A 72,089-nucleotide genomic window follows, 5' to 3' on the forward strand; every position below is an offset into this window, starting at 1 on the left:
TGTGTATGTCTGTCTGTCTATCTGTGTGTGTCCTTGCCCCATGATCAAGCTTTACAAAAAGCTTGTCGCTGTTTGACGGCAATACAGATTATACTTTTAATACAGTGTGCAGCACAATCTCCTTTTTCATACATAACCTTACCAAATCAACATACAAACACACCTTTATGCACTGTAAAGATCCCATAAATAGCCCCTCTCCTGGTGAGCAGTTGGCTTTCAGAGAGCTCTGGTGGTGTGGGACCTGGGCAACAGGGGCAGGTTGTCTCCTCTGGTTCAAGTTTTGTTGGTATCTCACAATCTTCTTTTGTGAGATTTTCGGAGAGTGTCTCTGGAATCCTCGTTCTCAAACAAGTATTCCATCATGCAAGCATTATCTTATGTGCCGATAATACACCTCTGCAAAAAGCTGAACGCATCAAGTATCTGGGAGTATGGCTTGACCCCGAACTCTCATTCAATTTCCATATTACCTCTACTGTTAATAAAATGAATCGTAGCATTGGAGCCGTTTATAGAGCTAGACATTGTTTTTCCTTCACTGTTAGAAAGAAACTTGCACAACAACTTTTTTTTGCCAATAATGGACTATGCTGATGTTGTCTATCAAGCTGCCTCCAAAACCCATTCATCACCTCTAAATGTGGCTTACAATAGACTATGCAGATTTGTTCTTGACTGTCCGTTCACAACCCACCATTGCACTATGTATCAAACCTTAGACTGGCCTTCTCCTACTTTAAGAAGACAGAGACATTGGCTGCAATTGATTTTCAAATGTATCCATTCTGACTATCCTGCTTATCTGAAACAGTTGATGGTCCCTTTTTCTTGCACTTATCGTCTAAGACACTCTGTACAGTATTTTTTCACAGTTTCTCCATTTTCAATAGCAATGGCCAAGAAATCTTTCATGTTCAAAGCCCCTTCAGACTGGAACAATCTTCCGGTGAACATTCGATCCATATCTTCATTTTATCTCTTTAAAAATGCTCTTTGTTCAAATTTTATGGTCAAGTGTACATGCTTCCTTGGTGGGGCTCCTGCGCTGGTGAGGGGACGTGGGGCACAGCCGTCCTTTACGCGGGTGTTACGGGTTAGCTAGTTGGCTCTACGCCTATGTTTAGGCAGGGGGGGGGCCGATTGGCTGATTTGGGGCGCTTGTTGGGCAGGTTGATTGCTCCTCTTCTCCTGCCAGTCCTGGAGCTCAATATCTATTACATCCTGTATTCTACTCACCCTTTGAATGTTTTGTTGGGCCTTTCTCGCGCCGGCTGCCTGGCGGTGTCATCGCGGGGTTAAGCATATTTGATTGGCCTGCGGTGGCACCGTCATGTGACTGCCGTGGAGTGGGCCTATCATGATGGAGATTGAGACATATCCTCTTATCTTCTTATAATGAGACATTCTCTTACAATGTGTACTTGTCTGTTGTGTTTTTATGTGTCCTTTATTTTTTATTTATTTTCTTTGTGTGCCATGTGTTCTGATTCTGAATTACATTGCACAAAATGTGGGACTCTCTCGAAAACGAGATACTGTATCTCAATGTGGTTATCGCAATAAAATAATTTCAATAATTACCTCTTGCTTTGAGTTGCCCTCCCTTTCCTTGGCTGAACATTCCTTTAACAAACTTATATGGGTCCCTATCAAATGTTGTCCTGACATGTTCCTTCTTCTTTCTCTTCCTCCTAAGTTGTTCTGCCCTCCTGATTTGATTCCCGAGTACTGCCAACCTATTTCTTAGCTCTTCCTGCAAAACATGAATTCCCTTTCGCATCTACTGAAGCCTCTCTCCACTGCTTTCTTATCCGTCTCCTCTTTCTCATCTACTGACGCCTTTCTCCACTGCTTTCTTAGCCGTCTCCTCTTTCTCATCTACTGAAGCCTCTCTCCACTGCTTTCTTAGCCGTCTCCTCTTTCTCATCTACTGAAGCCTCTCTCCACTGCTTTCTTAGCCGTCTCCTCTTTCTCATCTACTGAAGCCTCTCTCCACTGCTTTCTTAGCCGTCTCCTCTTTCTCATCTACTGACGCCTCTCTCCACTGCTTTCTTAGCCGTCTCCTCTTTCTCATCTACTGAAGCCTCTCTCCACTGCTTTCTTAGCCGTCTCCTCTTTCTCATCTACTGACGCCTTTCTCCACTGCTTTCTTAGCCGTCTCCTCTTTCTCATCTACTGAAGCCTCTCTCCACTGCGTTCTTAGCCGTCTCCTCTTTCTCATCTACTGAAGCCTCTCTCCACTGCGTTCTTAGCCGTCTCCTCTTTCTCATCTACTGACGCCTTTCTCCACTGCTTTCTTAGCCGTCTCCTCTTTCTCATCTACTGAAGCCTCTCTCCACTGCTTTCTTAGCCGTCTCCTCTTTCTCATCTACTGAAGCCTCTCTCCACTGCGTTCTTAGCCGTCTCCTCTTTCTCATCTACTGACGCCTCTCTCCACTGCTTTCTTAGCCGTCTCCTCTCTCATCTACTGAAGCCTCTCTCCACTGCTTTCTTAGCCGTCTCCTCTTTCTCATCTACTGACGCCTCTCTCCACTGCTTTCTTAGCCGTCTCCTCTCCTTCACCAATTTCTCCATTTCTTTCTGCCGTCTGGACCCAACTGACTGCCATCTCCCTCTTTCTCTCAATGATTCCAAATCTTTCAGCACCATAATCATAAATAATGTCTCCCATCTTCTCCACTGTTCCTTTAAGTCCATCTAACACCATTTTCAAATCCCTGTTAACCGTCTCCCATTTTTTCCTTTAATTTGCCCTAGATCAGTGGTTCTCAAACTACGGGTCGCAATCCAAATTGGGGTTGCGGGTAGGTGACAGTGGAGCAAGTAAAAAAAACAACAGCTCTTCTCTGACCAGCATGCTGGCCTCAGTACCATCTACATCTCCTCCTATAATGGGGTGTTAACGCATGCCAGCCCCCGATGGGGTCAATTCCCTCAGCCGTCTTTCCATGCAGTCACATGAAAAGTAAGTGTCAAGCCCTGTGATGTTCTCAAATCAATAAGTCATCGTGTTTAATAATCGTGATTTCAATATCAATAAGAATAATCGTTCTTATTGATATTGAAAAAAGATTTAATTGAAGGCTAGGGGGCGTGAGATGGGATAGTCGTGTTTAAGTGAGGCTCCACTAACTCCTACAAAAGTGTACAATTTAAGAATACAATTCACCGGTAGAAGTAAAAGGAAACTTGACAATATAAGTCGTAGATGCGCAACTGTGCTATGGGGAAACCGACTAAAGCCAAAGGTGCTGAAAAACAAGCTACAAGAGAGGACGCTAGCAGAGAGGCTAATGCTAACAGCAACCTGACGGAGCCGGACGGCGACCAAGCTACAGCGCCGAACGAAGTACCGACCACGACGGACATCGTGGCTGCTATTAATCGGCTGAATCAAAATGTCGACTCAAGGTTTGAAAAGCTGGATGCATCACTTGCTAGTTTGAAACAGACATTGGATAATATTGAGGAAAGGGTAGCCTCAAACGAGAATGGCCTGAATGATCATGAAAGCCGAATTAAGATTCTGGAAGACCAATGTGCCGTGTGGGGGGCGGAGGCCAGGGCGTTCGGCGATCTCGTCTCGCGCTGAAGACAACAAAACACTCGGATCATAGGTGTAAAAGAGGGCACGGAAAATGGCAACCCTACAGATTATTATAATTTATTTTTGTATTGTTATGTAGATTTTTATAGTTTGTACTACCGGGCAGTCCGGTAGAGAGAGAGAGAGGAAGAACGGGAGACAGAGCGGGGGGAAGACATTCGGCAAAGGACGCCGGGTCCGGGAATCGAACCCGGGTCGGCCGCTTCGCGACGCAGTGCGTTACATTGATCGCCACTTGGGCGCCCCAACCCTACAGATTTTTTTTTTCAAAACTTATAACAACATTGCTGGGAGATGAAAACTTCAACAACAAGCCTGTTAAAATCGACCGAGCACATAGGGTCAGTGTGAAGGCAGCAACAGATGGCGCTCCCCGCCAAATGATAGCACGGATCCATCATGATTCAGTGAAGGAGCGCATTCTGAGGCTTGCCACACAGAAGTTCCCCTTACAATACGAGGGCAGGCAGTGTTGAAGCTACGGAAGCGATTCGATAACATCAGGACCAGATGCAAGACTGCGGAGGTGAGATGCGGATTCCAACATCCAGCGACGTTCGTGGTATCGGTTGGCACAGACACGCGGACGTTCAACAACCCGAAGGACGCGGAGAAGTTCCTAGATGACAACAAAGTGCCGCGATAATCCAGTCCAACGGTACAGACAGCTTCAATAATGTGATCCTCTCAAATTGCAGCGGCTTATTGTGCCCACTCTACCTACTTCTAATAATTTTTTTGGACAGGTGGAGACTATTGCATACACAGACTACTAGCTCTTAAGGTTTTTGACTTGGAGGTGTTTGTTCTCAGAGGGGAGGGAGGGAGGCAGAGAGGGCCCCGGAGGACAGCGCAGTGTGTTTTTCATGTTAGTTTGCGGCAGTTCATATATATATATATATATATTTTTTTTTTATCTCGGAATGTATACATCACTTCGTGCGATTTTTTTGTTGTTACATGAATAATATTGATATATGGCGGCTGGGTGGCGCATCGGTCTAAGCGCTCGTCACCAACGCGTGAGACACCGGTATCGAATCCGGCTGTCAGCGTTGCCTCCGGCATGGTCCGGCCGTCATACTGACTCGATTGGCAGAGTCAGCGGGAGGGAAGTCGATGGGTGGTAATCTGGTCGTTGTAAACAGCGACTCCTACAGGTCGGTCAGGGCGCCTGCACAGCAAGGACAGGAGATGTCGAGGGTAGTGTGATTTGATTTGATTTAATTAGGGATCCCCATTAGCTGGTGCGATAGCAACCAGCTAGTCTTCCTGGGGTCCACACACAAAAAAAAACATACAAAAACTCTATTGCAAAAACAAAATTATTAAAAGTCAGTACACACAATGCATAATTAACCTACTGTAACAAATTAAGATAGCTAAAATTACATTAGTGTAAAACAAAAACTAAAAATTACTTTACAGTGTTAAAAACAATTTAAAAACTATTTAAGTGAATCTACTGTAAATGCAGCATAGGTTCCGAGGCAGGCCATTCCAAAGAGTTAATGCTCTAAAAATAAAAGATCTCCCCAAAGCGCTGGTTCTAGGACCTGGCAATTCAAGCTGCCCACTACTGGAACCTCTAGTGTAATGCTCGTGCACAGTATTACTAAAAACAATCTGATTATGTATAAAAACAGGTGTTTTACTGCTCATGACCAACTTGAACAGCACAAAAAAGACAATCTATTTTCAACGTTAAGCCAAGAGAGGCGGGCATGCATACGGCTCACATTAGACCTTAGTGAGCAGCCCAGTACCAACCGTGCGGCCCTGATCTGGACCACCTGGAGCTTCCTGAGGTCACCACTGGCAGCAGATGACCACATCGCAGAGCAATAGTCAAGATGACATAAAACTAAACTTTGCACTATCTGACATAAAAGGGGACGGGCAACAAAATAAGCACATTTCCTGGAAATACCAATAGCTCTTCCCATTATTTAAAACAATATAATTAATATGCTGAGACCAAGACAGAGTGCAATCCAGCATCACTCCAAGGAGTTTAGTACTTTCAACTTGTTGAACTGCTGAATTACACAAGTTTAAATGAAGCTTTGGATTTGTAGATATCTTAGAGATATTAAGGACAAGTCTATTACATACTACCCAGTCATGCACAACTTTAAGTTCTCTACTCAAAACTTCATTAAGTACATTGCATGATGGTGCAGCGTAATACAATGTTGAATCATCTGCATAAAGAACTGTTGTAGCACATTTGGTAGCCCAAGATAGGTCATTAGTAAATACAAAGAGCAGCAAAGGTCCTAGGCAACTTCCTTGCGGCACGCCACACTCTAGACCTCTGCTACTGGACAGGCTGCCATTTAGATGCACCTTCTGTGAGCCTCCCACACGTTACACCTCGCCAATGAGAGTCCGCGCTGGCAGGTGAAAAGAAGTGGCTGGCTGTCTCTGCATGTATCGGAGGGGACATGCGATAGATTCTTCAACCCTCCCTACGACCGACCAGTGGGGGGGCACATGCGAGCAACGATCAAGACAGGTGAGGGGGGAATTGGCACGACTAAATTGGGATGGGAGAAAAACAGAAAAAAGGAGAAAAAGTGGATACAAAAAAAATGAATATGGATATATGTCATGTCAGTAAATAATAATGGCGATAGTACAAGGATTGTAAACTGGAATGTAAGAGGTTTAATTTAACCACCCGGTTAAAAGAGGGAAGGTAATGGCTCATTTAAAAAGCCTGAAAGCTGATGTTATATATCTTCAAGAGACCCATATTAAGAATACAGCCAGGAACAAGTTACGCACGGGATGGGGATCACAAATATTCCAGTCAAGCTTCGATGCCAGGGCCAGAGGGGTCGCTATTATTATTAAGAGGGGTGTGTCGTTTGGTCATGTGTGCACAGTCGCGGATCAGAACGGTAGATTTGTTATTGTATCAGGGACAATGTGTTCCTGTAACATTGATAAACGTGTATGGTCCCAATTTTGATGATCCACATTTTTTTTTGACAGTTTTGAATAGAATTCCTGATGTTGGTAATGCAAATATCATAATGGGTGGCGACTTGAATTGTATAATTGACCCTTTATTGGATAAAAAATCATCAAAGGTATCAGTGAACAGCAAAGCCAGTGAGGTGTTAAAAAGTGCCATGCACGGGGGGGCAGGTGGCGTAGCGGAGATTACGTTCGTCACCAACACCGGGAGACACTAGGATTCGCCTGTTCGAATCCAGCTCCCGGCGTTGCTATCAGCTTGGCTGGCCTCTCACACTGATACAATTGGCTGTATCAGAGGGTGGGAAAGCTGAAGGGTGGGTCCTGGGCGTTGTGGACAGCGACCCCTACAGTTCGGTCGGGGCGCCTGCTCAGCAACGGTAGGAACTAAGGAGAGATAGTGTGGCCTCCCACACGCTACACTCTCCCCGGTGAGAACCTGCGCGGCCAGGTTGGCCTGCCGGCAGGCTGCACATGCGTCGGAGGAAAGCATGTGACAGTCTCCGGTCTCCCGGACCAACAGTAGGGGTAGGTACGCAACAACCAGGAAGGGTGGGATGGGAGAAAAATCGGGAAAAGGAGGGGAAGAAAGATAATAAAAAAAAAAAAAAGGGCCATGCACAATCTAAATCTAAATATGGAGGCTAGGGCTGAGCCCAAACGTTCGAACCTTGGTTTGTTACGTTGGCGTTCAAATTCTAAATCATTTTTATGTGTCTATTCATTCTGTTTAAACCAATGGGGTTTTTCTTCACAGTTGCAGATAAACATTAGGCTACACTAATATTATAGTATATGACTAATAAAACATTTATCATAAATGATGTAGCCTATCTGCATCCGCTTGGCACCCCATCAAGACATCACCATTGATTGATTGATTGAAAATTGTATTAACAGATTGCGGAATGGGTACAATACAGTACAGCTCAATACACACAATTGTTAAGGGGATGCAGACCAGAGAAAGACTTTCGTCTTGTTTACATCAGGGTCCTCCATTTTCAATTCATCATAACATATATGACATACATGACATACAGATAGACAGTACTGTTACATGTAGCCATTTATTACATACCAGATCTACAAATATACAGTACTGTTTATCAGTACAAAAGATTTCTAAAAAGAGTATATACATTTGAGGGGGAAGAAACTGTACATTGGAGGAGGTTGGGTAAGTGAGGGGGGGGGGGGGGAACTGTACCTTGGAGGGGGTTGGGTTTGGACATTTACAGGGGCCAGTTTTTGAAGGTGGGTAGTGATTCACATTCCTTTACAGCTTTGGGTAGGGCGTTCCACATTGATGTGGCATAATTGCGAAACGTGTTTAGTCCCTTGTTTGAGCCGAATCTGGGTTTAACATGATTTGTGGAGCTCCCTCTGGTGTTGTGGTTGTGGTATTCACTGACCTTTGGGAAGTATTTTGACATGTACATGGGTACCTAATGCCCCTTTTCCACTGCATAGTACCTACTCGACTCGACTCTGCCTTTTCGGTTTTCCATTGCCAAAGTTTGCGGATGGTACCTGGTACCGGGTACTTTTTTAGTACCTGCTTTGTCGAGGTTCCAAGCGGGTAGAAGTGATACCAAAAAAAGTGACGTGAAACAATGCAGACCACTGATTGGTCAGAAGAGAGAATCGTCACTACGTTATCATTGCGCTACATGGGAGACGTCCTGCACAAAACACTAAACCCGCCATCTTTAAATAGCCTCGCTTGAACATGAACATTAGCATTCCTTATTTGTTTGCAGCAAGAACAAAGTGTAATAAACAAAAAAGGATACATTCACTGTGTTCTGCCTCATTTGTTGATGAAACAAAACCAACATCAACACAATTGACCACCAAGAGCGGAGAGTTTAGGCTCACAAAAAGATAGCTGGTTTTAGCATTGCGGCTAGCGTACAAAGATCGCTGATTTAGTTGGCTTACGTGTGGTTAGCTGGTGAGGCGTTGGTATCGTGGAATGGAGTGGAAATACTTTAATCATCCCGAGGGAAATTTGACACTACAAATCGGGATGATTGAAGTGTTTCTGTTCTGTGATACCAGTGCCTTGTTGGCTAACTGTGAAGGCATATTCATAGCAATTGTGTTGCTGTTGGTTTTGTTTCATCAATAAATGACGCAGAATACACTGTGAAGGTATCTTCATAGCTTTAAAATGGCACAGCCTTACCCGCAATTCCAGAACATAGCATTAGCCGCTACATAATATCTTATAACGTCATTAATTAATAGACAATTGTCATTTCCAACATAGGTTAATGCTTAATAATGTTACACACGGGGAGACTAGCTTGCTGGACACAAACATTGTTGATATAGCAGTCTGATTAATGTTGTTATATCGCTCGTTATTGATTGTTTGTACTAGTAACGTTAACGCTAGTAGAATAGACACAACATGAGGTAATCATCATCCATTTTAAACAGGTTATTACCTAATGTTAACGTTAGTAGAATAGACACGAGAGGTAACGTTAACTCTAGTAGAATAGAAATGAGAGGTAATGTTAACGTTAGTAGAATAGACACGAGAGGTAACGTTAACGCTAGTAGAATAGACAGGAGAGGTAACGTTAGCGTTAGCAAAATAGACACGAGAGTCTGGTTAATGTTATATTGATTGATTGATTGAAAACTTTATTAACAGATTGCAGAATGGGTACAATACAGTACGGCTCAATACAAACAATTGTTAAGGGGATGCAGACCAGAAAAGGACTTTCATCTTGTTTATATCAGGGACCCCCGATATCACTCGCTATTGATTGTTTACTGGTGATGGTGGCCAGGTCTAATATCTGGACGATACGTTTCAAACTAAAGTTTGTTACAATCAAACGCTACTTAGCTACCGAACGTTACAAGTAGATGCTATTTGTAACAAACTGATTGTTCATGCGTTGCTGATTAAATATATGAGCTAGCTACCATATTTTAGTTTAACAGCTTAATGTTAGCAAAATCTTTGTGGACGTTTCATCAGGCACCTTTCATGTTATGTGCTCCGTTCCATTCCGACAGCAGCAAACCATTAATCTTTGTCAATAAAAGGAGTCCTTTTAAAAACAATTAAATTTTTTTAATTCCTCCAAATCTCCACTTGTGTTTACTCACGGACATAGCTATGCTCACGGAGCTCTCATGCTGTACGCCAGCGGCCCGCCTCCCCACACAGAGACAAACGGAGCACTACCTGCAGTGGAAAACGAACGAAGTACCAGGTACCTAAAGCGAGTCGAGTAGGTACCATGCAATGGAAAAGAGGCATTAGTCGTGTAGTGTATCTTGTAGACCAGGCCCATTGCAAGTTGCTGTACTCTGCCGTCTACTCTAAGCCATCCTAGGTTGTCAAAGTGGGCAGGGGTGAGGAGGGTTCTAGGAGTAAGGTCAAGTAGTAGTCTGACCAGTTTGTTTTGTGAGGTTTGTAATTTAGTTTTTAGCGCCTTTGAGGTGCGTTGGTACCATGAGGTGCAAGCATAGTCGTAGTACCCTTGAATGAGTGCTCCTGCCAGAGTCTTCAGGGTATTCTTGTTTACCAGAGAGGAGATCCGGTACAAGAAACGAGTTTGTTGGTTGAGTCGTGATTTTGTCTGCAAAATATTGAGATTTGGCTGAGGAGAGGGCGTCTTTGTATTGGAGGATATGGGTATGGTGCATCTGTTTGTGAATGGTGAGTCCTGTTTTTCTGAAAAGCCGCTCCAGCTGATGTCGTTTGGCTTTCAGCAGACGTAGGTGAGGGGAGAACCAGGGGGCAGAGTGGGGGAATGAGACAGTCCGGGTTTTGAGGGGGGCAAGTGAGTCCAGCAGAGTTTGGAGACCGTCGTGAGAGACGAGCTGATCCGGGGTGCATGGGGGGGTGATGGGGAAACTGTCAATGCCTGTTGTGAGATCGGCTAAATTCATGTTTTTGATGTTGTGGAAGGACATAATACGTGATTGTTTGGTTTGGGATAGTGTCAAACTTAAATTAAATTAAACAAGCATGTGGTCAGAGATGGGGAGATCGACAGCAGAACAGTTGAGAGGAGTGACACCTGAGCAACAGACCAAGTCCAAAATATGACCTTTAGAATGGGTAGGGAAATCAATGTATTGTTTGAGACCAAAACTGTCCAGGCAAGAGATGAAGTCCTTAGTGAGAGCATGATTCGTGTTGTCCATGTGAATATTTAAATCACCCAACATAATTATGTTGGATGAGAGTGAACAGATGTGGGTGAGAAATGTGTTGAATTCATCAATGAAATCCTTGTTTGGTTTGGGTGGGCGGTAGATATTTACTAAAATAGTTGGAGTAGGTCCATTTAACTGTAGAGCTACAGACTCAAATGAATGAGCCACTGTCTACGGCTTCTCTCCTGTATGAATGCGCTGGTGTTTCTTTAAGTGTCCAGAGGTTCTGAAGCTCCTCTCACACTGCTCACAGTGGTATGGCTTCTCATCTGTATGAATGCGCTGGTGTCTCTTTAATTCTGCAGCGGTAATGAAGCTCTTCTCACATTGGTCACAGTAGTATGGCGTCTCTCCTGTATGAATGCGGTGGTGTGTCTTTAAGTTTCCAGACATACTGAAGCTCTTCTCACACTGGTCACAGTGGTAAGGCTTCTCTGCTATTTGAATGCACTGGTGTGTGTTTAAACTCTCAATATGCCTGAAGCTCTTCTCACACTGGACACAGTCGTAAGGCTTCTCTCCTGTATGGATGCGCTGGTGTCTCTTTAAGCTTCCAGAGAAACTGAAGCGTGTTCCACACTTGTCACAGTTATAAGGCTTCTCTCCTGTATGAATACGCTGGTGTGACGTTAGGTTTCCAAAGGTACTGAAGCTCTTCTCACACTGGTCACAGTAGTAGGACTTCTCTCCTGTGTGCATGAGCTGGTGTCTCTTTAAGTTTCCAGAGTAACTGAAGCTCTTCTCACACTGGTCACAGTGGTAACGCTTGTCTCCTGTATGAATGCGCTGGTGTTTCTTTAATTCTGCAGCGGTCTTGAAGCTCTTCTCACACTGGTCACAGCAGTGAGGTCTTGACTCGTCCATATCTCCGCTTGTTGTTGGGGAGCAATGCAGCAATTGTACCTGGAGGAGAGAGAAGGACACCAATGAAGAGGTCAGATTTAGTGTGTTTTGCATTCGTTCAGTTTGTATTTCTCAAGTTCTCAATGTGTCATGCTCCAAGTTTAGTTGTTGATGTGATTATTATTTTGATCAAGGTTTTTTTTATTGCAAGTTTTCATGTTTACAGTTAGGTCCAAAAGGACCAACATCCCTCCCTCCTCAGCCTCCCCCCACCCCAATACCAGATATATAAACATTTTAAACATTTTAAATAGCCAGACATTAGGAGATGGACGGTACATATTGCAAATAAAACAACAATGAAGTGATAAAGAAAAGTTGGTTACAATGTCAAGCTGTTAGCTTCCATGTCTTCAAAAAAGGTGAAGAAAGGTTGCCAAATAGAATGGAATTTTTCCGTACATCCTCCGACAGCATACCTAAAATGTTCAGTTTAATATGATACATGACTTCCCTCATCCAGTGACTTGTGTGCAGGCGGATGTGGGTCCTTCCATTTAAACAATATCAGTCTCCTGGCCAAGAGTGAGCAGAAGGCCAACATTCTAGATTCCCACCATCTAAGAGGGGTGTCCACTGGGGCTGGAGATGGCTCCACTGCCTTTCCAAGTATCTTAGAGAAGGTCTCGAAGACAGTTTGCCAGAAGGTGTGTAGCTTTGGACACGTCCAGAACATGTGAAGCAGAGTGGCTGGAGCCTGTCTGCATCGATCACACGTAGGATCTATTTCGGCATATATTTTAGAGAGTCTGTCCTTAGACCAGTGCAGCCGGTGTACAACTTTAAACTGGATAAGCTGTAGGAATATTTCGCCTAAAGGTACATGCCCAAGTAAATGGAAGATTGCTCCACTTCTGCAAGGTCAATTAGCATGTTCTTGGTATCTAGGAACATCTGGGGACCTGGGGGTATGTATTTCCAGTGTCAGAAATATTGTGTCTGTTACTAGGCTGAGTAAATTGTAATGAAGAAAAGGAGAATATAAATTATGATTTATTTTTGCATCTTTGATGGTGAATAATACCATGTTAAATCTGCGGGGTACAAGAAAATGCTCACTGAGCTCATTCACCACCTTATTGAGATCATGTGTACAAAAAATCTAAGCAAATGAATAAAGGGAAGATGATTAAACAGAAGGATTTTTAGATACAGTAATTAATGATAATCGACTTTAATTATAAATTCATATTTGACCTTGAACTTGACCTTGACCTTATTATGGCCAAATCATACATCTATGGATAGGGAAAATGCTCCTCTTTCCAATGGCAGGGTTGAATCTGGATTTAGTCATTTCCTTGCGGTTTTTACGATAATTAGCATTTTTCGATAAATTCGTATTTCCGATAAATCGTATAGAACATCGGTAAAAATGAAAATATACACTTTGACTACTGTTTTTGATAGGGTTATGGTCTTTACTCTTGGCTACAAAAAAAATTAAAAACATTAACCTCTTAACATCCAAGGGCCCACATGTGGACGATTCTTTGCCGACCTCTAGTGGCTCGGGTGTGCATTTTTTGTAATACAATATATTGATAGAATTAAAGCCCTATTTGTTGCCTGTCGATTGCCCTTTCAGGTGACAGCGGTTCTCGAGTTACATGCCGATATGTGAGGCGTGCCCCAAAGTACGCAAAAGTACACATTACCACCCCCGACTCCCGGGGCTCTAGCTCCGTCAATCATTTGGCGATCTCAAAAATCTTTGCACAGGGTTGTAGCCAATGAGTGTGGCTTTCCAATGATACCCCATGATATGATAATTGGGGATCTAATACGGTCTCTATTGATCGATTTATGATAAAGAAAAGCAGGGGATCTAGAGGTGTCAGGTTGCTCCTGTTGAGTAGTTCGTAAATTCTGCTTATAGCTTGTTTCTGGACCGATTTACAGTTCAAGATTGAGTCTAATAAAGAGGTCGGAGGGCACAATGGGTAGCAATCCGAGTTTGACCTGGGAATTTTGTAGTTCTGTACCAACTGTTCAAAAGAGGCAAAATTGTTGTCGATATAGAGATCAGATATTGCAATCACTCCACTTCCAACCGAGCTATCAAAGGCCCTATCCATCATTGAGGGAGCAAAGCCTGCGATAGATCTTTACGGGAGAAGGATCTCCTAAATTGGTTCCACACTTTAATTGAGTGTATGACAACCGGGTTAGAAGTAAAGCTAGAGATAGGCTGTGTGAATGGAAGTTTAGCACACAATAAGGCTGCTAGGGAGGTGGATTCAACAGACGCCCCTTCCAGAATTGTCCACCAGGGGGCCGTAGCCTCACTCCTTACCCCATATAGTAATGACCTTATGTTTGCTGCCCAATAATAATACATAAAGTTGGGGAGCGCCATCCCTCCCATTGCACGAGGTCTCTGAAGTATACTTCTTTTTATCCGGGGTGGTTTTTTGTTCCAGATAAAAGATGATATCTGGTTGTTTAGCTTGGAAAATAATGTTTTAGTTAGGAAGACTGGGAGACTCTGGAATATATATTAAAATGTAGGCAGTACGTTCATCTTTATAGTATTAATTCTTCCACCCAGGGAGAGAGGCAGGGGGTCCCAACGCTCAATATCTTTAGTCAGATTAGATTATAAAGGCTGATAGTTAACTATATATAGGTATTTATGCTTATGTGTAATCCATATCCCGAGATACTTGAATTCTTTAGGGCTCATTTTAAAAAGGGAATGAGCTTAGAGGTATCCGACTAGCCTCAGTTCCAACAGGCATCAGTTTGCTTTTTTGAATGTTAATTTTGGAGCCAGATATTTTGCCGAAATCTGCAAGTAGGGTCATTAACTGAGGGAGACTCGTTTGGGGTTGTGATATATATAGTAGTAACATATCGTCCGCATAAAGCGAGACTTTATGCTCTGATCCTGCACGCATAATCCCCTTGATATCGGTGTTCTGCCTCAAAGCTAGTGCGAGTGGTTCCATTGCAATCGCAAATAGGAGTGGGGATCAGGGAGATCCCCTGTCTCGTGCCCCTATGAAGCTCAAAGTAAGTGGACAGATTGTTGTTGGTGCGTACGGCAGCCATCGGAGATGTATATAAAATTTTAATCCATGCTATGAGCCTAGGGCCAAATCCAAATCTCTCCAGCGCGTGAAAAAGATAGCCCCACTCCACCCGGTCGAATGCTTTTTCTGCATCGAGAGAAAGCACTGCCTCTGGTGTCCCGGGTGGGGAGGGGCTATAGAGGATATTTAAAAATCCACAGTCACTTCCTAGCCCATAGCCAACCAACCTAGATTTACCATGAAGGACTGGTTCTGCCCAAACCGTTCGTTATACAAGTATCACAGAGAAATGTCAAAGGTACTCACAGTTGCACGAGGGTTTCGGACAGAGATACGTGATGGTTTGAAAGCTCGCCGTTGCTAATAAACATTTTAAATAATTCTTATAAACGTGTAAACAACACAGAGGCAGCGTTCGCTTCTTCTCTTATTCTGGATTTGTGACATGCCTGGTGCGCCCAGCATGCACTGCTGACTCCGTGATGTTTACACGTTTATAAGAATTATTTAAAATGTTTATTAGCAACGGCGAGCTTTCAAACCATCACATATCTCTGTCCGCACATTTATGGATTGTGCCAAATCTTATATTTCAAATGCCCGAGTTCCATTTGGATTTAGTATCACCAGGCGTGCATAAGAACAGATAATGAAATCTACTGTATGTACAGTAGCTTTTTTATTTTTGCCAGGGTGCCACCATTTTGAAACTACCAATGAATGAATTACATATTATTATTACATATTAACCTATGTATTGTTTAGCCAAAGAGAAGCCTATTGATCATTAGTTTGTAATATGTTTATCAGATCAAGATCATGAATTAAGATTACATTTTGCCTGTTTCTTTCAACAGTCTTATAGTATCCAGCATATTGCCACCCTATAACCTTTCAGTCTGCCCAGCACCAAGACAACTGTTGGCATTGCAGCCTTGATTCTGCTTGTTAATCCTGTTGTGGCCTATGGCTGAAAGGCAAAGAAGGAAAGACTTGTTACCTGTTGATTTGTTCATATATGTCTGTCATAGTAGTTACCTCTGTGCCCATAGATGTAAATAAGCGTGTGAACTAGGGCTGGGCGATATGGCCTCTAAATTATATCGCAATATATTTTTTGGCTATATCACGATACACGATATATATATATCGCAATATTTTGACATTTCCTCTAAAGCACTTAAAAATGCTTGATTTAACCATTTGATGCATACAGTCACGCCAATGTGATGATTATAATAGTCATACATATGTTTGCATTAAACCATGAAGATGCTTTCAAAATAATTAAATGAAGTTTAAAAAAAATCTAAGAATTTACTAAGAGTAGTCTACTGACACTAATAAAAAAATAAAATAAAAAAAATCGAATGTAAGACAATTTATATAAAAACTCTTGGGTGCCTAAGACTTTTGCACAGTACTGTGTTTTCTATCCACTTTAGCCAAAAACACACACACTTTATACACACTACTGTGAGAAAATAATAATCACACACAAAGGGATAATGTGCCAATCAGCTGGCTCCACCTATCCCTGGCAGAGTCGTGGTCCCTGCCTGCTTCAAGATGTCCACTATAATCCCTGTACCAAAAAACTCCTCCCCACCAGGCCTAAATGACTACAGACTGGTGGCACTCACCTCTGTGGTCATGAAATGCTTTGAGAGGCTAGTCAAGGATTACATCTGTGCCTCCCTGCCCAGTAACATGGACCCACTGCAGTTTGCATACAGGACAAACAGGTCCACTGACGACACGGTCTCCCAGGTACTGCACAACACCCTTTCTCACCTTGACAGTCACAAGGGGGGATATGTGAGATTGCTGTTAATTGACTATAGTTCAGCTTTCAATACCATAGTCCCCACCAGACTGGTTGACAAGCTGATTGATCTGGGTCTGAACCCCGCCCTGAGCGCCTGGATCCTGGACTTTCTGAGTGACAGGCCCCAGGCGGTCAGGGTGCGGGGTCATACCTCCAGCAAAATCACCCTGAGTATCGGGTTCCCACAGGGCTGTGTTCTGAGCCCCCTGCTGTACTCACTGTACACACATGACTGTGGCCAGGTTCAGCTCCAACTCCATAGTGAAGTTTGCGGACGACACGTGGTGGTGGGGCTGATCTCTAACAATGACGAGAAGGCCTACCGGGAGGAGGTTGATGTACTGGCACAGCAGGGGACACACACGCCACTGTGGATAAATGGGGCTATCGTAGACAGGGTGAGCAGTTTTAAGTACCTGGGAGGACCTGACATGGTCAACTCACATAGACACTGTGGTAAAGAAGGCCAAACAGCGCCTCTACCACCTGAGACAATAAAGGAAGTTCAGAGTATCTGGGAAGATACTCCACTCCTTCTATTCCGGGGCTGTAGAGAGCATTGTGACTGGGAACATCACTGCCTGGTTTGGAAACAGCACGGCCCAGGATAAGCCCTACAAAGAGTGGTGCGCTCAGCAGAATGGACTACGGGTATTGCACTACCACCCCTGCAGGACTTATACAATAGGAGGTGCAAATCCAGAGCCTGTAGAATAATGAAGGACCCTCACCACCCCAACAATAGCTTCTGGTAACATCAGAACAAAAACAGCACCAAAATCTAATTTTCTTTCATATATAGGTCAATAGTACTCTGGAATGCTCTGCCGAAAAACATCTCATCCACAATACATAATAAAATTACTTAAAAAAAAATATATATATATATTAGGGCGGCTAAGTGGCGCAGAGGGCAAGGCGCTCGCCACTAACGCAGGAGATGCTGGGTTCGAGCCCAGCTCTCGGCGTTGCTTCCGGCTTGGCTGGTCGTTCATACTAATACAATTGGCAGTATTAGGGGGTGGGAAAGCCGGTGGGTGGGGATCGGACGTTGTGGACAGCGACTCCTACAGGTCGGTTGGTGCGCCTGTACAGCAGAATCAGGAAAGTATCGGGGGCAGCGTGAGCCTCCCACGCGTTACTCCTCGCCACTGAGAGATCGAGCTGCGCAGGTGAAAAGATGCGACGGCTGCCTCCTCGTGTACCGGAGGGGACGCGTCTATACTTTCCACAAGCGAGTTGTTCTTCCGCGTTGCTCTGATTGGCCACTGACCGCCCCTGCCTACGCTAGTTATGAGCGTAGCGTAACTAGAAATAATAATAATGCGAGAGCGAGCGGAGAGGGGGAGAGCGGAGAGCGAGCCTCGCACACATGCACTTTGAAATGGGTATCACAGTAGTACGCCCTACTGTAGAACATGACATATTAGCATGACATCCGATTTATTAATGCCAATACTAAAGATTCGGGACAAACGCAATTGGCACAAGTGTAAATCATGGATTAGTCACTCAGTTTTAACATCCGCCGACTTAGCTGACCTCGTTCGTCAGCTGGCTGTGGAGCCTAAGCCTAAGTTCAAATCACTCTTAGTTCAATTTTTTTTTTTTTAATACGTTTAATTAATTTATCCACTCTGGTTGGATGGTGTGTATGTATATGTATGTATTGTGCTGTATAATGACAATACATTTGAATCGAATCTCATTTTGAAATCGCTACCTGTTGAGTGGATCACCAAGGTGTCAATGCGCTCACCTCCGAAGCTGTCTGACGCGCCACTGTCGTGTCCATAGGCAGCGTAGCCATTTCAAAATGAGATTCGATTCAAATGTATTGTCATTATACAGCACAATATATACGAGTTGAACTAAGTCGGCGGATGTTAAAACTTGTTTAAAGGGAAAAGTCATATATGTTATGTTGTTATGTGACCGCAGGGCTCTACGCTCTACGCTGCGCGTCGGGCCTAACAATCACCCCTAGGCACGATCTAATTCCTATAACACACTCCTGTGCGTGATGTAATGCTTAACTATTTGAATCCTTCCCTTATTTGTGGAAAATCTATCAAATAAAAAGAAATTTTTTTGTTGTTCGCATATTTCTCACAACATATCAGGCATACAGTTAAGCCTGCATCGTTAGTGGTGAAAGCAAATTAATCTGTCCACGCTGAATTAAACCCTCTATTTTCCTCAGACTTTCCTATTTTTGGATTTATCAATGGTTAACTTACTGGAGGGTCAGAAACTGAAGATTAGCCACTTGCAGACGGCAGGGAGAGGTACTGTATATATTTTAGTTGATGAAATATTTTAGTTGATGAAAAAAAAATGTATTTCAGTGTCACAGTATGACATCGATCTCCAAAATAAGAGATACAAAAAAAAAGTTACATTTGAAGCCATCCGACTTCAAAAGCATATGACATCTTTAGTTCACCCTGATCAGACAGGCTTCATAAGAGGCCGCCTGATCACGGATAATATTAGACTAGGCCTGCCACGATAACACATTTTGCTGGGCGATTAATTGCCCCCGAAAATATCGCGATAAGCGATATTATTGCGACCGGTTAGAGAATTTTTTTTTTAGACATTTATTTCCCCAAACTTTTATTTTGAAGCCCACCGCTCCGTCTTTTCCGGTGTTTTAGACTTTTCCCCGGCGCTGCACCTGGACCCTAGTCAGCAGCCCTCACTCATGCGATGTAAACCAGGGACTCGAATACGCATGTTGTTGTTGTTGTTGTAGGATATTGATGCCAAGAGCTATCTGTAGCTACTGCTGGATGGCGTTGGGACAACGCCTCAGTGAACTATTTAGTTTACTGCGACATTTCGTAGTGACTAGTTACCTAGCCAACGGAGGTATTATGCACTGGACTATTGCTGGAGGATTTGTTGATGTCGGGAGCTATCCGTAGCTAGCCGGCTGGATAACGTTACACAATGCCTCGTGTATTAAACTAAGTGAATAGTTGACTGGGTCATTTTGTAACGGTAGCTAACGTTATCTCACGAAGGTCCCACACTGACTAGACTAACGTCACGGTGAGGCAATAGCCTCTGTTTACATGCAGGCATTAGCAGCAGCAGCAGTGCTAACTAACGTTACATAGTTACAGAAACAGAAACAGGTGGGGAGGGGGTAGCAGCAGCAGTGCGCGGTGCGCGCTGCATGTCTGTGCTGAGACAGCGAGTGAGAACTCCGCTAAAGAATTGGATCATGATTTTCGGTTTTCACATGACTATTTGATAGCCCGTCACACGGCGCTCAGACGTCTCAGTGGGAGGCGCCAAACGTAAAAACTGAGCAGGAGCAACACTATTGAGAAATGTAGTTAAGCTATGTGGCGTTGCCCCACGGAGCTCCTGTGCTACTGCTCTGTAGTAAAGCCAGCGGCCCGCCTCCCAACACGGACAGTGACTGACAAGGGGCACTGGTTCCGCCTCATTAAAACAAACGCGCAAATAGCAATTAATCGCGCCCGTCAAAATCATTGCATTAATTTTAATTATCGCGGCAATTAATCGATTTATTGCTTATCGCGGCAGGCCTATATTAGACGGTTACTGCATGTGATAGATTCCAGCAAGGATGCCGCGCCTCCTACAGCTGTATTATCCTTAGATGCGATGAAGGCCTTTGACAGGTTGGAATGGTCTTATTTATGGACAGTACTTGGAAGGATGGGGTTAGGAGATGGATTCATTAATAACCCTCCCCAACATGTCCAAATGATTACAGACCGGTGGCACTCACCTCTGTGGTCATGAAATGTTTCGAGAGGCTGGTCAAGGACCACATTTGTGCCTCTCTCCCCAGTGATATGGACCCTATGCAATTTGCATACAGGACAAACAGGTCCACTGATGACGCGGTCTCCCAGGTACTGCACAGCACTCTCTCCCACCTTGACCATCAGAAGGGGGGCTATGTGAGACTGTTGTTCATTGACTACAGCTCAGCGTTCAACACCATAGTCCCCACCAGACTGGTGGACAAGCTGATCGAGCTAGGCCTGAGCTCCGCCCTGAGCGCCTGGGTACTGGACTTTCTGAGTGAAAGACCCCAGGCGGTCAGGGTGGGGGGTCAGACCTCCAACACCATCACCCTGAGCATCGGGTCCCCCCAGGGCTGTGTTCTAAGCCCCCTGCTGTACTCACTCTACACACACGACTGTGTGGCCAAGTTCAGCTCCAACTCCATTGTGAAGTTCGCCGACGACACGGTGGTGGTGGGGCTGATCTCGGACAACGACGAGAAGGCCTACCGGGAGGAGGTTGAGGTACTGGAACGTTGGTGCCAGGACAACAGCCTGCTCCTGAACATTGGTAAAACCAAGGAGCTGATCGTGGATTATAGGAGAGGACAGCGGGAGACACACACACCACTGAGGATTAACGGGGCTACCGTGGACAGGGTGAGCAGCTTCAAGTACCTGGGGGTCCACATCTCAGAGGACCTGACATGGTCAACACACATAGGCACAGTAGTAAAGAAAGCGAAGCAGCGCCTCTACCACCTGAGACAGTTAAGGAAGTTCAGAGTATCGGGGAAGATACTCCAGTCCTTCTACTCAGGAGCTGTAGAGAGCATCTTGACCGGAAACATCACTGCCTGGTATGGGAACAGCACGGCACAGGACAAGAAGGCCCTACAGAGTGTGGTGCGCTCAGCCGAGCGTACTACGGGTATTGCGCTACCTCCCCTGCAGGCTCTATACAACAAGAGGTGCAAATCCAGAGCCGGCAGGATAATGAAAGACCCCCACCACCCCAATAACAGCCTGTTCCAGCTGCTGAGGTCAGGCAGACGCCTGCGAATTCTAGAGACTAAGACGGAGAGGCTTAGGCTAAGCTTCTTCCCCCAGGCCATCAGAGCCTTGAACAATGAACATTGAGAGACACAGAAACTGAACTATCCACACACAAGTACATACACGACACGCACGCTGAGCACGCTCACACACTAGCAGCCACTTTAACACTCATGCCGCACACACGCACACTTATGGCCAGAGGAAAGGCCACTTAAAGTAGTATAACATCAGGAACAGTGTATTGCACTACTAAAGCTAACTAGCATGTCCTATATGCTCTGTAAATACTAATGTACAGATACCGAGATGGCACACCATGTACCTGTTATTGCACTGTTTATTGGATTCTATTAATATGTTGTACCACTGTATTTTATTGGATTCTATTATATGTTGTACCACTGTATTGCACATCGTCGCGGGCAAGACCAGCCGCATTTCATTGTATACCTGTATGCCGTGACAATTAAAACTCTTGAATCTTGAATCTTGAATCTTGAATATGATCAAAGTACTATACACAGATCCATCTGCCATGATTTTAACAGGTAAATTCATCTCCCCACACTTCCCCGTGTCGCGCTCGTCCAGACAGGGTTGTCCTCTTAGTCCAGGACTATTTGCTCTATCCCTAGAGCCTTTGGCACAGTACATAAGACAATCCCAGTCCATAGAGCCGATCTCAATTAGGGGCACACAGCATCATATTAGCTTATATGCGGACGATGTAATATTGTTCATGCAAAACCCTACCACCTCCCTACCTCATCTTCTCAAAGTAATAGAGGAGTTTGGCAATCTATCGGGATTTAAGATAAACTGGCCAAAATCGGCCTTCCTTCCACTCAATGTGACTGCGAAGGCTACCTCCCTCCCAGAAAATATACCAATGGTAGAACACTTTAGATGTCTTGGAGTTGAAATATTCCCTACTATATGCCAAACGGTGAAGTATAATTATTCCGGATTCCTAGATAGGATCACAAATGACTTCGTTAGGTGGTCAAAACTAAAAAAAACTCAGTACAGGCCCGAGCATCAATAGTTAAGATGGATGTTTTACCCAGAATTAACTTCTTCAGCTCGATGTTGCCGAAGTAGATTTTGATTGGGATGAAGTCTGGGCAAACATTCGGCTGTCGTCACGCAACCCGGATCATCAACAGATTAATCTTAATTTTATTCATAGGACTTACCTGACTCCTAGACGTTTGCACCTAATGGGGCTCAGACAAGACCCTCGATGCTCCTTGTGTTTAAACGGTGATATTGGTACATTTATGCATATGTATTGGGAATGCCCAACTGTTAAGATATTCTGGGAAGAAGTAACCACTCAATTATCAGAATTTTTATCTCTGACCATACCTGTACTGCCTTCTGTATTGTTGTTGAATGATGTTTCTCAGTTATCAACCTCTGTACATGTAAAGAGACTAATTTTGTCCGGTCTTACGGCTGCCAAAAAGTTGATAGCATCACGCTGGATTCAACCGGATAAAATGTGCCAGATGGTATGGGTTCTTACCTATCTCAATGTGATTTATTTAGAGATATCTACCGCACGAATTTTAGGTGTTAATGAAGCCAGCATAGCAATCTGGTTAGATGTGGTGGAGAAGATAAAGGGAAGCATATGAACTTGTAATCCCTGATGTTAATCGGAATAGTGGATGTATAGTCCAAAAGGGGGTCCTGAGGGGGGGGGGGGAGGGAAGGGGAAGGAAAGTGATGAAGAGCGAGCAAGAGCACATGTATTGTATTGTATTTATAATTTTTATGTCTTTCAATCTACATTTATTTTGATTTAATTACTGGACTGTCATTATTGTTATTATTATGTCGGTCATTGTCCTGTGATTTATCATAGATTTCTACTATTAATGTATTGTTTGTCTAGTAAAAAAGGGAAAATAAAAAACATGTGTTCAAAAAAGAAAAGAAAAAGAAATAATAAAATTTTACTTATTTTTTTCCAGGGAGCCGCATCCGATTGTCTAAAGAGCCGCATGCTGCTCCAGAGCCGCAGGTTGCCAACCCCTGGCCTAAGTGATTGTAGCTACGGCTGTGGGGGTGCTGGAGACATGATCCTGAACACAGAGAGACCAATCCCAAATCGATCGGAATATTCTCGGCCGAGCTATAGTCACTTTTTCAGCACCTACTGCCCATGAGCATGCGCAGATTGCCCACGGAGATTTAGGTTTATCAATCTGCGCATTCATGTTTGGAGAGTATGTGCGAAAAAGTTACTATAGCTCGGCCGAGAAAGTGCCGGTCGACTTGGGATTGGTCTCTCCGTGTTCAGGAGACTATTATAAAAGTATATTGGATCATGTCTCCAGCACCCCCATAGCATACAACCACTTACGCCAAGGCTCTCACTCATTCATTTTCTCTCTCCCGTGAGCTCAATGTAACGCGGAAATGCAGTGGTCTATGCTCGCTAGCTAACATTGACCGGCTGTTGATATGCTATCCAACCAGGCAACTCGCTTTTACATTGAAATTAGCATGTCATTGGCATTTTCACAAAAACAGCAACATGTACAAAGCAATAACAAAAACCAAATGAAAACCCAATCGTCCACATTCTTACCTGCGTAGGGGGAAGTGCAGAATCACTCAAACTGGACACGTTGCTGCTCTCGTTCACGTCTGTAATGAATGAGTCAAGTCAAGTCAAGAGTTTTATTTGTCACGGCATACAAGTATACAGTGAAATGCGGGGGGTCTTGCCCGCAACGATTGTGCATAGTACAATAATACAATAATAAGAATCCAAGGGATGAGAATGCGACATTTGTGCAATAATACAAGTCATAAGAGTAAAGACATAGGTATATGTACATGAGTTTTTCAAAAGCATGGTAAGACATGCTAGGTCCTGTGATAGTGCAATACACTGTTAGCTACGGATGAGGCACTGGGTCTTATGAACACTACTATACAATCTACAGTTATATTATGTGTCCTTATGCTAGCTTGCTATCCATCTATTTACTATACAAGAACCACTCCCGTTCTTGGTTTTTTTTTTTTAAGTGACCTTTCATTGTGTGAGAAGCAGGCAGTAGTGATGGCTGTGTGAAAGCAGCACCCCCAGCCGTAGCTACAACCACTACGTTTCCCCCAAACCCTGCTTTGATACGGCAGAAGTCACGTGACCTATGACGTCCAAAACAGTGAGTGTATCGTTCTCTCTGCGAATCATGTGGCTGGTTTCGACATGACGACAATAGCATCAACTGTTTCGTAACGCAAGACTTTGTTTGCTCGGCATTCTACTCTACATAAACGCCAAAACATGTCACTCTGTGTGGGGTTTTGTAGTAGGAGTGTGTGTAACAAGTGTCAAATGAACATTGTTTTATTATTATTATGAAGGATTGAAATGTCACCAAATCCTATGTTTACAAATGTTTAATGTTTACAGATGTTTATTATTTCCTTACACCAAAGACACTTTTATTTGAACGTCACTTTGAGAAAGTTCACGTTCAAGAGCTTTGCCTTCCGCTTCAATTATTAGCGCAGTGTTAGAGGTAGCCTTTTCCGGTTTGGGGTTCAGTTTGCAACAACCATCCAACGTGGGAGGTACGTTTAACTATTGTAGCGCGCAGCACTTTATGTATTACTATGTTGTATATATATTCTGAATAAGAATTGAATGTTAACAAATGATAATGTTAACTCGATAGTGTTGTGATGCAGGGCTGTACGTTAACTTTTTTTGCACATAGCACTGGTGCTACAGAGGTTGATAGTTTTGTAGCACAGGCCAAAATCTTGTAGCACAAGTATAAAACGTGTTATATTTGTAACAGTCACAAATGTGCCTATTGTATTTGTGTTATTTAGTTGCAGTGCCATGTTTGGCTGTCATTTAGTATATCGCCATGTGTTATTATTACTATGATACTCTCATATGCTATTTTCAATTAATATCATAAACAACATAAGGAATATTAGCATAATTTTGAGTGGACTGAAGGAATGAGTCAGCGTTAATAGTTTTAAATGCAAATAATTTATTGAAACATAGAAGTGGGGTCGGTTGGGACACACACACACACACACACAATGGGGGACCCTGATGTAAACAAGACAAACGTCTTTCTCTGGTCTGCATCCCCTTAACAATTGTGTGTATTGAGCCGTACTGTACCCATTCTGCAATCTGTTAAATAAAGTTTTCATTCATTCATTCACACACACTGTTTCAACTCACCACCCCCGCATCATATTGTAGTCTAGTCTGTCTTCAAACTTCCACTCCTCTCGAAACTTGTTTATATTTGAATATCATCATTATCTGTCCATCCTCAGTTTACTATAATATACTCCTGTCCTGAGTCCTGACTAGTGACTTCATCGTCTTTCCAAACGCACGCACACACACAGGGAAGGGGAGAGAGTGCCCCCCCATTTCCCTTTCCACACTGTGTCTGCTGGCTCTGCGCCTCTGATCAGGATTAGCTTGTTAGCTTGCTAACGTTGTAGTGATTGTAATGGTACATAAACGTTAATTTCGGGCGATGTGCGCATAAAGGAATGGCGACGGTGCAAAGCATGTAGATGCATTTGACCCGTTGCGAGAAAGAAAAAACACCACAGACTTATTTCGGGACGTGTAGGCGCACTGCTGTGTTAACGCAGCAGTGCGCACCAACCGACCAACGCGCTGCTCCTTGCAGAAGCACGGATAGGGCGGATACGACTCGTCGAGTTGTCACAAGAGTTTTTTCAAAATAAGAGTATCATATGCACCTGAACGTTGCTAGCTTTCGGAGCCTAGCTGGAGCTGCGCGTGGGCAGAAATGAGACCCGCTACAGGATTTTCAAAATAAGAGTATCTATATGAACCGAATCCCTATCGCACCAGTGCTACTGAAGTAAATCCATCCATCGCACAGACAGCTGTTGCTGTAGCACGTGCGATATATATGTCGCACTGTACACCCCTGTTGTGATGAATGGTGTGGTTAGTTTAGATGCACAATTGGATGTTTTAGCCGGTGTATTTCGCCGTGGTCACATAGTCAATTCATTGTTCTCTGTCAACAGACTTGACTTGGAAATGTAAATGTGACACTGTTCCCTTGTGGTATTTCAACCACCATTTTGATACAGGTATGTGTGCTTTAAGATGTCGATCTATTGTGTAATTTGTCATTCACGTTTCATGCATTGCTAATAAGATTAGTATGTTAAATTACTATGTGAGATGTGGTTAAGCCATGTGGTACATGTAATGGTTTTGATACAGTTTGCAACAACCATCCAACGTGGGAGACTTGACTTGGAAATGTAAATGTGATGCTGTTCCCTTGTGGTATTTCAACCACCATTTTGATACAGGTGGCTCTCCATTGAAGAGCACCCGAAATAAATGACTGAACTGTTGTCCATTGGTTGCTGATTCTTCACTTCACGTCACGCCAGAACACAACGCAGGGAACACGTGTTAGCCAGAACTACACACAGAACATCCGTTACATGTGCGTAGTTGTTATTGAGAGTTGTTTTGATCACTATGGAGCCAGCTAAGAAGAGAAGCCGTTCTCAAATGTGGGACCACTTTGATCTGATCAGTCCTAATAAGGTATGTGCATTGTACTCCTTAATAATGTGTAATTCTGAGAGTGTACAAATGAGAGTAGCATTCGTTTTCTATATGATTAGACATGTGTTGTGTAGCCTATTTATTATGCTTTGTAGAGACCAGTTTGGATGCAATTAGATTGTTTTACAGGTCATGTACTTGCTGTGTCATCAGCAATGGGCCTATAATAACAATACGTCCTCAATGCTGAGGCACTTCAGGATAGTGGGGCGTAGAGATAAAAAGTTAATAAAAAAAAAGAAAAAAAAAGAAAAAAAAATCTGGTAGGGGACTCCACTTACTACAGCTTGCCCTCCCTTTGATTGATTGATTGAAAACGTTATTAACTAGGGATGTCCGATATCATCGGCCTACCGATATTATCGGCCGATATCGGCATAAAAATGTGATATCGGAAAATATCGGTATCGGTTTAAAATATATATATATATATTTTTTTACATTTCTATAACCTTTATTTACCCAGGCAAGCAAGTAAGAACAAATTCAGATTTTATTTATTGTCAAAAGTATGCATAATGTTGTGTTAATTCCACAACAAGAGATATGTAATGTTAATTACCTGAAATTATAAAAAAGAATTGGGGGGGGGGGGACCCTGCATATATTGATATCGGTTGATATCGGTATCGGAAATTAAGAGTTGGACAATATCGGTGTATCGGTTAAAAAAAACAATATCGAGCATCCCTATTATTAACAGATTGCAGAATGGGTACAATACAGCAGGGGTTCCCAAACATTTCAGGCCGCGACCCCCAAATAACGGTGTCAGAGAGCCGCGACCCCCACTATTATAGGAGGTACAAAAGAAAAAATATATATATATATATAATTTTTTTTCTTTTTTTATATAAATGGAAATTTATGGTTGAAACATGCAAACGTTCAAACGCACACACACAAACGTTCAAACGCACACACACTAATAAGCATTGGAGGCTTTTAACCAGGGCCGGACTGGGGAAATCATTCAGGCCAGGAAATATAGTGCAAAATATAGCCCCAGTCAGGCCACTTTTTAACCAGGACATTTTTTGTTACAAAGACTTCATTTCCTGCATTCTGGTCAGAGCATGTGAGCGGAGCGGAGCGCTCGAGAAATCCTCTCTTCGCTCTAGACGTCTGGTTCCGCTCTCATTCGCTCATGTTGGCCCCCCCCCCCCCCAAGTCGCTCACCGCTCGCTCACCTTCATTTACGAATCAAGCGCTCCCCGCTCCACAGCTCGCTCAGCAGAATATTTTTTTGGAGCATGATGTAAATTAGCTTGATTTGACCAAACTACAACAGTTTGGACCCCCTGGGCCCCTTAACAATTGTTTGTATTGAGCCGTATTGTACCCATTCTGCAATCTGTTAAATAACGTTTATCCATTCAACTAAGATATGGTAACTAGCCTAGCCGCAATGCTATGGTCGATCCCATTAACGTTAGCATGTAAGCTAACAACAGCGGTAGCTTTAGTCTCTCGCTTTTTGTGAGACTAAACTCCGCTCTTGGTGGTACATTGTGTTGATGACTCTGCACCCCCCCCCTTAACAACTGTTTGTATTGAGCCGTATTGTATTGTACCCATTCTGCAATGTTAAATAAGGTTTATCCATTCAACTAGCTGTACAGTACTAAGCTATGGGCTAGCCTAGCCGCAATGCTATGGCAGATCCCATTCACGTTAGCATGTAAGCTAACAACAACAACAGTCTCTCGCTTTTTGAGACATAAACTCTCCGCTCTTGGTGGTACATTGTGTTGATGTTGGTTTCGTTTCATCAATAAATGAGGCAGAACACAGTGAATGTATCCTTTTTTTTTTTTTTTTTGACTTTGTTTCTCACTGAAAATAAATGTTGCGTTCGCCCGAGGTGATTTAAAGATGGCGGATTATACTTTGTACTTAGCAGGATGTGAGTGACTGTTCACCCTTCTCATTGGTTGAAAATGGCCTCCATGTTTGTACATCGCCACCTGTTGCTTTGGCATTGTACTACATGTATATTACATCAGTTTCTGTGTGAGCGGCCCGGAGCGGCTTGGAGCGGAGGAGAGCCCTCGCTCCGGATGTTGCGCCGACCCATTTTAAAACCCACTCCTTCGCTCACTTCAAAACCACTCGCTCCACTCCCCGCTCCGCGCCGCTCACATGCTCTGATTCTGGTGCAGGAATTTTTTTATTTGTACCCTTTAAATGCCAGTGTTTGTGATGGCATCACAAATTATTGTTAAAAAAACAGGCTAGCATATGTATGATTAGCAACAACACTGATTTTGATGGATTTTCTTGTTTTTTTTGTAATGTCAGATTGAAAAAAATACAATATTTTATTCAACTTCAGCCCTGATCATAACACCACATATTAATTTTATAATTCTAACCCTTTAAATGCCAGTGTGTGTGATGGCATATATTTGCAATATATCAAATGCAAAGTAGATTTTTCTGGGGGGGATTATTACAGGCTAGCATGTGTCAATGATTAGCAACAACCGTTTTTTGTAAGGGTCCCGCCTCCACCAATCACATGCGGCTCCCTTTGTGTGTGTGTGAGAGCAAGAGAGAGAGAGAGAGAGAGAGAGAGAGAGAGAGAGAGATAGTTCTCCAACTTGTGTGAGTTGCAGTGATCTCCTGGTTGTTCCCCATCTAGGTTATTTAACTATTGTGCTGCTGCAACTAGAAACACTGGCCTGGCCTGCTTCTAAGTTCAGTGGCCTGACTGCATAATTTTTTTTTATAATTTTTTTATTCCTTTATTTTTTTTTATCATCTGGCGACCCCCCCCCCCCCCCGCGGCGGCTCGCGACCCCCACTTTGGGAACCCCTACAAAACAACTGCTAAGAGGATGCAGACCACATCAGAGTCCCCCATTTTAAATTCATCGTGACATTTATGACATACAAGACAAACAGATATACAGAACTGTGTAGTAAAAAGAGATCATAAAAAATATATACATCCGAAGGGGAATAAACTGTACATTGGTGGGGGGGAGGTATTGGACATTTACAGGGGCCGGTTTCTAATTGCAAGCACCCGTAGGTGCTCTTTGAGAGCGGTTTTGAAGAAGGGTAGGGATTCACATTCCTTCATGGCTTTGGGTAGGGCGTTCCAATTATTGTGGCATAATTGAGAAACGTGTTTAGTCCCATGTTTGAGCCGAATCTGGGTTGAACATGATTTGTGGAACTCCCTCTGGTGTTGTGGTCGTGGAATTCACTGACCTTTGAGAAGTATTTCGACATGTACATGGGTACCTTAGTGGTAGGGCTGCACGATTAATCGATTTTTAATCAAAATCGCGATTTGGAATGATGCAATTATCAAATCGCAAAACAAACAAAATCGCAATTTTTTTTTTTTAACTTTTTTATTATTATTTTTTAACCAGGAAGTCCCATTGAGATACAAGATCGGTTTGGGAGAGGGAGGTAAGGGGTTTTAGATTGTGTGTTGTGAAGTTTAGACTTCAGAGAGGGAGAGTAAAGTACAGAAAAAAAGGTACCATTGGGTACCGGTATCGATTCCCCGGTAAAAATAAACATTTTCAGGCTCGGTGTCCCGAAAAGACCCACCGCGTAGGCCAGATTCTTTTTCTTTTCTTTTTTATTAACTTTTTATCTCTACGCCTCACTATCCGCTGGGTGCATACTCTGACCTTTATCCTGTTTTGTAACAGATTACAGAAGCCTATTGGAACGTGAGGTTCTGATATGATTTGATTAATATATCTGCATTATTTCATCACACTTTATGCTTTGCTCTTGCTGCTTGTTTTACACAGATTTTATGTCTTATTTCTTACTGATGTAAAGCACTTTGAACTGCAACCCCCTGTATGAAAGGTGCTGTACAAATAAAGTTGTTATTATTATTATTAAACCTACCTTGATGTGAGTCCTGCTGGTTCTCCTTCTCATGCTGGGCTCTGAAGTGCCTCAGCATTGAGGACGTATTGTTATTATAGGCCCATTGCTGATGACACAGCAAGTACTTGACCTGTAAGAAAATCTAATTGCATCCAAACTGGTCTCTACAAAGCATAATAAATAGGCTACACAACACATGTCTAATCATAGAGAAAACTAATGCTAGTCTCATTTGTACACTCTCAGAATTACACATTATTAAGGAGTACAATGCACATACCTTATTAGGACTGATCAGATCAAAGTGTTCCCACATTTGAGAACAGCTTCTCTTCTTAGCTGGCTCCATAGTGATCAAAACAACTCTCAATAACAACTACGCACATTCCTACTACAAAACCCCGCACAGAGTGAAATGTGTTGGCGTTTATGTAGAGTAGAATGCCGAGCAAACAAAGTCTTGTGTTACGAAACAGTCGATGCTATTGTCGTCATGTCGAAACCAGCCACATGATTCACAGAGAGAACGATACACTTACTGCTTCGGACGTCATAGGTCATGTGACCTTTTCCTTGGCTGAACATTCCTTTAACCCTTTCACTACCACACTACCAAATGGTTAACCCTTTCACTACCACACGACAGAAGGTTAACCTTTCACTACCACACTACAGACCGCCTGTAGTGGGGGTCCGTGTAACGATGCGACCTCACAACGATTAATTTCGATTACGATTATTCAGGCAACGATTCAATGCATCATGAAATCTCTTCATTTGACCACGATTTGATTATTCATTTTCGATAGATTTTCTATCAGTTAATTCCCCCAAAAAAATGTAATACATAAATGTGGCTGGGGGAACTGATTCACTCAACATGAATGGACTATAGGTCAATAAAAACAATACACACACAACAACAACAAAAATGTTTCCCAGATTATAATCAATTCTAACATATTCAAATCGATGCAGTTGAATCGTCACATTAGAATCGATGCATTTAGATTAATCGATGCATCGTTACACCCCTAGTCTGTAGTGTGGTAGTGAAAGGTTAACCTTCTGTTGTGTGGTTGTGAAAGGGTTAAAAGGAACACACCAACATTTTGGGAAATTATCTTATCGTCTTCTCCAGAGAGACAAGTACTCTTAACCGATTTCTTAGCTCTTCCTGCGAAACATGAATTCCCTCTTTCTCATCTACTGACGCCTTTCTCCACTGCTTTCTTAGCTGTCTCCTCTTTCTCATCTACTGAAGCCTCTCTCCACTGCTTTCTTAGCCGTCTCCTCTTTCTCATCTACTGAAGCCTCTCTCCACTGCTTTCTTATCCGTCTCCTCTTTCTCATCTACTGACGCCTTTCTCCACTGCTTTCTTAGCCGTCTCCTCTTTCTCATCTACTGAAGCCTCTCTCCACTGCTTTCTTAGCCGTCTCCTCTTTCTCATCTACTGACGCCTCTCTCCACTGCTTTCTTAGCCGTCTCCTCTTTCTCATCTACTGAAGCCTCTCTCCACTGTTTTCTTAGCCGTCTCCTCTTTCTCATCTACTGACGCCTCTCTCCACTGCGTTCTTAGCCGTCTCCTCTTTCTCATCTACTGAAGCTTCTCTCCACTGCGTTCTTAGCCGTCTCCTCTTTCTCATCTACTGACGCCTCTCTCCACTGCTTTCTTAGCCGTCTCCTCTTTCTCATCTACTGACGCCTCTCTCCACTGCTTTCTTAACACATTGGGCGCCAAAAAATGCTTTCCAGCATTATTGCCCTCCATGCGTTGACTGCCAACATCGCTGTAAATCGTTTTTTTATGTCAATATTTCATTTTTTCACCATGGCATTCATAATTCATCCACCCAACCCCCGATGCCCTAGCGCAGGGGTCGGCAACCTGCGGCCTCGAGGCCGCATGCGGCTCTTTAGCCAATCAGCTGCGGCTCCCTGGCAAAAAAAATAATTACTTTTTTTTTTTTTTTTTAGATCGATGTCATACTGTGACACTGAAATGAAAAAATACTTCATCAACTAAGATATTTAGTCAACAAAAGGCTTACCTGTATGCCTGTTATGTGGTGCGAAATTTGCGAACAATGAAAAATTTACTTTTTATTTTATAGATTTTCCACAAGTAAGGGAAGGACTCTAATAGAGCTGCATAGTTCAGGGTTTTATTTCAAAGTAGGTCTACAGATGCCAGTGTTTTTTCTCCTTTTCTGTGTTTTATTTCAAAGTAGGTCTACACATGGTATTCTTTTTTCAAAGTGGACTACTTTCTATTTTATAAATGTTCCACAAATAAGGGAAGGACTCAAATATACCTGAATAGTTCAGGGTTTTATTTCAAAGTCGGTCTACAGACACCAGTGTTTTGTCTCCTCTTCTGTGTTTTATTAAAAAATAGGTCTACACAGCCAGTATTCTTTTCTCCTCTTCATAAGAGTTTGAGGTTTTCCTTTGGTAAAAACAGGTAAAAACAGCAATTAAAAAGTAAACATTTTTCTTTTTGTTGCTTTATAATTCCATTAATGCAACAAACTGTGTGCTATAAGTATAAAGTATAATAAATCTCAAATTACTTTGGGTATGCAATTGTCAGGCGTTTTATGCTAAATGTGGGGTATGCTTGGGGATATATAAAACGTTATACACTGTGTTATCTTCATTTTAAGGGTAAATAGGTTGTGCGGCTCCCTGAGCATTTTATTTTGTGGGACGGGGGAAAAGTGGCTCTTTTGATAGTAAAGGTTGCTGACCCCTGCCCTAGCGGGACCCTAGATGGGACTGCAACGGCTCAATACCGCCGCCTGGTGGATGGTCGGGCGAGTTACACTCTCGGCAAAACCGGATGTTGTCATCGGTGCGTCGAGGAAATTCCTCCGGCAGTCACATCTCGCTACGGGACTCCTGACAGACACTATAGTACATATGGATCGCTGCCATAACGCAACAATCGATATGATTTCTGCGTTTATTGCGCCATACAAACCGGAAATGGATCTAGGTGATCGGCGTCGAATAATTGGGATCCTTCTCCTCCAGTATCATTGGCGCACGGTAAGAGAACAGTAACGTTATTTTCAACCCGATTGTGCATTTCCTTGTTTGCAAACAGTCTGATCAATATATCCACCAATACTACATAAAGTCGTTACTGATGATCAAGGAATTATAAACAACCCCCCCCCCCTTTCCTCCACGCATGATGAAGCATAATGTATACCGATCATATGCATTTGAATTTTTTAATATAGCGTGTATGGGAAAGAAACGCCAATCGATAATCTATCATATGCGTTTGGGCCTATAACTAGCGTTTTTGGAATTACAGCAGAAAGGATTAAAAACATACTTATATTCTCGAAGGTATTAACACAACAATGTATGAATGAAAAAGTTAACGTTCCCACATCCTGAACGATAGATAATCGATGTTGAATGGGCCATAGTAATGTCAATATAGCAATATAATTTAAAAAGTTATAGCCCTGCAAAGAAGGGAAACATCTCCATAGGCTTACAGTGCTGGCAGAGAGTGGTATAAGATGGGCACAACCCCGCGGTCAATGTGTTAAGGTGCTCCCATGGTCGAGCGGACAGTACGCAGATTTTCCCCACGCTGTTCAACTTCTGTCATGTCGTCGTCATCCGATGTCAAAATAAAGAGTATGTTATCTCCGTTTCCAATATTTCAATATTAAAACTGGCAGTTTTACACACTTCCTTTAGAAAAGCCACTCTCTTTTGCGAGTGAAAAAGCGAGTGGTCAGAGTAAAATGCAGATCGGCGTCACATTAAATGCAGGTCGATGTCAACCAAAAACGCCGAGCAGCGTTTTGTGTGATACCAAGTTAGCGGCGCACTTGGAGTCCACTTTCAGTCCGCTTTGAGTCTGCGCGGACCTCTCTCCACTGCTTTCTTAGCCGTCTCCTCTCTCATCTACTGACGCCTCTCTCCACTGCGTTCTTAGCCGTCTCCTCTCCTTCACCAATTTCTCCATTTCTTTCTGCCGTCTGGACCCAACTGACTGCCATCTCCCTCTTTCTCTCAATGATTCCAAATCTTTCAGCACCATATTCATAAATAATGTCTCCCATCTTCTCCAATTTATTTACCAGTGCTCATTTAAATCCATCTAACAGCATTTTCAAACCCCTGTTAATTGCCTCCCATTCTTTCCTTTAATTTTCATACCGCGACCCCATTTTATTTAGAATATTTTTTGGGGACCCCACACTTAATGTATCATGTAATTTCAACATGGAATTAAGGATCAAAATATAAGCGCACGTTGTTGAACTTGATCATGCATATTTATTAGACATTTTTATTACAGCACTATGTTATCAATACACATTTATAAAACGAGGCATATTTAGCCAAAATATGTTGCCAGAAGATAATAAAAAAATATATATATACTTTTTTTTTTTACTTGCCAATGTGCCACTGTCACCACCCACGACCCGTAGTTTGAGAACCCCTGCCCTAGATCATTTAACTCTAGCCTCTTGTCCACAGCTCTTCTCTCTGACCAGCATGCTGGCCTCAGTACCATCTACATCCCCTCCTATAATGGTGTTAACCCAGGCCAGCCCCTGGTGGGGTCCATTCCCTCAGCTGTCTTTCCAAGCAGTCACATGAAAAGTAAGCATCAAGCCTGTGATGTTCTCAAATCAATAAGTACTATCAGACCAGTACTATAAAAATAATCAACATACCTGTGTTGTATAGACAAAGACCCTACAGCCTTCAATAGGTGACAGAATAAAAATTCTCAAATAAATTTTCAAGAATGCACATACTGTAGGTAAATTCTTAACCTCACATCTAGAAACTTAAAAAGGTTGTATCTACGTTGCACAGAGTCTTCAATCTCTGGACCTAAAGATGTCCCTATGGATTTATTCCCAACTGTATTTGACCAGGGACCAGCCATATACATGAGGGTCTACCAGCTAGTGCAAGCCAGTCAAAGCTATTCTCTTAGAGAGTAATGAAACACATGGACATTTAGCTTATTTTCCATCCATCAGACTCTTGAAAAATGTATGTGAAAATACCACACTTTTTTATGGTTAAATAAATGTATTGAGGCTTCATGGAAAGAAAGAGGAGGGGAAGCTGTGGACACAGAGACATACAACTATGCTGCAACAGAGGAAGGACAACAAGAGAAAACAAAGACAAGAGAAAGAAAGGTAACATACTGGTCTCCTGATGGTCTGTGGGCTCCTCCTTCAGCCCAGTGGACAGATCCGTGGGTGGGTCTAGTGTGTCCTGAACCTCCTCTATTTTAATCATCAGTAGGTCACTGGGTGAATCTGGAGCAGAGGGAGACAGAAACTAAGTATTTACAGTGGCATGAAAAAGTATCTGCCCACTTTCTGATTTCCTATGTAATTTTACATATTTGTCTAAATATGTGACCTATCACAAAGTTGTGTCTGCTGCTCGAGGCTCCTACATAGAACACACACACACACACACACCCCCCGTTCACTAATACACTCTTACTGATAACTTGGAAGATGGAAGATTTTTTTGCTTGGATTTAGATTTTTGAATAGACTATACATTTTGGCTCCTTTTTTATATTTTGAAAGTTGTAATTGTTTCGTTTGTCTACAAGAACAATTAGAGGCCGGTGTGTAGGAGCCAAATCCTATGATGATAAATTGTAACTTTATTGCCCCCTTAGAAATGTGGTTTATTATGGTATTCGTGTTTTTATTTGTTTATTAATATTTGTCAATGAATTCCAAGATGGAGACTTACCTGGTCAACTCCCCTTTTTTCCCACGCTCCCCCTAACCACTCCTATAACATGGCAGGTCATTTAGAGTTCACGCAGGCCCAGGTGGAGCGGTACCATATAGTTTTTGACCGCACTCAATTCGCATTTGATTTGATTGACAGTTTAAGTTCATGTACATAACCCTTTTTGTTTGTTTTATAGTGGTAGGCAGCTATTGGGGCTGTTGTGACTCGCTTCCCAATAAATCCCGTTTGTTTTGAAAGTACATTGGACCAGCGTCATCTTTTCTTTTTGGATTGCAATTCGGAGCGTGTCGGACTAACAACGCATTACCTGGAGCCTCAAGGCAACTGCGGTTCGTATGATTGCCTTTATATTGTAAAAAACTACCGCTGACAAAGCCGACGGACAACTTCTAAGCGCAACAAGGAAGGAGGTAAAGTAAAAAGTGGATGTTCGTTGTGGATCAAAGACGTTGCGTCTGAGTGGAGTGGATGTGATGAACATAAACGGCGCGGCCGTCTTTATTGTTTGAAGGTGTCTTGTGCTGGTGAAGAGGAAAATATAATACGGACTCTGTCTCTGTGGTTGACAGCGATACGGACTCTGTCTCTGTGTGGCTGACAGCGGGTCGGTGTGTGTGCGTTTGAGAGTGGATGACGTCACGCGCAGCATTTGCCAAGTGCGCTGTTTCCCACGCCCTAGCTGCTTCATTCATAAAACACTGTTCTGTTTTAAATGCATACAACGCCGCTGCTCATCTGAATTAGGAGGTTTTCGTTAGCTGCCCACATTATGGAGGAAATGGAGAGTGGTATTTTTGAGGATCCTTTACAAAAATTTAAAGGATCAAGAAGTGCAAAACTGGGTGCACTTACTAAAAAAAGGAATGAAATCACTGAACTTATGGGAAATCATGGAAATGTGGAATTGGTTCACACAAAAATGACAGATTTCTCCAAGTTGTGTGGCGAGTTACATGAACTCAATACAGCTGTAAAGGGTTTGCTAACCAAAATATCCATAGAGGAAACAGAAGAGGACCAAGCAGAATGGTACAAGCCTAAAGCAGCATCACTGCATGCATTTGCTGCCCATGTTCAAACGTGGACTGAAGCGGCACAACCGCATATTGAATATGACAAAGGTGAAGAAGAGATCCACCCAAAGGACAGCGTTTCAAACACCTCTTCAAGGCGTTCAAGGAGGTCATCAAAAGGTAGTAGGCATTCTAATTACTCCTCTACATCCTCAATCCGACTCAAACTACAAGCTGAGAAGGCAGCTTTATTGATCAAAGCAGAAGCATTAATAAAGAAACAAGCACTGGACAAGGAGGAGGCTGTACTAAAGGAGAGGAGCGACAAGGAGGAGGCTGAACTAAAGGCCAAAAGGGAGCAGCTGGAACTGCAAACTGAAATACAAACCACCAGTGCTAAACTGAATGTTTTTACAGAATATGAGAACATTCATGAGATGGACAATAGACCAGGCGATGGAATGAATGAATATTTCGATGAAAGGGAAAGGTCTAAGGAAGCCTCAAAAAAGGTTATTCGAGAGGCAATGACGCCCACCTCCACTGATGTCATCACAACATTACCCATCACAAATTCAGATGTGTATGATGTGGAATTCCAGCCTCTTACTCCATCTGCTCAGCTTGCACAGTTGAACAGACACAGCAGCCTGTTACCAGAAAGTGTTCAAACTGTATATCACCCTGTTTACCCAAGACCAAGCAACATAGGAGGGGAGCCTGTTGTAAGACGAAAGGAAACGTCACAACAGCCCCAAATTGGAATGTCTGCTTTAAGGGTCAGCCATGGAGGATCTGCGAAACAGCATGAAAATGGAGCCGTCAGACACGATGGTGCTGTCACTCTAGAAGGATACAGGGAAACACCCGACATGGGCAGGATCGTCGACGTCATGCAACATCAGAATAGTATAACTGAAGTACTGGTGAAACAGCAAAGACTATCATCCTTACCACCTCTCAGCGTACCCACGTTTAAAGGGGATCCATTAGAATACAGGTTCTTTATACGCGCATTCGAGCATGGTATTGAGGATAGAACTGAAAACTGCAAGGACAGACTGTATTTCCTGGAGCAGTTTACCATGGGGCAACCCCGAGAAGTGGTACGGAGCTGCCAACATATGGACGCCTCAATAGGATACACGGAGGCCAAAAGGCTCCTAAAGAAGTATTATGGCAACGAGTACCAGATTGCAACAGCTCACATTGATAAAGCCCTGAACTGGCCAGCAGTCAAAGCTGAAGATGCTGAAGCCCTACAAGCATATTCAGTCTTTCTAACTGGATGCTGTAAAACGATGGACAGCATTGAGTACATGGAGGAGATGGATAATCCAACCACAATGAGAGCCATTCTCTCTAAATTGCCATACAAAATTAAAGAGAGGTGGAGAGGCTTGGCATGTGACCTACAAGAGAAAAGTGGACGGAGAGCTAGATTTAATGATCTAGTTAATTTCATTGATCACCAAGCTAGAATCATGTCACATCCTTTGTTTGGGAACCTAAAGGAAACACCCACCTCTTCAGGAAGAACATCAGGACCACTTCCATATCGACCAAGTACACCAAGGGAGAGGAAGAGTGGTTTTACTACCAGCGTCTCACCCGTTAAGAGAGTTACTGGAAGGCCCTCACCAGCCGCCCTCAAGCCATGTTTGTTCTGTCAGGGAGAGCACAGTTTGGACCTTTGCAGAGAACTGGACAAGAAGCCACAAAAGGAAAAGTTGGATTTCTTGAAAAGCAAAGGAGTGTGCTTTGGCTGTCTGTCATATGGACACATGAGCAAGGGATGCACACAGAAAGTGACTTGTCGAGTGTGTTCACTGAGGCACCCTACCATACTCCACATACATAAACAGGTCGACGGTGGTAAAGAAAATAAAAATAGGGAACAGACTGTTACCAGTGCATTTATAACTGGAGACGGCGAGACCCACACAGGGGCCGGGGAGCCTGACTGCATGTTATCCATAGTGCCAGTGAGGGTGAAAATGAAGAAGGGTAATCGCATGATACAAACTTATGCCTTTCTGGACTCAGGAAGCACCGGCACCTTCTGTACAGAAGCTCTTCTCCGAGACCTCAAGGTTTCAGGAAGAAGTACAGACATCCTTCTCAAAACCATGAATAAAGAGGAAGTCGTTAGTACCTCCGTGGTATGTGGAATGGAGGTATGTGGCATGGACGACAACACACTAGTGGAACTCCCCCCTGTCTACACGCAGAAGAAAATACCTGTGACCAAAGACCATATTCCCACTCAGGAATACGTGGATCAGTGGCCATATTTGCAGCAGGTACGTCTCCGTCACATTGATGCTGACATTGGCCTGTTAATCGGAACCAATGTACCAAAGGCCATGGAACCATGGATGGTTATCAACAGCCAGAGAGATGGTCCATACGCCGTTAAAACAATGTTGGGTTGGACCGTCAATGGACCCCTAAAAAAAGGTTCTGTCTCCCCCTGTGGACAGTCGACTGTAATGGCACACAGAATTTCGGTTGTACAGCTAGATGAGATTCTGCAGCAACAAATCAAGTATAATTTCCCCGAGCGACAGAGGGAGGAGCAGCTTGAAATGTCTAGAGAGGACCACGTCTTCATAGAGCGTGTCTCCCAGTCAGCCAAACTGGTGGATGGCCACTACAACATAGGCCTACCACTTAGGAAGGAGGATGCTGAATTTCCCAATAATCGCTGTGTGGCACAACAGCGGGCCCTCGGCCTGAAAAGGAAACTTAGCAAGTCCCCTCAGTTACATAGGGACTACGTCAAGTTCATGGCCGACATCCTGGATAAAGGCTATGCCATAAAAGTGGAAAAAGGCTCACAGGACAGCAGCAAAAGGACTTGGTATATCCCGCACCATGGAGTTTACCACCCCAAGAAAAAGAAGCTAAGGGTGGTATTTGACTGTGGTGCTTCTTACCAAGGAACCTCACTGAATGACCAGCTTTTACAAGGCCCAGACTTGACAAACAGTCTCATTGGCGTTTTATCCAGATTCCGGCAGGAACCCGTAGCCTTTATAGCAGACATTGAAGCCATGTTCTACCAGGTTAAAGTCCCAGACAAGGATTCAGACCTGATGAGGTTTCTTTGGTGGCCAAACGGAGATCTGGATGGAGAGCTTGAAGAGTACAGGATGGTAGTGCACATCTTTGGAGCTACATCCTCCCCAAGCTGTGCCAGTTACGCTCTGAAGCAGTGTGCAAAGGACCATAGAGAAGACTTCACACCAGAAGTCATACACACAGTGCTGAGGAATTTTTACGTAGACGACTGTCTAAAGTCAGTGGCAACCGAGGATCAAGCTCTGACGCTTGCTCAAGACCTCACAGCCTTGTGTGCAAAAGGAGGCTTCAAACTAAACAAGTGGGTCAGCAACAGTCGCGTTGTTATATCCTCAATTCCTGAAGAGGAGAGAGCTAAGGAAATAAAAGACCTTGATTTGGATCAGGACGTGTTGCCAGTCGAAAGGGCACTCGGTATCCAGTGGTGCATTGAATCAGACTCACTGCAGTTCAAGATAGCCATCCAAGACAGACCACTTACTAGAAGGGGTATCCTTTCTATGGTTAGTTCCGTCTACGACCCCCTGGGAGTTCTGGCACCCGTCATTCTTCCGGCAAAGCAGTTACTGCAAGAGCTAAGCAGGATGAAGCTTGGGTGGGACGAAAGCATTCCAGTGGTCCTTGCCCAGAAATGGCACCACTGGTTAATGGATCTACACCATCTATCAGACTACAAGGTCAAGAGATGCATCAAACCCCAGGGTTTTGGAAACGTGGTTTCAGCTCAGCTCCATCACTTTTCCGATGCATGTGAGACTGGTTATGGCACTGTTATCTACCTGTTGTTGGAAAACATTGAACATCAAATCCACTGTTCCTTCATCATGGGTAAGGCCCGGGTCGCACCACTGAAGTCAGTCACCATACCACGAATGGAACTAACGGCAGCTACAGTAGCCGCTCGTATGGACAAGATGATGCAAGCTGAACTGGAAGTCCCACTTGGGAGCTCCGTATTCTGGACAGATAGCACAGCAGTGTTGAAATACATTAAGAATGAAACTACCAGATTTCACACTTTCGTTGCGAATAGAGTCACAGCCATTCGAGCAGCTTCTGAGGTTTCCCAATGGAGACATATAAGTACTGCACTGAATCCTGCCGATTGTGCATCAAGAGGCATCTCAACAAGCATGTTCCTAAAAAATAGAACATGGATCTCAGGGCCAGGCTTCTTAATGCAGCCAGAGATTAACTGGCCAGACATGCCAGATCAAGCCCTTGCTGCAGATGATCCAGAGGTCAAGAGAGCTGCAGTTGTGAATACTACATCTGTAAAGCAGGACCTGGAAACTGTTAGCAGGCTCATCTCTCACTACTCCGAGTGGCACAGACTCAAAAAAGCGATTGCCTGGATGCTCAAGATCAAAGATGCACTAAAACAAAAGTGTGAGAAAAGAGCAATGGAAAAAACAGCCAAAGTGGATGAGAAAAATGAGAAAATAAGGAAAGATTAACTGAAAAATCAGAAGGGAAAATCGAACCAAGGATCACTCTCTGTAAAGGAACTCCAGCAATCAGAAGTGGAAATCATAAAGTTTTGCCAGCAAAGAGCCTTTCCAGAAGAGATTATGGCACTGAGAAAGGGTTCCACTGTGAAAAGTAGCAGCCATCTTCATAAACTGTGTCCAGTTCTTCAGGACGACGTGTTGAGAGTAGGGGGAATATTAAGCAGGTCAGCCATGCCAGCACAAGCTAAACACCCTGCTATTCTGCCTAAGGACCATCACGTTACCCAACTCATCATCAGGCAGATACATGAGGATACTGGACACGTGGAAGGAATTATCTTCTTTCTCGTCTCAGGCAACAGTACTGGGTCCCATGTGCTAATGCAGCCATACGGAAGTTAATAGCTAAGTGTGTCACCTGCAGAAGATTGAGTGGAAGTAAAGGTGAGCAGCACATGGCAGATCTGCCTACGGAGAGAGTCACCCCAGATGAACCACCCTTCACCAATGTTGGTGTCGATTACTTTGGACCGTTTGTGACCAAGTGTGGTAGAAAAACCGTTAAACGCTATGGAGTCATCTTTACATGTCTAAACATACGAGCGGTGCATCTGGAAGTGGCACATTCATTGGACACACACTCTTGTATAAATGCCATCCGAAGGTTCACTGCTAGGAGAGGTCAAGTCAAGTTCATGCGCTCCGATAATGGAACCAACCTAGTTAGAGCAGAGCGGGAACTTAGAGAGGCCATACAGGGCCTTGACGAGGTCCACATTAAAGACACTCTGCTTAAAAAGGGCATCACATGGGTTTTTAACCCCCCTTCCGGTTCCCACCATGGTGGTGTTTGGGAGAGACAAATCCGGACAGTCAGAAGGGTCCTCGGCGCTATTCTACAGCAACAGACACTTGACGAAGAGAGTCTGCAGACCTTGTTATGTGAGGTAGAATCAATCATCAACGACAGGCCCATCACCACAGCCTCTAATGACCCTAACGACCTAGAACCTCTCACACCCAACCACCTACTTCTGATGAACACCAAACCTTCTATACCACCTGGAGTGTTCACACCAGAGGACTGCTACCCTAGACGCAGATGGCGGCAGGTACAATATATGGCCGACCTTTTTTGGAAGAGATGGACAAAGGAGTACCTGCCCGAGTTACAGGAACGCCAAAAATGGATACGGAAAAGAAGGAACTTTGATACCGGAGATATTGTTCTCATCATTGATGATACTGCCCCCCGCAACTCCTGGATCCTGGGGCGGGTCATACAGACCATGCCCGACTCCAGAGGACTGGTTAGACAGGTTCAAGTGAGAACCCAGACTACCACTCTTCGCAGACCTATCACAAAGTTGTGTCTGCTGCTCGAGGCTCCTACATAGAACACACACACACACACACACCCCCCGTTCACTAATACACTCTTACTGATAACTTGGAAGATGGAAGATTTTTTTGCTTGGATTTTGATTTTTGAATAGACTATACATTTTGGCTCCTTTTTTATATTTTGAAAGTTGTAATTGTTTCGTTTGTCTACAAGAACAATTAGAGGCCGGTGTGTAGGAGCCAAATCCTATGATGATAAATTGTAACTTTATTGCCCCCTTAGAAATGTGGTTTATTATGGTATTCGTGTTTTTATTTGTTTATTAATATTTGTCAATGAATTCCAAGATGGAGACTTACCTGGTCAACTCCCCTTTTTTCCCACGCTCCCCCTAACCACTCCTATAACATGGCAGGTAATTTAGAGTTCACGCAGGCCCAGGTGGAGCGGTACCATATAGTTTTTGACCGCACTCAATTCGCATTTGATTTGATTGACAGTTTAAGTTCATGTACATAACCCTTTTTGTTTGTTTTATAGTGGTAGGCAGCTATTGGGGCTGTTGTGACTCGCTTCCCAATAAATCCCGTTTGTTTTGAAAGTACATTGGACCAGCGTCATCTTTTCTTTTTGGATTGCAATTCGGAGCGTGTCGGACTAACAACGCATTACCTGGAGCCTCAAGGCAACTGCGGTTCGTATGATTGCCTTTATACTGAGCCTAAATTAAGTGTGTAAAACTGCCAGTTTTATTTCTAAATATTGGAAACGGAGATAACACTCTTTATTTTGACATCGGATGACGACGACATGACAGAAGTTGAACAGCGTGGGAAAAATTTTGTAAACTGCCGCGAGACATGTAGGAAATTGGTCCGCGGAGGTCCGCTCGACTATGAAAGCTCAAAGTGTCTGTGCGGACCTCCGCGGAGTCTGCACCTGTTGCTAGAGTTTTCTCAAGTCTCTCTGTAATTGATCATATTTCATTTGCCTATACTTATTCAAGTGTGCAGTCTTTGAGATTAGGTATCCCCTCATAATTGCCTTGATTGTGTCCCAGAGGATGGTCGGTTTCAGTCGGCTGTCCACATAATTTTTTATAGATTCGGTTATCTCCTTCCTGATCTGATTCACGAGATCCTCCCCATTCAGAATCCCCAAGTTCAGCCTCCAGAGTGTGTCTCGTTGTCTGTTGTTCAAGTGTATGGTCAGATATACCATATTGTGGTCTGAGATATCTGCCGTTCCTATCAAGCAGCTCTCCACCCTGTGTCTCTCTCTCTTATCTATTAAAAAGAAGTCTAGCCTAGAGTGTACCTTGTGCGTCGCAGAGTAATGAGTAAAATCACTTTCTCCTGCATTTAGATTTCTCCATACCTCCATCATTCCCGCTTCACTAATCAAGATATTCAAGTCCTTTGATCTCTGAGAGTTGTGTCTGGATTTACTTGTTGTGTCTAGTGAATAATTCAATATAGTATTCCAGTCCCCTGCGCATATCAGAAGCCCTTCCGCCTCAGAGGCTATTGTGTCAAATAAGAGTTTGAAAAATCTTCTGTCGCTCTCGGGAGGGGTGTATGTGTTCACTAGTGTTATCATTACGTTATCTATTTTACATGTAACTATCGAGTACCTCCCTTCTCCATCCTTTTTCTCTTTTATCAGTTCAAAATTGAGAGAGTTCGAAATCAGGGTTGCCACTCCTCTCTTCCTATTATTCTTGCAAGAACTAAAAAAAAATATTTCGATATCCAAACTTTTTCAACTTTTCATGCTCTATTTTTGACATGTGCGTTTCTTGTAGGAAGATCACTTGTGTCTTATCTCTTTTGATTTTCGTCATAATTCTACTTCTCTTAACTGGGTTACTAAGACCGTTGACGTTTAAAGACGCCATTTTCAAGTTATGGTTTCCCGACATTCCTTTTCCAGTTCTTGCATACATTAGCGGCTCCCCTTACCATACATTTTCTCTCGACATTCAACATATAACATTTGGCACACATAGTGACCTCCAAACGAGGGGGGAACACCCACTCCTCTTCGGTATTTATCCCGTCGGTAAGTGCGAGGGAAAGCCCCTCGTAGGGAGAGGGCCCTTCGCTAAGGGTGTGAGCCGAGGTGACAAACTGAAACCCCTCCATCCCTTAAATCCAACGTTAACCACTAAAGAAAACCTACGCTAATAGAAATGACCTCGCTCCTCCCGGGCGCTTATTTGAACATTACCACGGCCATCATGACCGGCCCGAAGGATTCTACTCATTGTTATTTACGACGCATGTATTCGCTGAGCTTCTCTCTCACCCTCAGTGCTGCTACTCGACCCCTCTGCCTGCCTGGTGTTGGTGCCGGTGTCTGGTCCCGCTTTCCTCGCCTCCGCGTTCCCTCTCCTCCATCGCTCTCCTTTTCCCCTTCCATTTCTTCCACCGTGATGCCTCGCCTCTTCAGCTCGCTGTGCGCCTCGGTTGCACTCGTGTAGGTCTCGACTCAGGTGTCCCAATGGATCCTCATGCTGTGGTGTGGAGTCTGGAAGCGTATTCCTTTTATCTTTAGTGCTTTCTTTATACAGTTGTACTCCCTTCGTTTCTTCGCGACTTCAGGTGCATAGTCATGGTCGATATAGATTGTCTTGTTGCCCATTTGTATCTTTCCCTTCTTCCATGCTTCCCTCAACACCAGCTCCTTGGTCAGGCATTCCTGGAAGATAACGATGATGTGTCTCGGCGTGGCGCCTTCTGGCGGTCTCGTGGCCTGTGCACGGTGGGCCCCTTGCAGCTTGAATTCTATGTCCGGTGGGAGCGAAAGCTCGTTTCTGAGAAACTGTTCGATAAACTTTGGTACCGAGTCCCCCTCTTTTCCCTCTTCCATCGCGAATATGCGGATGTTGTTCTTCCTCGCCCTGGATTCCAGGTCAACTAACCTGTACTGTGCGACTCGGTGTTCCTCTAGACTCGCTCTGAGTGCGTCCGACATCTCCGCCATCCAGTCCTCCATTTTGTCCACTCGGCTCTCCACCTCTTCCACTCGTTGATTTAGGCTCTGTATCTCAAATGAGATAGTATCGAGCTTTGCCTTTATGTCTTCGCTAACTCTCCTGAGCTCTTCTTTTAAGTCGGTTTTCAGTTCTTTTATCGCTTCAACTATGCCCACCTGGTCCATGCTCGGCTTGTGTCCTGACTGCGTGCTGGCGGCCTGCTGCTGGTTGTTTAAGCTAGCGTGAGCTTCGGTATCGGGTCCTTTTGTCGTCTCGTTTTCCGAATTATTTAATGTTTTTTTCCTTTCGTTCCGGTTCTTCCCCTTCTTTCTCCCACTCATCTACCTTTCTGTCTTGGTTGAATGTTTTCTTTGAATTCGTGAGTGTTTGAAATTCACTTTGCCCGGGAGCTCGGCTTCTTATGCGTCTGTGCCCTCTACTGGCATACCGGAAGTCCCCATAGATTTTTTTTTTTGAATTGCCAATGTGCCACTGTCACCACCCGCGACCCGAATTTTGGTTGCGACCCGTAGTTTGAGAACCCCTGCCCTAGATCGTTTAACTCTAGCCTCTTGTCCACAGCTCTTCTCTCTGACCAGCATGCTGGCCTCAGTACCATCTACATCCCCTCCTATAATGGTGTTAACCCAGGCCAGCCCCTGGTGGGGTCCATTCCCTCAGCTGTCTTTCCAAGCAGTCACATGAAAAGTAAGCATCAAGCCTGTGATGTTCTCAAATCAATAAGTACTATCAGTACTATCAAAATAATCAACATACCTGTGTTGTATAGACAAAGACCCTACAGCCTTAATCAATAGGTGACAGAATAAAGATTCTCAAATTAATTTTCAAGAATGCACATAGGTAAATTCTTAACCTCACATCTAGAAACTTAAAAAGATTGTATCTCTTCAATCTCTGGACCTAAAGATGTCCCTATGGATTTATTCCCAACTGTATTTGACCAGGGACCAGCCATATACATGAGGGTCTACCAGCTAGTGCAAGCCAGTCAAAGCTATTCTCTTTATGAAGAGTAATGAAACACATGGACATTTAGCTTATTTTCCATCCATCAGACTCTTGAACAATGTATGTGAAAATACCACACTTTGTTATGGTAAAACAAATAGATTGAGGCTTCATGGAAAGAAAGAGGAGGGGAAGCTGTGGACACAGAGACATACAACTATGCTGCAACAGAGGAAGGACAACAAAAGAAAACAAAGACAAGAAAAAGAAAAGTAACATACTGGCCTCCTGGTGGTCTGTGGGCTCCTCCTTCAGCCCAGTGGACATATCCGTGGGTGGGTCCAGCGTGTCCTGAAGCTCCTCTATTTTAATCATCAGTAGGTCACTGGGTGGATCTGGAACAGAGGGAGACAGACAACGTATTTACAGTGGCATGAAAAAGTATTTGCCCAATTTCTGATTTCTTCTGTAATTACAGATTTGTAACTGTTTTTCTTTTTAATCTTTATACAAAATCTAATACAGGATGTAATTGAGTCCTGAGCCTCTTCTTTCATGATTGATAGGAAGTTGGAGGTAGATCTGGGGCAGAGAGAGACAGCAATTAAGGAAGTACTCCAGTATACTATTTACAGTATTATTTGACAAATTATTATATTTTTATACTGAACTTTATTTAAAATCAAACATACTTCCTATTCACATTTATTTAAGTTAAACAAGACCACTGACCCCTTTAGCTAAGGCTTAATACATCACAGTTGGGATCCCTTCTATCAGCTTAGTTCTCCTGGTTGCTATTCAATCCAGCAGGGGAACCAGGACAAAGGTGTTCCATTTATAAAAGAGATACCAGAATAAAGTGCTCCAAATAGTTAGGCTGAATGTGAACAAGAGTTTGATCAAATTAAATAACGAGAGGAGAGAAAGCAATGGCGACAAAGACCGAGACATACAAACATGCTGGAGCAGAGGAAGGAGAAGACAAAATCAAGATAAGAGAAAGAAACAACATACTGGTCTCCTGGTGGTCTGTGGGCTCCTCCTTCAGCCCAGTGGACAGATCCGTGGGTGGGTCTAGCGTGTCCTGAACCTCCTCGATTTTAATCATCAGTAGGTCACTGGGTGAATCTGGAGCAGAGGGAGACAGAAACTAAGTATTTACAGTGGCATGAAAAAGTATCTGCCCACTTTCTGATTTCCTATGTAATTTTACATATTTGTCTAAATATGTTTTTTTTTATCTTTATACTAAATCTAAGACGGGATGTAATTGAGTCCTGAGCCTCTTCTTTCATGATTGATAAGAATTTGGAGGTAGATCTGGGGCAGAGAGACAGCAACTAAGGAAATACTCCAGTATTTACAGTATTATTTTACAAATTATTATATTTACGTACTGAACTGTATTTAAAATCAAACATACTTCCTTTTGCTCCATTACATTTATTAAAATATAATAAAGAAAATTGGTAACTTAACAGGAAGCAAATCAGAACAAGTGAAGCAAGACCACTGACCCCTTTAGATAAGGCTTAATACATCACAGTTAAGGTGCTCCGATAGTCGAGCGGACCGTACTCGGAGCGGACTCAAAGCGGACTCAAAGCGGACTCCAACTGCGAAGCTCCAATTTTCTAATGCGCGGACGTCCGCGCCGCTCACTTGGTGTCACACAAAACGCTGCTCTGCGTTTTGGTTGACATCGAACTGCATTTAATGTGACGCCGATCTGCATTTTACTCTGAACACTCGCTCCGTGCCAAGTGAGAGTAGGGCAGGGTCATGATTAAATGGGTAGGATTGGTCCGGTAAAACGTTGGCAGGTAGATGACGCTAAATTTAGTTTTACTATCGCTAATCGTCACCCATTCCAATACACTTGGACCATGTCTTTTTTCATCATCTGAAGAAACTTGAGATGTTTGAATGGCTTTTCTAAATGAAGTGTGTAAAACTGCCCGTTTTATTTCTAAATATTGGAAACGGAGATAACACTCTTTATTTTGACATCGGATGACGACGATATGACAGAGGTTTAACAGCGTTGGAAACATTTTGTTAACTGGCGCGATACATGTAGGAAATTGGTCCGCTCGACTATGAAAGCTCAAAGTGTCTGCGCGGAGTCCACTCAGAGTACAGTCCGCTCGACGATGGGAGCACCTTTTTTTTTTTGAACAAATGTTTTTTTATTTTAATTTTTGACATTACACACAAACATTAACAGTAGAAATCCACTATAAATCACAGGACTATTACAGATATAATACTAACAATAATGGCAGCCCAGTTTTTAAATCAAAATAGATGTAGATTAAAAATATACACAAATGAATTACAATACAATACATATACTATGCTCTTGCTCGCTCTCCTCCTCCCCCCCCCCCCCCCCCACAGGACCCCCTCTTGGATAGTATCAATTATACGGTACCGTTTGACACCAAGGACTAAAAGTTCATAATAATGCTTTATCCTCTCCACCACATCTGACCAGATTGCTATGCTGGCTTCATTAACACCTAGAATTTGTGCGGTAGATCTCTAGATAAATCACATCAAGATAGGTAAGAATCCATACCCTCCGGCACATTTTATCCGGTTGAATCCAGCGTGATGCTATTCGCTTTTTGGCAGCCGTAAGACCGGACAAGATTAGCCTCTTTACATGTACAAAGTGTGATAACTGAGAGACATTATTCAGCAACAATACAGAAGGCAGTACAGGTATTGTCAGAAATAATAATTCTGATAATAGCGTGGTTACTTCTACCCAAAATATCTTAACAGGAGGGCATTCCCAATACATATGCATAAATGTACCACTATCACCGTTTAAACATAAGGAACATCGAGAGTCTTGTTTAAGCCCCATTCGGTTCAGTCGTATAGGAGTCAGGTAAGTCCTATGAATAAAATTAAGATTAATCTGTTGATGATCCGGGTTGCGTGACGACAGCCGAACGCTTGCCCAGACTTCATGGGAGCACCTTAAGGACCACTTCTATCAGCTTAGTCCTCCTGGTTGCAATTCAATCCAACAGGGGAACAGGACAAAGGTGTTCCATTTATAAAAGAGATACCAGAATAAAGTGCTCCAAATAGTTAGGCTGAATGTGTGAACAAGAGTTTGATCAAATGAAAGAATGAGAGGAGAGAAAGCCACATGGAGACAAAGACTGAGACATACAAACATGCTGGAGCAGAGGAAGGAGAAGAGTAAATCAAGATAAGAGAAAGAAACAACATACTGGTCTCCTGGTGGTCTGTGGGCTCCTCCTTCATCTCAAAGGAAGTCTCCTTGGGTGGCTCTAGCGCCTCCTGATCTTCTTCTTCTTTAACAATCAGTAGGTCTCTGGGTGGATCTGGGACAGAGGGAAACACAACTCAACATACTAGTCTTTATTTACTTCTGGGTCTGGAGTCTAAAGTCTCTTCAGTAGGAGGTCTTACAGGACTTACAGAGGTCCTGCTGCTCTGATTCCTCCTTCATTCTAGCAGGTGTGATCTTGGACGTCTTCTACTGGAACTGGAGTTTTGCTACAAGGATAAATGTAAAGAGTTTAGTAGACTGTTTAGGCCTAATGCCACATTCTAAATCGGATGTTCTTCTTCGGACAAGAATATTCTTGAAAAACGTCACTCAAGTCAGTCAGATCACATAGTGAAGCCCTGAGCTTAAGTACTGCTGACTTGCTGCTGGGACCCTGGGAGTCATGTTAGGAAGCAGGAGGAAGAGGCTGCTGGGACCCTGGGAGTCATGTTAGGAAGCAGGAGGAAGAGGCTGCTGGGACCCTGGGAGTCATGTTAGGAAGCAGGAGGAAGAGGTTGCTGGGACCCTGGGAGTCATGTTAGGAAGCAGGAGGAGGAAGAGGCTGCTGGGACCCTGGGAGTCATGTTAGGAAGCAGGAGGAGGAAGAGGCTGCTGGGACCCTGGGAGTCATGTTAGGAAGCAGGAGGAAGAGGTTGCTGGGACCCTGAGAGTCATGTTAGGAAGGAGGAGGAAGAGGCTGCTGGGACCCTGGGAGTCATGTTAGGAAGCAGGAGGAGGAAGAGGCTGCTGGGACCCTGGGAGTCATGTTAGGAAGCAGGAGGAAGAGGTTGGTGGCTCCATGGCTGATTTGTGGGATGTTTCTGACTAATTAATGCAATTCCCCAAAACAGTCAATTACAATGCGAGTTACACACATCCAAGACAAAACATGGATGTTTTAACAACACATAATTATAAAATACTATATATTAAATAAACAAAGCATTTGAACTGTTCAACTCAGCATTGCTATTCCTTTGGTTTAAAAAGCGGGAATCGTTGTGCAAGAAATCAATAGGATCATTAAAAGAAATCAAACAAGTGTATAACTATTAACACAACTCGGGCGGTCAGGCGGAGTAGCGGAGATTGCGTTCGTCACCAACGCTGGAGACGCTGGGTTCGCGTGTTCGAATCCAGCTCCCGGCGTTGTCACCAGCTTGGCTGGCCGTTCACACTAATACAATTGGCTGTATTAGGGGGTGGGGAAAGCTGGCGGGTGGGTCCTGGGCGTTGTGGACAGCGACCCCTACAGTTCGGTCGGGGCGCCTGCACAGCGAGGGTAGGATCTGGAGAGAGGTAGTGCGGCCTCCCACACGTTACACTCTCCCAGTGAGAATCTGCGCGGCCAGGTTGGCCTGCCCCAGGCTGCACATGCGTCGGAGGAAAGCATGTGACAGTCTCCAGCCTCTCGGACCAACAGTAGGGGAAAGTGCGCAACAACCAGGAAGGGGGTTGGGAATTGGCATAACGACTAACAGTGGGATGGGAGAAAAATCGGAAACACAACTCAGTGTGAAATGTTTTACAATGTCACAATCCCCATTATCTCCATTATCTTCACACCTGTCTAGCCCTCATCATCTCCACTCCAGCCTAGCCCTCATTATCTTCAATCCCGTCAAGCCCTCATCATCTTCATTCCTGCCAGCTAGCCACCAACATGCTAAACTCCAGTCAGCTAGCCACCAGCATGCTAACCTCCAGTCAGCTAGCCACCAGCACGCTAACCTCCAGTCAGCTAGCCACCAACATGCTAACCTCCAGTCAGCTAGCCACCAGCACGCTAACCTCCAGTCAGCTAGCCACCAGCACGCTAACCTCCAGTCAGCTAGCCACCAACATGCTAACCTCCAGTCAGCTAGCCACCAGCACGCTAACCTCCAGTCAGCTAGCCACCAGCATGCTAACCTCCAGTCAGCTAGCCACCAACATGCTAACCTCTAGTCAAGTCAAGTCAAGAGTTTTATTTGTCACGGCATACAAGTATACAATGAAATGCGGGGGGTCTTGCCCGCAACGATTGTGCATAATACAATAGTAATATATAATAATATAATAAGAATCCAATAGAACGGCATTGTGCAATAAGCAAGTAAACAAAGTAGGGCATATCGGTATACGAGTTATTTACAGAGCATGGTAGGACATGCTAGGTCCTGTGGTAGTGCAATACACTGTTATCTACGGATGAGGCACTGGGTCTTTATGTACACTGCTATACAATGCTATATTATACAATCTCAAGTTATACTATACTATTCTTAAAGTGATCTTTCCTTTTGTAAAGTGACCATAAGTGTGAGCGTGTGCAGCATGAGTGTGTGTGTGCTCATGTTAAAGTGGCTGCTAGTGTGTGAGCGTGTACAGTGTGTGTGTTGTGTGTGTGCTCATGTGTGCTTGTGTGTGGAGAATTCAGTGTTCAAGGCTCTGATGGCCTGGGGGAAGAAGCTGAGCCAAAGTCTCTCTGTCCTAGTTGCTGGTGTTCGCAGGCGTTTGCCTGACCGCAGCAGCTTGAACAGGCTGTTGTTGGGGTGGTGAGGGTCTTTCATGGACTGGAGTATCTTCCCAGATACTATGAACTTCCTTAACTGTCTCAGGTGGTAGAGGCGCTGCTTCGCCTTTTTTACGACCGAGTCTATGTGTGCTGTCCATGTCAGATCCTCTGAGATGTGGACCCCCAGGTACTTAAAGCTGCTCACCCTGTCCACAGTAGCCCCTTTTATCCTCAGTGGTGTGTGTGTCCCCTGCTGTGTTCTCCTAAAATCCACGATCAGCTCCTTGGTTTTACCAATGTTCAGGAGCAGGCTGTTGTCCTGGCACCAGCGTTCCAGTACCTCAACCTCCTCCCGGTAGGCCTTCTCGTCGTTGTCCGTGATCAGCCCCACCACCACTGTGTCGTCCTCAAACTTCACTATGGAGTTGGAGCTGAACTTGGCCACACAGTCATGTGTGTATAGTGAGTACAGCAGGGGGCGCAGAACACAGCCCTAGGGGGACCCGATGCTCAGGGTGATGGTGTTGGAGGTCTGACCCCCCACCCTGACCGCCTGGGGCCTTTCACTCAGAAAGTCCAGTATCCAGGCGCTCAGAGCGTAGCTCAGACCCAGCTCGATCAGCTTGTCCACCAGTCTGGTGGGGACTATGGTGTTGAACGCTGAGCTGTAGTCAATGAACAACAGTCTCACATAGCCCCCCTTCTGGCGGTCTAGGTGAGAGAGGGTGCTGTGCAGTACTTGGGAGACCGCATAATCAGTGGACCTGTTTGGCCTAGTCAGTTAGCAACCAGCACACTAACCTCCAGTTAGCTAGTCACTAACATTTGAACGACCACATCAAACAAGAGGTGGACGCGGGCAAATACTGCGGCATGGTCATGCTGGACCTACAAAAGGTGACAAGCTAAAAGCTATTTTATTTTTTTATAGTTTATTAGTGAGCTAGATGCAATCCTACCTGGAGGGGAGAGAACAGATGGTGGAGGTAAACGGTACTCTACCCCCCCCCCCCTCCCAGTGAGCTGTGGTGTTCCACAAGGAAGCATACTAGGACCGTTACCGTTTCTAATTTATGCAAATGACATGTCGTCAGCTTGTGACTGCAACTTGTTCCTGTTCGCGGATGACTCAGCCCTGCTGGTCTCTGACAAGAACAAGTTACAGGTTGAAAAAACCCTCAGCTCGGAACTAGGCAGAATCTGCACCTGGCTCACTGATAAAAAACTATCATTACATCTGGGTAAAACAGAGTCCATTCTCTTCGGATCAAATAACAAACTCAGCAAGACCGACGGCTTCTCAGTTACAGTGGGTGACAATATTGTCACAAGGAAAGATGAAATTACATACCTGGGTTCCATTCTAGAAGCAAATCTTTCCTGTGACAAAATGGCATCCAATGTAATCAAAAAAGTCAACCAACGAACTAGATTCTTGTACCGGATCTCCTCTCTGGTAAACAAGAATACCCTGAAGACTCTGGCAGGCGCACTCATTCAAGGGTACTACGACTATGCTTGCACCCAAGGGTGTAACTCTGTTGTCAGTGGTGGAGGGGACACATTTGGAGGCGTGGTCAGTGGCGGAGGGGTGCTACGTATAGTTGTATGGTCGCGGCGAGTGGGGGGAGGGGGGGTGTCCCCCATTTTCGTAGATTATTTTTTTTTAATCAGTTGTGCATGTCAATTTTGGTGAGTTGTTTCTATATACAATTCACTTATGACAAGTCATAATGCAGCGCGAGTAGGGATGACCCCCGGAACCGGTACTATATTAGAAAAGACCGGAGTATTTATAAGCTCCGACGTTATCGGTACTGCTATCGGTACTCGAGAAATTATGGAGTTTTTTTTTGAGGAATTTAAACGTTGCAAACTAATCTTGTTGGCCGTTTTCTATATCTCTCCTGCCTCAGTCTCTCTGCCTGCGCGAGGAGCGGGCTGTGCTGTGCTCACACACACACTCACTCACACACACGGGTGCTGTTGTAGGCTACAGTACAGACAGCTCTGCTCTCATCATGGCGGACAGAACGAAACGTTCAAAAGTCTGGGTCTATTTTACTAAAGTCGATGCTGACAACACTCGTTGCCACAAGTGCAACAAGACATTTGCCAGTAATGTATAAGCGCTGGTACTTGTCAATGTGGCTGGCGGGGAGCTAACGTTATTAGCCTGAGCTCCGAGTAGAGTAATGGCTGACATTCCGGAAGTAAAAAAACGAATGAGAGCTTCCGATTGGTGGTAAGAAGAAGAGGTGGGTGCAAGCAGTGTGACGTAATTGGCAGAATTGACTGTCAATCAAAATAGTATTGTATGACTCCAACTTTTTTATCTTACATTTGTTGTTAATTATAAAAAGTCTATAATTCAGACACATTTAAAACATTGCTGCTGCTGTTGCTGCTGAAGAAATAATATTTATGTATATTTATATAGTTATATAAAAGAATAATAAAGCAATGTCGATTCTGTTCTTAATTAATTGTTTTTTTTTCTTGCAAAATAATCAAAAAGAACCGATAAGAGTATCGATAAAGTACCGAACCGTTAAGCAGTATCGATAAGAGTAGTAGTATCGATAAAATCCTAACGATACCCATCCCTACGCGCGAGTCTCGGAACGTGCGTACTGCGTAGTGTGTGTGTGTGAGAGAGAGAGAGAGAGAGAGAGAGAGAGAGATATCGCGCTATTTATTATCTACAATGTATAAAACAACAGCCTAGAGGCTTTTAAATACAGACAGACAGACACCAAGCAATGCTGTTGCATTTCATGGCAATCTCAGTCACACAGACACATTGTTCACAGTTTCACACCAAACTGGGGATGGGTGTTGTGTAGCCTATGTGAGCACACCTGAAGACTGGGCTGTTGTTGATATGCAAAGACAGCTGTGGTCGGTAGTACTTAGCCGGGTGCTCACCTGGCTACTTGACTTTGCATGACAATGGCTCAGAGATGGACAAGCAGCCGTTTTCCGTGTGGTCCTATCACGTCGCCTCACCGTTTATCATCGTGCAGGGGACAATAACTGCATTCTGAAAACATGCTGGGGACATGTCCCATGTGTCTAGGGCTGACCTTCGAAGGTTTTTTTGGCAATCGAAGCTTCGTGGCCGAGCTTCGATTTTAATTCGAAGCTTCAAAAAAATTTCTTTTTTAATATCTTATGTTGTGGGACTTGTACAGCACTTTGGTAAACTTTGTTGTTTTTAAATGTGCTCTATAAATAAAGTGGATTGGATTAATTAATCGCTGTTCAGATTTCATGGGAACTACCAATCCCCCAAATCAAGAATGTTTAAGATGAATGAAGTAATATTTTGATTATTTGAAATATGGCCTGTGTAGACTAAACTATGCACAGAATTATGTCAGTCTACAAGGTCCGGATTCTACATGGTCCGGCAATGTAGACCTTGTAGACTCCACTACAGACCAATTATCAGTGAATGTTAATGCATTTTTAAGAAGGGCTACTTCCACAAAAAAACAAAGAACTCGCCAAAACATCTCAGTAGCACCTTATCTAAATGTTCTATTTCATATATGGAGATTCATATTTATTTATGTATTGCATGCATGTCTACATTTTATTTCCTATTTTGTTTATTCATCCCAGTATATTTCTTTCTTATGTGTGGAATTCTACAAGGCATGTAGGTGTATATGTGTTTGAGGATGATATCCTTCAAACAGGCAATAGTGATGATATAATTTGGGCAGTGCTGAGCTGGGTTACTTTCCTCCAGTGTATTTGTCCCCCGGCCCCACCCAATGGCCCCATGCACACACACGCAAATCGAAGTAAAAAAAATTATAAAATCTTTTTTTTTACTTCGATTTTTTTTTAATGTTCGAAGCTTGTGCCATCGAACGAAGCTTCGAAGCGTCGAAGTATTTAAGACAGCCCTACATGTGTCCCCCCCCCCCTTAGTTACGCCCCTGCTTGCACCTCATGGTACAAAAGTACCTCAAAGGCGCTTAAAACAAGATTACAAACATCACAAAACAAATTGGTCAGACTACTGCTTGACCTTACTCCTAAAACCCACCTGACCCCTGCCCACTTTGACAACCTAGGATGGCTTAGAGTAGATGACAGAGTACAGCAACTTGCAATGGGCCTGGTCTACAAGATACACTACACCACTAAGGTACCCGTACATGTCAAGGTACTTCCCAAAGGTCAGTGATTCAGTGAATACCACGACCACAACACCAGAGGGAGCTCCACAAATCATGTTAAAGGGGAGATGAAGCAGTGAACAATGTGATCCTAGTTTGTTTGTTGTGTACCTTGTGTAAGACAGGGTCCTATAATAAAATGTGAAATCCTGCTTATTTGTCTGAAAAATCAAATATAATTTCCCTGTTTTCGCCATGTGCGGCGCCATTTTGTTGCTGACGTCACGGTGTTGGTTTGGTGTATACACTGCTGGTTAGCTGCATAGTAAACATGGACTGTCGGGTCAGTCAAATGTTGCCTACCAAACAACGGCACCACGGTGGTTCTTTTTGTATTGCTCCTGGCTGTTCAAACTAATTTTACCGTGTGAAAGAGAGAGGAAAGTTGGTGGCTCAGGCTGGCTGCACTCAGGCGACGCGATCAGCCTGTTGGACAGGGAATGAAGATCTCCAGCGAACACTTCATTGCCTCGGATTATGTTGTTGGGGGTGGAAGGTTTGTCCAGAAGACCACTAATCAGCTGAAGCCTGATGCGGTTCCCTCGGTCTTCGACAGACAGACCGGCGCAGGCAGTTCAGCGTCGGGAGCATTTAGCCTGCTGGCTACCTAGCTCCAGTTCAACCAGCCGAGCGTCGGGACCATTTAGCCTGCTGTCCCAACAGGCTGATCGCGCCGCCTGAGTGCAGCCAGCCTGAGCCAACGTGCCAACAACACTGTTTTTTTCACTGGTAGTTTGTGGAAATGAACCAACTTTCCTCTCTCTTTCACACAGTAAAATTAGTTTGAACAGCCAGGAGCAATACAATAAGAACCACGCAGTCCCGTTGTTTGGTAGGCAACATTTGACTGACCCGACAGTCCATGTTTACTATGCAGCTAACCAGCAGTGTATACACCAAACCAACACCGTGACGTCAGCAACAAAATGGCGGCGCACATGTTCATAAATGCTACATAAATGGACATTACAAATCGTTTTTTCTTAGAAACGCCTTATTTTTATAACGTGATTTTTTCTGTGGTTTACTCATTTGATGCTATGACTATGTGTTTATCGCTATGCTTCATCTCCCCTTTAAACCCAGATTCGGCACAAACAAGGGACTAAACACGTTTCACAATTATGCCACAACAATGTGGAACACCCTACCCACATTCAAAACCACTCTCAAAGAGCACCTACGGGAGACTGCCATTCGAAACTGGCCCCTGTAAATGTACAGTAAATGTCCTAACCCAATAATACACGAGACCCTCTTCTTGGGAGCAAGTAAGGTTTCGTCGATAATCCAATGTACAGTTACCCCCCCCCCCCCTACCCCCTCCAATGTACAGTTACCCCCCCACCCCACCTACCCAACCTCCTCCAATGTACAGTTTCTTCGTCAAATGTATATACTCTCTTTTTTAGACTATTTTTGTATCACAAACAGGACTGTATTTGTAGATCTGGTATGTCATAAATGTATAGATGTAGCAGTACTGTCTATCTGTATGTCATATGTTATGATGAATTGAAAATGGGGGACCCTGATGTAAACAAGACGAAAGTCTTTCTCTGGTCTGCATCCCCTTAACAATTGTGTGTATTGAGCCGTACTGTACTGTAACTGTACCCATTCTGCAATCTGTTAATAACATTTTCAATCAATCAATCGCACCAGAATACGGGTCAATAATATTGAAAACTGAACACGGTCCGTCGACGTATATATGATGAGTATCGAGTACAGAACCTCACCGTTCACACACCGTCGTGTCGTCTGGGTCAAACCAACGCTTGCACGTTCAAGACACGGTGGCCGACCGGAGGATCCTCGAGAAGTTAAACTTCCAGCTAGTTATGTTCACGTTGTCATTAAAATGCAACACTTGTCTTTAACTTGTACAGTCGTTGAGTTGAGACGTGTTGTTGTTCGGTGGCTGTGGCTCCTCTCCTCCGTCTGTTACTCTGTTGCGAGTCTTCTTCAGCTTCCCTGAACATCTTTCCGGCGGACTGCGCATCTAGGCGTACTGCTGCCCCCCACAGGACAGTGGGAGCACTGTAGAATTCAGGCCATCCCTATAGCCTGTGTAGACTGATTGATTGATTGATTGATTGATTGAGTGATTGATTGATTGATTGATTGATTGATTGATTGGTTGATTGATTGATTGATTAAATGATTGAAAATGTTATTAACAGATTGCAGAATGGGTACAATACAGTACAGCTCAATACACACAATTGTTAAGGGGATGCAGACCAGAGAAATACTTTCGTCTTGTTTACATCAGGGTCCCCCATTTTCAATTCATCAACATATATGACATACAGTACATGACATACAGATAGACAGTACTGCTACATCTATACATTTATGACATACCAGATTTACAAATTGTACAGCTTCCCTGAATGTCAAAATTACTAGACGGAGATATAGTGTCGTTACATATCTATCTATGGTTTTGAATGTAGTTATTACCTACATCCTGGTCGACGGCGATTTCCAACTGGAGAACATTTGGTTTTGTTCAAAACCAGTCAGCCTTCAAAACCACCTTCAAAACCGCTCTCATAGAGCACCTATTATTAACCTACCTAGGCTGCAATTCGAAACTGGCCCCTGTAAATGGACCGACCCCCCCCCCCCCCCCCCCCCCCCCCCCCCCCCCCCCCCCCCCCCCCCCCCCCCCCCCCCCCCCCCCCCCACCCACCACCACACCCAACCCCCTCCAATGTACGGTCTCTTCCCCCTCAAATGTATATACTCTCTTTTAGAAACTCTGTCTGATGGATGATGGCGCTGCTCCGACCGGCTGCCTCTCTGTTCGCTCCGTCGAGACTGTGTTTACTTTTGTTAATATTTATAGTTTTTAGAGTTTTGTTCGTACCAACTGTTGGTGCATTTAATGTATATGACCGTCAGTCACTCATAGACATTGGATTACGGGAAATTTACCAACTGGATTACTCACTGGATCAGCTTTCCGAACCGCATCAATGGCCTGAAGAAATTCTCCGGAGATCAGGACCAGATCCTTTGTTCCTAGACCCCAGGAACAGAGGAACCAGACGGCGAGGGAAGAGGGCTGGGATCCGTAACAGGCTGAGATCCAGACGCCACCGTACACCACTGCCCAGTATATTGCTAGCCAATGTACAATCAATTGACAATAAACTGGATGACATCCGAGCAAGGATTCAATATCAAAGAGACGTTAGGGACTGCAACGTTCTCTGCTTCACCGAGACGTGGTTGACGCCGGACGTCCCAGACCACGCAATTCAACCGGCTGATCACTTCTTTATCCATCGCAAGGATCGGTCATCAGCAGAGTCCGGTAAACAACGTGGAGGAGGTATTGCCTTCATGTTTAACAAAAATTGGAGCGATCCAACGAACGTGAAGGAATTATCCAACCACTGCTCCCCAGAACTGGAATATATAACCATCAAGTGTCGTCCTTTCTTCCTCCCGAGGGAGTTAACGGCGATCGTCCTGGTCGGAGTGTATATTCCACCGCAAGCCAGCAACAAGGTTGCGCTCTCCAGACTACACGACGAGGTAAATAGAATCCAAGTGGCGAATGTTAACGCCGCCATTTTAGTTCTGGGAGATTTCAATAGCGCCAATCTGAGAAAGGTATTGCCTGACTTCTATCAGCATGTGACTTGCAACACCAGAGGCGGTAACATCCTAGATCACTGTTACACGCAATTTAAAGGTGGCTACAAGGCTCATTCTGATAGTGGCTTTGGCAAGTCAGATCACGCATCCATTTTTCTTTCACCAAAGTACAGACAGAGAATTAAAAGTACTCCCGTAGTCTCGCGAGAGGTGCAGAAATGGGATGTGACGTCAGAGGAGACGATCCGGTCAGTGTTTCACCAATCACCACACAGACTGGAATGTGTTCCGCGACACAGATAACATTAATGCCTACACGGAGACAGTGCTGGACTATGTTTGTACTAGGGTGAAAGAAACAATCCCCACTACCAAAATGAAAGTTTACCCAAATCAAAAACCCTGGGTAGACAAATCCGTCCGTGAAGCTCTGAGAGAGCGCACCAAAGCATACAACGACGGCCTAGAGGCAGGCAACATGAATGACCACAAGGTGGCGCGATACAACGTAAGGAGGACAGTGTCAGAGGCCAAACGACGCTACAGGGATAAAATTGAACTCCAGTTTGAACAAGCTGACTCTAGAGCTATGTGGCAGGGGCTCAAAACGATGACAGACTACAAAGGCGCCTCCCTCAAACTGAACAGTGACATCTCCTTAGCAAATGACCTCAATACCTTCTATGCGAGGTTTGATGCTGGTAATAACAACACCAGCTCACAAGCCTCGGCAATGGGGGGGGGGGTCGGCTGCTGATGGAGGCGCAGTGTTCAGGGTAACAGAGCATGAGGTGAGGCGGACCTTTAAAAAAGTGAATATCAGGAAGGCAGCAGGTCCAGACGGCATCCCCGGCCGCGTCCTAAAAGTCTGTGCCGACCAACTGGCCCCAGTATTCACTGACATATTTAACCTGTCCTTAGAACAGGCTGTCATCCCCACCTGCCTGAAGAAGTCCACTATTATCCCTGTACCCAAAAAATCCAAGCCTGCTTGCCTCAACGACTACCGCCCTGTAGCTCTCACCTCCATAGCCATGAAGTGCTTCGAGAAGCTAGTAAAGGGCTACATCTGCTCCTCCCTCCCCATCAACATGGACCCCCTGCAATTTGCATACCGCCCCAACAGGTCCACGGAGGACGCCATATCCCATGTGCTGCACACAGCAGCATCACACCTGGACAAGAGGCAGGGGAACTATGTGAGAATGCTATTCATCGACTACAGCTCGGCATTCAATACCATAGTCCCCTCCATACTCATAGCCAAGCTCAGGGACCTGGGCTTGGGCTATGACCTCTGCCAGTGGGTCTTGGACTTCCTGACTGGCAGACCCCAGGTGGTGAGAGCAGGCAACTGCACCTCCTCATCCATCACCCTCAACATAGGGGCCCCCCAGGGCTGTGTTCTGAGTCCCCTCCTCTACTCCCTGTACACACACGACTGTGTGGCTCAGCGGAGTAGCAATACAATCGTCAAATTTGCTGACGACACAGTGGTGGTGGGCCTGATCTCTGCCAACGACGAGAGGGCCTACCTGGAAGAGGTCAAGGTCCTGGCGGGATGGTGCCAGGAAAACAGCCTCTCCCTGAACGTCAGCAAAACAAAGGAGATGATTGTGGACTTCAGGAGGTCGGGGGTCAAGGACTACAGCCCCCTCAGCATCGACGGGGCACCGGTTGAGAGAGTCAACAGCTTTAAGTACCTCGGAGCCTACATATCCGAGGACTTGACATGGACCACACACATTAACAGTGTTGTGAAGAAGGCACGACAACGCCTCTACTTCCTTAGGCGCCTAAGGAAGTTCCAAGTCAGCCAGAAGATCCTTAAGAACTTCTACTCATGTACAATAGAGAGCATCTTGACCGGCAACATCACCTCCTGGTTTGGGAATAGCACTGCACAAGACCAAAGCAGACTACAAAGAGTGACACGTTCAGCCGAACGCACAATTGGAGGGGGGCTCCCCACCCTCCAGAACATTTACTACAAGCGTTGCAAGGGCAAGGCTAAGAGAATCATTAAAGACTCCAGTCACCCGAACAACTGCCTCTTTGAACTGCTGCGGTCAGGCAAGCGATACAGGAGTCTCAAGGCGAGCACAGAAAGACTCAGAAGAAGCTTCTATCCCCAGGCCATCAGGCTGCTAAACGAACAATGAATGAACACTACACAACAACAACCACCAAACGCACATAGCACACACATCCACACGCACACACTCACTTTAAACAAACACACTGTAGCACCCACTCCACACACTTATAGCACACACCCACTTTAAACAAACACACTGTAGCACCCACTCCCCACACTTTATATTTATGGATGAAGGATTGCACTACAACTCGTACACCTTACTGTAAATTGTACCTAAAATTGTACCTCATCCCATTTCTGCTTTGCACTAGATAGTACTGTACATTAGTACACTGCATAGTATTGTGTATTGTATATTATATGGTAACTCAGAACATTGTACATATGTCTATACCGAACACTGACCTCATTTTCTTCTTCTAAATTCATGCTATATTATGTTATTATGTTATTTGATACTATCTTGTCTAGCACAGTCTCTGGAGCGTAACAGTAAGAAGCATTTTGTATGAAAGTATCCTGTACTTCTGTATGACAACTATTAAAGAACTTGAACTTGTCTCTTAAACAGTGCTGTATATTTGTATATATTGTATGTCATAAATGTCTGGATGTAACAGTAGACCTACTGTTTATCTGTATATGTCATGTATGTCGTATATGTTATGATGAATTGAAAATGGGGGACCCTGATGTAAACAAGACGAAAGTCTTTCTCTGGTCTGCATCCCCTTAACAATTGTGTGTATTGAGCCGTACTGTATTGTACCCATTCTGCAATTTGTTAATAAAATTGACTGTGTGGCCAGGTTCAGCTCCAACTCCATAGTGAAGTTTGCAGACGACACAGTGGTGGTGGGGCTGATCTCTAACAACGACGAGAAGGCCTACCGGGAGGAGGTTGATGTCCAGGCACTCTGGTGCAGAGATAACAGCCTACTCCTGAACATTGGTAAAACCAAGGAGCTGATCGTGGATTTTAGGAGAACACAGCAGGGGACACACAGGCCACTGTTGATTAATGGGGCTATCGTGGACAGGGTGAGCAGTTTTAAGTACCTGGGAGTCCACATCACAGAGGACCTGACATGGACACAACACACATAGACACTGTGGTAAAAAAGGCAAAGCAGCGCCTCTATCACCTGAGACAATTAAGGAAGTACAGAGTATCGGGGAAGATACTCCATCGAACCGGGCATGGCCACCTTCATTTCATTATATGTCTTGTGTATGTATGTGATGAATAAACCTCTTGAATCTTGAATCATTTACAAAGACGTTTTCCTTTATTTAAAACGGAGAAACACATTACCCACCATCCTGTATGTGACCGGTGTGATCTTACTGCGTTGTGTATTTCGATTCGACCCCTGTTAAGGGATTGCCCTGAGTGGGAGTTGAACCCCGGTCTCCCGCACCGGGGGCGACATCACAGACCACTGTACCAAGAGGTGAACTCACTTCTTGCTACTGGGTCTGGATGCCTCTGGGGAGTGAGTTTACTTGCAGTACCGCTTAACGTCCACAGCCACTTCACTACTTGTACCTCGTGACTGTGGATAGACTGCGGTACCTCCGTTACATGTACATTGGAAGACATTTTACAAAACGACACAGGGGTGTAAAAAGTACTCAGAAATTATACTTAAGTGAAAGTATGGGTACTGTCTCAAAATCTGACTCAAGTAAAAGTCAAAGTATCTGGCTAAAAAACACACTTGAGTAAAAGTAAAAAAGTCCTACTTTTAAATGTACTTAAGTACTAAAAATTTAAAGTACATTTATTTTTAAAGGGATAGACCAGGGGTCTCAAACTCATTCCATTGTGGGCCAAGTTTTCATTTTAACTACAGATTGCACCAGGTGAGTTAGTTGAAGAGGTGAGCCAATTAGTGAAATCATCAGCTGGTGTTTAGGCAAGGCTGGCATGAAACCAAGCATACACTCTGCCCACAATGGAATGTGTTCTGTGATAGACAATGCTGAAATGAAAGAACAGAGGACACTTTTTTTTGCATTAAAAGATTTTTTTTTTATCCACTTTTTCTCCCATTTTTTTCTATATTTTCTCCCATCCCAATTTCGTATCATCCAATTCAACCCTCCCCTGTCACGGACGCTGTTTCTTGCCTCCCACAAGCCGGCTGCAATGTGGACTAAGTCATACATAGCACAAGTCCCCTCCGGTACTTGAGGTAACAGCAGTCGCATCTTTTCACCTGCGCAGCTCGATCTCTCAGTGGCGAGGAGTAACGCGTGGGAGGCTCACACTGCCCCCGACACTTTCCTGATTCTACTGCGCAGGCACACCAACCGACCTGTAGGAGTCGCTGTCCACAACGCCCGATCCCCACCCATCAGTTTGCCACCCCCTAATACGGCCAATGTGTATTAGTACGGACGACCAGCTAAACTGAAAGCAAATGTGGAGCGCTGGGCTCGAACTGACGAGCCCAGCGTCTCCAGCATTTCGTGGCGAGCGCCTTGCCCACTACGCCACGTAGCCGCCCTGCATTAAAATTATTTAATGCACTTCTCCATTGAAGGTAAACTAACATGGACGGCATTCACATCACACCATGAATAATATCACAATATTAATATTAAAAACAGAATGGTGTATCCTGAATAATAGCATAATGCGGATTTTGTACTCCAAGTGAATGTCGTTTAAGGCACTGACCAAAACATTGAAAGTTTGGGAGCCCTTCAGTCTTCTGCAGGCAAGTGCAGCAGAACGCCTTTCAAAGCTTTCAGTGTCGATCCAGTGAGCGGTTACCCCAATGAAACTTCTTCGTCGGGCTGTCCAGCAATCCATTCAACTTCACTCATAGCAGCAGTGACTTTCTCTTTCATGGTTTGAGCAGCTTTGCTGATCTTCGAGTGGACAGTGGGCCTGAGTCGTAATGACGTTAGTGCTTGGTCGCAAACCATTTATTAGGTTTTTGAATGATGGCAACTCAACAACACTATAAGGTTGGAGTCCTTGAACTATGTATTTTTTATGTAGATAGGGCCATGGATGCTCGTCTTGTCCATCCACGCTGTCGCCGACCGTTTTGTCCTCTTCATCACCCATTGTGGCCATCTTCTATGGCTTGTCACTCTGACTGTCTATTCTTCTGATAACAGGTGTTTAATCAAAGATCCCCGCTTTCTAGTCTGCTTCTAGGCTTGCACAAGGACCAATCAGCATGGCTATGGGCGGGTTCATTTTCCATTGATGGGGATTTGATTGGCTGTTTACCTGCGGTCGCAGGATTAATAACATTAACGTTAGATTGGCCAGATAAACAATTCAAATATACTAATTAAAATGGTTGGACCTGCGAGATTTGTACTTTGTACTTTGTAGGTCTGCATTTTAAATGTAAGGAGTAAAAAGTATGTTTTTTTTCTCTGAAATGTAATGGAGTAAAAGTACAAAGTATACAAACCTAATAATACTTGAGTAAAGTACAAATCCCCCAAAACAGTACTTAAGTATTGTAACGAAGTACAATTACTCAAGTACTTTACACCCCTGTATATAACGAGGAGACAGAGCACTCTTTCTTACACTTTCTTAAAATTACCTACATTTCTAACAATATGCCGGCGTCTTTGTGTTCTGGATTTATAATAATAATAAACTTTATTTGTATAGTACCTTTCATACAAGAATTGCAGTTCAAAGTGCTTCACAACAGAAAGAAGACAGGGACAAAATGAGCACTTAAAGTGCAGACATATAAAATCCCAGTTTTTCACATTAGGATCTAACATCCCAATAGGCCACCTTGTTTATGGTTTGATTCTATTGCAGTTTTAAAATAGACAATAATAAAAAGAGTAAAATAGAATGGACTAATAGTAAAATAGTGCAATAGTGCAGTGCAATAAAATAGTGGAATATAATAGACAGAGTAAACTGAAAAAACAATCAAATAGTTCTGAATGACTGTTTAACAGTTTAAAACAGTATTTACCTTCTTTGTTTGATATCCACAGTTTAAAACCTGACAGTCTTCCTTCCTGTTTGACACCCACTGTGACCCTTTGAACCTCCCACTCAGGGCAAACCTCCCTCTCAGGGCGCAGTTCCCACTCAGGGCAAACCTCCCTCTCAGGGCGCAGTTCCCTCTCTCAGGGTGCAGTTCTAGGCCTGGGTCCTACACAGTTTAAAACCTGACAGTCTTCCTTCCTGTTTGACACCCACTTTGACCTTTGAACACTGATCTCTCCACACACAAGCACACATGAACACACACACACACACACACACACACACACACACACACACACACACACACACACACACACACACACACACACACACACACACACACACACACACACACACACACACACACACACACACACACACACACACACACACACACACACACACACACACACACATACCACACTTTCTACACTCTCTCACACAAAAACACACCACAGGTCACTTTAAACACATAAGAAAATGTCACTTTAAAGGAAAGAAAAAAGGTCACTTTAAAGAAAATAATTTAAAAAAAGTAGTGCTGTCAATAGATTAAAAAAAATTAACTAATTAATCTCACAATTCTCTGTGATTAATCTAGATTAATCTAGATAAAAAATTGCATATTTCTACTTAAGACCAAAGCTTGTAACAGATATTTACTTGAGTAAAATCATGGAATTAATGTAAAATCAACAAAAAGAAAGTATATTTAGATTCAAAGACTATTTTAATAGCTTTCTTTGAATACAATTTATCTCCTGTGAAATACAAACGTTCAACAAAACCATCAACATTGACTCAGCTTTAAAGACCTCTTTCTTATATCTGCGGCGCTAACAGAAATAAAAACAACCCAGGCCTGTGTTAAAGTGCAGATTGGCTTAGAGGACGATAATGTCTTGTATGAACTACCAGTAATATAAATCATATTAACAACAAAAATGTGTTCCATCTTCATGTCAGAGGATTTTCAAAAAGGTGCATGAGTCAATGCAAAAAAAAGAACAAGCAAATATACTGCTGAAAGTTCAGAACGTTGAAGATTTTTCACTCCATAGATTAATCTAGATTAATTTATTTGAATGCTTTAAATAATTTAAATTAATCTCCAAAGTTAAAGCATTGACTTTGACGGCCCTAAAAAAAACATAACTGGATGTTTTTGTATAGTATAGTTAGGATAGCATAGTGACTGTATATTGTATATAATAGTAGTGTACATAGGACCCATTACCTTTTGTATTTTATCTTAGTACTTTTATCATGTCTATTTTATTTCTATTCTATTATTATTTGTATTTTTTTTTTTGCACAATCGAAGCGGTCATGGCCACCTTCATTTCACTATATGTCTTGTGTTTAGTATATGTGATGAATAAATATGTGATGAATCTTGACCCTTCGAACCTCCCTCTCAGGGCAAACCTTCAACAATCAAAATGGCCAAATCCAGAACACAAAGACGCCGTCTCATATTATCCGAAATGAAAGGAACATGGGGCCCCCCAGTGGCACACACACCCAGGGGTGTAGCTCCAGATTGTGGGCCCCATGAAAGAATGTTTTTGGCAATTTTTTTATTGATGAAAACGCATAATATGGTTTTCACCTATACATTCGAATCAGCAGTTCAGCACCTGCACTGTTGGTGGGTGAGCCTAGTAAAGGATGTCGCATTGCGTTCATCTTCAATGAATGGACCAATGCAATAGTCTACCAAAGCCCCCCCTCTCTCTCTATATATCTCACACACACACACACACACACACACACACACACACACACACACACACACACACACACACACACACACACACACACACACACACACACACACACTTCAGAAACAAACATAGTATCAATGAGAGCATCAATAAGTGATGTCTATGCTAAAATAAATCAAAAGTCCCCGACTAAGGATTTGGATGGTCGACTATAATTGGCCAAAATTTGCCGTTAGTCGACTATTGGTCGACTAAAAAAAAATATATATATATATATATAATTTTATTTATTTTTATTTTTATTTTTATTTTATCATTCCATTTGTGCTGTGTGGGTGCTTAATGTCTGAAGAAGTCGACTGAAGGCTTCTTGTCCTCTGCAAAAGCATGCAATTGGTCCACTGATGGATACATCTTGATATTTGTCTAGTCTAGTGTGTTCATTAGATGGTGAAATCCTCTTTCAGTGCCTCTGTGCCTGTTTTCTTAGGCAGTTAGCCTCTGGTATGCGCGCCATTAGCGTTAGCCACGCTTCTAGACTTCTTTTCTTTTGGAAAGACTGATAAAATATATATATATATATATATATATATATATATATATATATATATTAGTGCTGTCAGGCGATTAAAATTTTTAATCTAATTAATTACAGGTTTTGTAATTAATTAATCTAATTAATCGCATTTTAATCGCATATTTATATTTCATATTCATATAAATATTTAAAATTCAAGGACATTACATTATTGTGGCAGGTGACTGATCAATTAAATACACCAAGAAGAATGCTTTAGAAATCAATTTTATAAAATAAATAAAATGAAAACATACCTCTCAATAAGGTAACATTTGTTGCTGATACAGCTAACAGTTTACACTAAGCTACAGTATCCTCAAATCAGGGTCTACTGCAGGGTCTACTGCAGGATCTAGTGCAGGGTCTACTACAGGGTCTACTGTATGCATGACATCTATTCCTCAGCTTGTTTACATTGTCTGAGTGTAAGGCTGCCCTCTTCTTTTGGACTATGTGACCTGCAAGTGAAGAATGCTTTAGAAATCAATTCTATTAAATTGAATAAATAAATAAATAAAATGAATGAAAACATACCTCTCAATAAGGTAACATTTGTTGCCGATACAGCCAATAACAGTTTACACTAAGCTACAGTATCCTCAAAAATCAGGGTCTAGTGCAGGGTTTACTACAGGGTCTACTGTATGCATGACATCTATTCCTTGAGCCAATTGCTAAGACAAACAAGCTTCAGCTTGTTTACATTGTCTGTGTGTAAGGCTGCCCTCTTCTTTTGGACTATGTGACCTGCAAGTGAAGAATGCTTTAGAAATCAATTTTATTAAATTGAATAAAATAAAATGAATGAAAACATACCTCTCAATAAGGTAACATTTGTTGCTGATACAGCCAATAACAGTTTACACTAAGCTACAGTATCCTCAAAAATCAAAACAGCCCACAGCAAGCTAGTGTCTGGGGGCATGACTACAGGGTCTAGTACAGTGTCTACTACAGTGTCTGGGGGCATGACTACAGGGTCTAGTACAGTGTCTACTACAGTGTCTGGGGGCATGACTACAGGGTCTAGTACAGTGTCTACTACAGTGTCTGGGGGCATGACTACAGGGTCTACTACAGTGTCTGGGGGCATGACTACAGGGTCTACTACAGTTTCTGGGGGCATGACTACAGGGTCTACTACAGTGTCTGGGGGCATGACTACAGGGTCTAGTACAGTGTCTGGGGGCATGACTACAGGGTCTACTACAGTTTCTGGGGGCATGACTACAGGGTCTAGTACAGTACGACCTGGAATAGTTTAGGGAATAACAGCAATGATACTTTAATGATTATATACTGGACACACTAGGGGGGGGTTAATCCGGTCGCTTGTAAGCCGACAGGAGTAGGAGGGGGGGGGGGGGGGTAGAATCCGGCTGCCTCATCCGGCCAAGGGTATCCCAGGTGAACCCACTGTAGTGCCGTTCAATGCGCCGGCGATCCTTGGACCACAGATGAAAGCAGGTGGACTCTTTGTGGGCCGGCGTCATCCGGTCCACGGAGGAGAGACGTGAAGCGACCTCGTCTTGCAGAGCGTCTCCTCACCTTGCGTCCTCTCCAGGGGGGGGGGGTTCCAACACACGGCAGTGTCGGGGGTCTTTATCCATGGAATAATCAAAGTATACAAAGCATAATCCGTGCCTGGGAAGGCGGGCTGTCGTCGGCAGAATAATCCGGTATACAGGTCCACTCGCTCGTCGGCTCTGGGGCTCCTCGGGTGCAGCTTCACGTGGGGTCAACCACCCTGGATAAGCAGCCAGTTCTCTGCCCGAAACGATGGGGTACTGACTACGGTAGTATTCTCACCGCACGAAGCACTATATATTAACAGACTATTATTAGCTTAATAGACTACGTCCAACTCGACGATATAGTGCCAAATATGACTATTCAAATATTAATATACTGACTACAGGGTCTAGTACAGTGTCTACTACAGTGTCTGGGGGCATGACTACAGGGTCTACTACAGTGTCTGGGGGCATGACTACAGGGTCTAGTACAGTGTCTGGGGGCATGACTACAGGGTCTAGTACAGTATCTGGGGGCATGACTACAGGGTCTAGGGGCATGACTACAGGGTCTAGTACAGTGTCTACTACAGTGTCTGGGGGCATGACTACAGGGTCTAGTACAGTGTCTACTACAGTGTCTGGGGGCATGACTACAGGGTCTAGTACAGTGTCTACTACAGTGTCTGGGGGCATGACTACAGGGTCTAGTACAGTGTCTACTACAGTGTCTGGGGGCATGACTACAGGGTCTAGTACAGTGTCTGGGGGCATGACTACAGGGTCTACTACAGTGTCTACTACAGTGTCTGGGCACATGACTACAGGGTCTAGTACAGTGTCTGGGGGCATGACTACAGGGTCTAGTACAGTGTCTGGGGGCATGACTACAGGGTCTAGTACAGTGTCTGGGGGCATGACTACAGGGTCTAGTACAGTGTCTGGGGGCATGACTACAGGGTCTAGTACAGTGTCTGGGGGCATGACTACAGGGTCTAGTACAGTGTCTGGGGGCATGACTACAGGGTCTACTACAGTGTCTGGGGGCATGACTACAGTGTCT

At 43.8% G+C, this 72,089-nt stretch overlaps 1 protein-coding gene across 1 annotated transcript; it reads right to left on the reverse strand.

Moving 5' to 3' along the window:
- Positions 1-9,873: 9,873 nt before the first annotated feature.
- LOC311230664 (uncharacterized protein) lies at positions 9,874-24,034 on the reverse strand. The gene is made up of 2 exons (XM_084317021.1): positions 23,984-24,034; positions 9,874-11,692 (listed from the first exon to the last, which is right to left on the reverse strand). Exon 2 carries the CDS (start codon positions 11,651-11,653, stop codon positions 10,961-10,963), a length of 693 nt encoding a protein of 230 aa, XP_084173147.1. The 5' UTR covers positions 11,654-11,692; positions 23,984-24,034; the 3' UTR covers positions 9,874-10,960.
- Positions 24,035-72,089: the final 48,055 nt, after the last annotated feature.

This window comes from Notolepis coatsorum (assembly GCF_963971535.1).
Source record: "Notolepis coatsorum genome assembly, chromosome: 6".
In the NCBI taxonomy this organism is placed as follows: domain Eukaryota; kingdom Metazoa; phylum Chordata; class Actinopteri; order Aulopiformes; family Paralepididae; genus Notolepis; species Notolepis coatsorum.

What these genes read in the sequence shown, in the direction of transcription:
- LOC311230664 (XM_084317021.1), bottom strand. Translation starts at nt 11,653, where the DNA reads ATGGACGAGTCAAGACCTCACTGCTGTGACCAGTGTGAGAAGAGCTTC.